This window comes from Chionomys nivalis, chromosome X (assembly GCF_950005125.1).
Source record: "Chionomys nivalis chromosome X, mChiNiv1.1, whole genome shotgun sequence".
NCBI lineage: Eukaryota > Metazoa > Chordata > Mammalia > Rodentia > Cricetidae > Chionomys > Chionomys nivalis.
The window spans coordinates 50,234,522-50,306,610 of NC_080112.1; the positions used below are offsets into that span (position 1 = coordinate 50,234,522).

Sequence of the window (72,089 nt, forward strand, 5' to 3'; positions counted from 1 at the left end):
GGTGTCCCTTGTATTAGAGAAACTTTTCAGTTTTATGACATCCCATTTGTTAGTTGTCAATTTTAGTGCATGTCCCATTGATATTCTCTTAATGGAGTTTTCTCATGTGTTCCTTGGGTAGGTGAAATAGAATAAATTTCATCACAGGTTGACTGGAGCAAGTGGCAATGGCAACAGGAGGAATAAGTAGGAGTTAGGTGTCAAGGATGTAGGGAGAGACTACTGCAAGAGACAAATTGAATTACTGGGCATTTCATGGGTGATGTGGAAACCTAGTTTAATGGAAACTCCCTGAAACCTATGACGGTAACCCTACAAATACACCTGGTAAGAGAAAATATGAAGCCTGAACTGACAATCTTCTGTAACTAGGCAAAGATTCTAGTGGTTGGACTGGGACATTAACCCAGCCACAAACCTCCCACCTAAAATTTGTCTGGCCTGCAAGATGTGCTGGGGAAAAGGTAGCATGGCAGTGCGGGAATGGTCAACCAATGGCTGGTACTAATTGTGGACTAAAAAATGAGACGGACCACATGCCTGACACTGCCTGGATTGCCAGGAACAAGAGACTGGATAGTATAGAGACCTATGACAGAACCAAACACAATTGGCCTTAAAATGTAAATAAAAAGATTTCTGATGATATTTTGCTGTACTAGACTGGATAATCATCATCAGAGGTGATTTATTCAGTAATTGATAGGAGCAGATGCACATATCCACAGCCAAGCATTAGGTGGAGCTCTGGGAACCATGTAAAAAAAGGGTAGGACAGGAAGGACACCCCAAGATCATGACCTATAGATTTGACTAAGCAGAGCATATTAGGACTCTCAGAGACTGAGGCTACCAAACCTGGGCCCTATATCTGTTTGAGCTAGGTCATCTGAATATATGTGATGATTAGGAAACTTGCTGTTCTTGTGGTATTCCTTAAAATGGGAGTACAGTTGTCTCTGAATCTTTTGTCTATGCTTGGTACCTTTATTCCCTATATTGTTGCCTTTCCAACCTTGATATGAGGATAAGTGTATAGTCTTATTATAACTTGTTATTCCTTGTTATGCTGATATCCCTGGAAGGCCTTCTTTGTTATGAAAGGAAATTGAGGAAAAGTTGGTCTGTGGAGAAGGAAGGTGGGGGAGGGGGCATCAGAGGAGAGGAAGTAGGGGAAATTGCAGTCAGGATGTAACATATGAAAGAAAATTTTTTATTTATTTATTTATTTTATTTTTTTAATTTAATCATGTTTTATTACATAATACCATTACATTTTACACTTTAATAGATTCTTTTTTATTTTATTTTATTCTTTTTTAATTAAAATGTCCGCCTTCTCCCCTTTTCTCATTTCCCACCGCCTCCTCCCACATATTGCCCCCGCCCCCCACTCCCCTCCCCCTATCCCCACTCCTCTTCTCCTCCCCCCACTCCATTCTCCCTCCCTCTCGATACTGAAGAGCAGTCCAAATGCCCTGCCCTGCGGGAAGACCAAGGTCCTCCCACTTCTATCTAGGTTCAGGAAGGTGAGCATCCAAACAGGCTAGGCTCCCACAAAGCCAGTTCATGTATTAGGATAGAAACCTAGTGCCATTGTCCTTGGCTTCTCATCAGCCTTCATTGTCTGCCATGTTCAGAGAGTCCGGTTTCAACCCATGCTTATTCAGTCCCAGTCCAGCTGGCCTTGGTGGGCTCCCAATAGATCAGTTCCACTGTCACAGTGGGTGGGTGCACCCCTCGTGGTCCTGACTTCCTTGCTCATGTTCTCCCTCCTTCTGCTCCTCATTTGGAACTTAAGAGCTCAGAACGTTGCTCCAAATTGGAGATAGAGTCTCTGTCTCTATCTCGATCCATCGACAGATGAAGGTTCTAAGGTGATATGCAAGATATTCATCAGTATAGGATAGGGTCATTTCAGGTTCCCTCTCCTCAGTTGCCCAAGGTACCAGCTGGGGACATCTCCCTGGACACCTGCGAGCCCCTCTAGAGACAAGTCTCTTGCCAACCCTAAGATGGCTCCATCCCATTCCCCCAAGCTCCCCCCATCCTCCCCTTCTCACGTTTCTCACCCCATTTCCCCTTAACCCCATGCCACCTCACCTGCAAGTTCCCAGTTTTTGCCCGGCAATCTTGTCTACTTCCCCTATCTAGGCGGATGACTAAACATTTTTCTCTGGGTTCACTTTCTTATTTAGCTTCTCTAGGATCACAAATTATATGCTCAATGTCCTTTATTTATGGCTAGAAACCAATTATGAGTGAGTACATCCCATGTTAAAATCAGTGTGGCGATTTCTCAGGAAATTTGGGATTAACCTACCCCAAGATCCAGTAATACCACTCTTGGGAATATACCCAAGAGATGCCCTATCATACAACAAAAGTATCTGTTCAACTATGTTCATAGCAGCATTGTTTGTAATAGCCAGAACCTGAAACAACCTAGATGCCCTTCAATGGAAGAATGGATGAAGAAAGTGTGGAATATATACATATTAGAGTACTATTCAGCAGTAAAACACAATGACTTCTCGAATTTTGCATGCAAATGGATGAAAATAGAAAACACTATCCTGAGTGAGGTATCCCAGACCCAAAAAGAAAGAAAATTTTTTAAAAGGGGCACTTATCCAGTTCTCAGCACCCTTATGCAGGCTTACACTCACCCATAACTCAGGTTCCAGAGGTTCCATCACCCTCTCCTTACCTCAGTAGATATGAGAGAATTGTACAATGAAGGTACTATTTGCATGAAAAACACAAACATAAAATAAATCTTTAAAAGATAAGATTAAGGTGATTTGGGGGTATACATTTTAAATTAAATTAAATTTAAAAAATAAGTAGATCTTATAGTTATCTTGGAATCAAACTGCTTGGAAAATTTTAAAGCCAATAAAATTGCCATGAAAGAAAAGAAGAAACAGCCGGGCGGTGGTGGCGCACGCCTGTAATCCCAGCACTCGGGAGGCAGAGGCAGGCGGATCTCTGTGAGTTCGAGGCCAGCCTGGTCTAGAAGAGCTAGCTCCAGGACAGGAACCAAAAGCCACGGAGAAACCCTGTCTCGAAAAATCAAAAAAAAAAAAGAAAAGAAAAGAAAAGAAGAAACAGAAGAAGGAGGAGGAGGAGGAGGAGGAGGAGGAGAATGAGAAGAAGAAGAAGAAGAAGAAGAAGAAGAAGAAGAAGAAGAAGAAGAAGAAGAAGAAGAAGAAGAAGAAGAAGAAGAAGAAGGAGACTTCTAAGAGATAACAATAAAACATGACAAAATAAAAGCAAAAGCCATGACACAGAGGCTTGATAATGTAACCCAACAGAATGAAGAGAGCCTGAGATCAGGAACAAGAATCAGAGACTCACTTGTTCTCACCCAAAGGAATTCCATTTAAATACTAAGATATAATCATATGTATAATTATGTATGTGAAGCTTACCTGGTGCAGACCCCTGTATCAGCCCTGTTTCAACTGCTTTAGTCTTTGCGAGTTCATATGAGCCTTGCTTAGCTGATTCAAAGGGCCTTGTTCTCCTTTTCTCGTGCTTCTCCTCTGGCTCTTACATTCTTACTGCCTCCTCTTCTATGTGGATTCCCTGAACTCTGAGGAGAAAGAATTTAATGGATATATCCCATTGAGGGTTCTGTGCTCCAAAAATTCACTTTCTGCTTAATGTCTGGCTGTATGTTTAAGTATCTGTTCTCATCTGCTGTAGGTGGAAACTTCTGTGATGACCAAACAATGTGCTTATTAGGAGACTTTTTATTGATACTTTTTAAGGACAAATAGTGGTTAGTTTTTACCATAGCTCCTTGTGGGATTTAGTTTCTGGTTCTTGATGATACTATCAATGTGAGGTTGGGGTTTTGTCTTATGCAGTGTAATTTAAGACAAATGAGAAATTGGTTGGCTAATATTACAAATTCTGTTCTACAATTGCCCTCGTATATCTTGCAGACAGGACAAATTAGATTGATTGAAGAGTAAAAGACTTGTGTCTGGGTTGGTGTTTACTTTTGCCTTTTGTTAACCTGAAGATTACCATCTCACAACAAAGATACTAGAATATAGGATGAAGGATGCATATAGGCACCAGCTCTACTTCTACAAGTTCAGTGTGTTGTGTAGGTGTTGTCTTAGCAATGGCGAAATGCTGAAAGTTTGCAGATAACAACATATTGTCTTTGCAACAGCCTGGGTTACTTGGGAATTTCTATGGTACCACCTTGGCCAACAACTGTATTGAATGCAATGCCATCTTAGTACTAGAAGACTCATTTGGTAACAAGAAGTGGCCAGCTGGGATTCTATCTCCCCCATTATTACTACATCTTATTAGGATGACATTCATATAGTTTAGAAAGTGTCCAGTGCATTAGTTTCCATATCATCCCTGAAATGCATTGTCATTCCAACTGTCTCTCCAAGCATTCCCTCCCTCAACACTATCTCCCCTCCCCATTCCCAGCTGATCCTCTGATTCCTATTCACTTACCCACAGACCAACCACAAAATTTATTCTATTAATATGTTTCAGGTTCATTTATGTGACACCCTCCCCAGTCCCTTCACTTGTACTCTCTGGATCTTAAGATTGTAGGTTAGTTGTCATATTTAATAGATAATATACATACAAAAATGAATGTATGCCATATTTTTCTTTCTTGGTTTGAATTACCTTACTCAAGATGATTTTTTTTCTGGTTGCATTCATTTACATGCAAAACTCATGATGTCATTTTTAAAGAGCTGAGTAAATGATTGCATAAATGATCATATTTTCTTTATCCATTCTGCAATTGATAGATATCAAGATTATTTACAGTTTTCAGCCAATATTAATATAGCAGCAATAAACATGATTGAGCAAGTATCCTTGTGGTATAGTAAGTTATCCCTTGAGTACATGTTCATGAGTGGTACAGGTATTGAAGTAGATGAATTCCCAACATTCTGACGAACTCCATATTGACTTCTCGAGTGGCTATTGAAGTTTAAACTCCCACAAGCAATGAATGAGTATTCCCCTCATTCTATATCTTTGCCAGCTTGTGCTGTCACTTGTAGTATTGATCTTAGTCATTATGGCAGGTATAAGATGGAATCTCAAAATAGTTTTGTTGTGATTTACATTCCCATGATGGCTAAAGCTATTGAACATTATTATTATTATTATTATTATTATTATTATTATTATTATTTTTGGTTTTTTGAGACAGGGTTTCTCTGTGGTTTTGGAGCCTGTCCTGGAACTAGCTCTTGTAGACCAGGCTGGTCTCAAACTCACAGAGATCCACCTGCCTCTGCCTCCCAAGTGCTGGGATTAAAGGCGTGCTCCACCACCGCCCAGTTATTGAGCATTATTTTAGGTGATTCTCAGCCACTTCAGTTTCCTCTATGAGAATACTGTATATATATATATATATATATATATATATATATATATATATGTCACATATAAATATACATAATTTATAAATATATTACATGTTGTAATAGGAGCGGCAGGGTTGCATCCCCGGCACCCAGCCGCCCACATGGCTAGCTTATGCCCCGAAATAATTACACGGAAACTGTATTCTTTTGATCACTGCCTGGCCCATTAGTTTCAGCCTCTTATTGGCTAGCTCTTACATATTGATCTAACCCATTTCTAATATTCTGCGTACTACCACGAGCTGGCTTACCAGGAAAGATCTTAACCTGCATCTGTCTGGAGTGGGAGAATCATGGCGACTCTCTGACTCGGATTCTTTCTCCCAGCATTCTGTTCTGTTTACTCCACCCACCTAAGGGCTGGCCTATAAATGGGCCTAGGCAGTTTCTTTATTATTTAACCAATGACCTTCCTCCATCATTTCCCCTTTTTCTGTTTAAACAAAAAAAGGCTTTCATTTTAACAAGATTACATATAGCAAAACAATTAACAAGCAAGAATTACAGTTACAATATTTATATCTATTTTATCTTTTATCATAACTAAGGAAAACTATAACTATAACTAACCATTCTTCAACTCCATCAAAGACTCCAGAAGGATATAATATTACCTAAGTAAACAAGAAATAAGAAAACTCTAGAAATGACAGAGACATCTTGCTGCCTGGACAGTCACCCAAAGTTCTTTTGTACTGTTGGGTCATCCATCTTCAGCCTTCAGGCCCATAGTATCCAGCAGACATTTTCATCAAGCAGGAAATTCCAAAGACAGTTCAGTCACTTTTTGCTGTGTCCTGCAGAATGTCTCGCAGACTCTTTTATGAGTCAGGAACCCCGAAAAACCATCTCACCTTTAGGCAAGTTCAGCAGTCCTCTTTCTGCCGGGTTCTTTGTGTCCAGTTTATGCAACAGTCCAGGCAAGAGCAGTTTCTTGTCCAAATGGCTATCAAACTCCATAAGGAGCCTCTTCGATGCCCATCTTCCTCTTGAAGTAGATTGGTGCTGCCAGGAGCAGACGTGTCTCATTGTCACGAAGAGTCCTAAGTTATTAAAACATTAAATGCCATGTTTGTAGTCTTTGAAAGATATGAGGAATGCCTATCTAACTGAAATATATCTATTTTCATCTATAAAATCTAACTAACATGACTAAAAGCTTGACAATTATTGATGATTATCCATTAACAACCTATATACATTACATTTTTAAATGAACTATACAATCACAATACCTTAATCAAGATTAGAAATATGCATATACATATAACAAAATTGACCTTCAAATCCACACCAATGCAAATTATTTATATCTATATCATATCCCCCTTTAAATGTAAAAGAACATTTATAAACAATATTTGGGAACATGGGCGCAGTTTTTCTCTCCAAACTGCTTCCTGCTGAATGGGGGCGCTGTTATTCGGGTCTTTCATGGTGTAACCTGTGTGTCAGGGTCATCTCAGTCAGCAGTTGAGTGAAGTAATTTTCTGAAGGTGTTCACAGCAACCTTTCAGGAGGGCGTGGTCTATCATACCATATTGGGATAGACGCAATCCACAGAGTTTCATCCTCTGTGAAAACAAAAGAAGACCCTCTCCAAAGCATCATATCCTTAGACCCATATTCTGAAATCATAATACCCTTGTATCCATTCTGGTTTAGCTTGGCAGCCCATATAATGAAATGTCTCTCTGTACTTAGCTCCTTTACAGTCAAAAATTTTAAAGAAAACACAATAATACAAAGAATCCAGACTCTCTGTGAATTTTCCATTTTTACGTGGCTTATTTTTCTTTATTTCTTTTAATCTATAACTATCTGTACTCTGCCTCTTTAAAGACTTTACCCTTTTTTTAAGACATTAACTTTATTCTTTATATATATTTTTTTCTCTCTCTCAAGCCTACGTACATTCATCCAACAGTGTCTGAATCAGTTCTATTGTGAATCTGTAATTTTTTTACTATCCAGGAGCATTTTTTTAAATATTAAGCAGTTCTTAAAAACCTAAGTTGCACCATTTAGAGGTATTATGGTACTGCATGTGTCCTGCCCAGTCTAAACCTTAACTGCGCTGTTATTATGGTAATTACGGTAGTTCCTGCCTGAGACCAGCATAGTTCAGCATGGCGGAGCTGAGCTGCTCCTGCATCAGAACCATTTGGTGCCCCTGAGTCACACACAGTTCCAGGCACACAGCCATCCACATTGCCATCAAGCAAGCTGTAGCACTTTACTCCAAATGATCGCTTCAAAAGCTCTGTCTCCAGCAGGAGCCAAACAGAGATCGCAATGGCGGCACAGCCCAGAAAGCCGGCATTTTAAAACAGCCAGTTTTTTCCTGTTGCTGAGTCAGGACAATTTCTTTGCCGCACGCAACCCACAAACAGCAAAAAGCTGTCTTAAATTCTCTCTGTGTCCTTTTTAAGCCCTCTCAGGTTTTACGTGGAGTTCATTAGCACGTTGGGTGCCACTCTGTTGTAATAATGAGCAGCGGGGCTGTGTCCCCGGCACCTGGCCGCCCACATGGCTAGCTTATGCCCCGAAATAATTACAAGGAAACTGTATTCTTTTGATCACTGCCTGGCCCATTAGTTCCAGCCTCTTATTGGCTAGCTCTTACATATTGATCTAACCCATTTCTAATATTCTGTGTACTACCATGAGCTGGCTTACCAGGAAAGATCTTAACCTGCGTCTGTCTGGAGTGGGAGAATCATGGCGACTCTCTGACTCAGCTTCTTTCTCCCAGCATTCTGTTCTGTTTACTCCACCCACCTAAGGGCTGGCCTATAAATGGGCCTAGGCAGTTTCTTTATTATTTAACCAATGACCTTCCTCCATCAATTACACATATACAACTGATATATATGAGTTTTAATTAGACTTTGATTTTTTGATATCTAATTCTGTTGAGTTCTTTATATATTTTGAATATAAGTCTTTTATGGAATGTGGAGTTGATAAAAAATATTTTTGGTTGCCTCTTTGTTTAAATGATGGTGTCCTTTGCAGAAGTTTTTTAGTTTCATGAGGTCTCATGTTTTATAAATTGTTGATCTCAGTACATATGTATCAATATTCTGAACAGGAAATCTTCTATGCCAGTATGTTAGAGGCCCACTTTCACTTCTGGCGGAGTAATTGTATATGGTTTTATGTTTACTCCTTTGATCTACTTTACTTGGACTTGATTAAGGTAAATGATTATATATATATATATATATATATATATATATATATATATATATTTGGATTTTTCTACGTGAAACCAATACTGACTAACCAACACCAAGATGCTGTCTTTTTCTAGGTGAATATTTTTGGCTTCTTTATTAAAAAGAAAGTGTCGTTGGGAATATGGTTTCATTTCTGGTTCTTCAGTATGATTACATTGATTGACATGTCTGTTTTAGGTAAATATTATTAGGTGTTTTTCATTACTATAACTCTATAGTACAGTTAGAAATTTGGGATGGTTATACCTCTAGCCGTCCTTTCATCTTTTAGGATGATTTTAGCTTCCCTGAGTGATTTAATTTTCCATATGAAGTTGAGAATTATCATCTCAACGTCTGAAAAGAATTGTGTTGGAATTTGGATGGGGATTGAATTAAATCTGTAGATTGCTTTTGGTAGGATACTCATTTTGTTGTGTTAAACATATCTCTGCATGATATCTTATTTAATTTCTTTGTTTAATGACTAGGAATATTTAGGGTCATTTTTGTATACTATATCACCTTCAAAGAAAGATACTTTGATCTAAGCCTTTCCAAATTTTATCTCCCTGATCTCCTTCTGTTGTATCTGTTGTTCTACCTGTGACTCCAATACTATATTGAAATGCTATGGAGAGAGTGGAAATTCTTGTCTTCTTTTGATTTTATAAGAAATGTTTTGAGTATCCCTCCATTTAAATTGATGATCCCCATAGGCTTTATGTAAACTGCCTTTAATTTCATTTATGTATGTCTCTTGTATTCCCAATTTCTCCAGGAGTTTTATCATAAACAGGGGTGAAATTTTGCCTTGGGCTATTTCTGCATCTAATGAGATGATCATGTGGTTGTTTTTCTTTCTGTTTCATTATATGGTAGATTATATTTATTGACTCTCACAGATTGAACCATTTCCTCATCTCTGGATTGGCGTATACTTGATCATGGTGAATGACCTTTTTGATGCATTCTTGAATTCATTTTGCAAGTATTTTGTTAAGTGTTTTTGCATCTGTGTTCTTAAGGGAAATTAATCAGTGATTTTCTTTCTTTACTTTGGTTAGAGTAACTATCACCTCATAGAATGAATTAGGCAATGTTTCCTCTGTTTATTTATAGTGTAATAATTTGAGAAGCATTTGTGTTAACTCTTTGAAAATTTGATAGAATTCTGTACAGGAACCATCAGGTCCATGGCTGTTTTTTTCATTGGGATCACAGGGAGTTTCTCTCTATTTAGTTTGATGTTGGCTGTTGGCTTACTGTATAATGAATGCCATTATTATGTTTAGGTATGTTCCTTGTATCCCTGCTCTCTCCAAGACTACACTGAACCTTATATAGGAGAAATTGGGAAGTAGCCTTCAATGCATGTGCACAGGAGACCACTTCCTAAATATAACCTTAGTATCACAGACAATAAGAATAACAATAAATAAATGGGACCTGCTGAAACTGAGAAGCTTCTGTAAAGCAAAGAACACAGTCAAAGGCAAAAAGGCAGCCTACTGAATGGGAAAATATCTTCACCAACCCCACATCAGACAATGGACTGATCTCCAAAATATATAAAGGACTCAAGAAATTAGACATTAAAATTCTAAATAACCCAATTAAAAAATGGTGTACTGAACTAAACAGAGAATTCTCAACAGAAGAATTTCAAGTAGCCAAAAGATACTTAAGGACATGTTCAACTTCTTAGCTATCAGGGAAATGCAAATGAAAACAACTCCAAGATAACATCTTACACCTGTCAGAATGGCTAAGATCAAAACCACTAATGATAGCTTATGCTAGAGATTATGTGGGGTAAGGGGAACACTCATCCATTGCTGGTGGGAATGCAAACTCATGCAACCACTTTGGATTTCAGTGTGTCAGTTTCTCAGAAAACTGGGAATCAACCTACCTCAGGATCCAGCAATACCACTCTTGGGAATATACCCAAAGATGCTCAATTATACTACAAAATCATTTGATCAACTATGTTCATAACAGCATTATTTATAATAGCCAAACCTGGAAAAGAAACTTTGAGGCCCCTCAACAGAATAATGGATAAAGAAAATGTGGCACATCTACACATTAGAGTACTACTCAGCAGTGAAAAACAATGACATCTTGAATTTTGCATGCAAATGGATAGAATTAAAAAATCACTATCTCGGTTTATGTACGGTAGACCTAAAAATGTGAATGCAGTATGTACTCACTCGTAAGTGGATACTGGCCATAAACAAAGGACATGATCCTAGAAAAACTAAGTAACAATATGAACCCAAAGAAAAACATATATAGATCCACCTGGAAACAGACAAGATTGCCTGACAAAATTTGGGAGCATGGGGGCAATGGGTAGAAGGAAGGGGAGAAGGGGAGGGTTGAGGAGAACTTGAGGGAATGGAATAGTCGAGATGGAGGAAGGACAGAGATGAAAGCAAGGAAAGATATATCTTGATTGAGGGAGCCAGTATGGGGTTAGCAAGAAACCTGGCTCTAGAAAAATTACCAGGAATCCACAAGGATGGCCCCAGCTAAGACCCTAAGCAATAGAGGAAAGGGTGTCTGAACTGGACTTGTCCTGTAGTCAGACTGATGATTATCTTAAATATCACCATACAACCTTTGGCCAACAACGGATGAAAACAGAAGCACAGATGCACATTGGAGTGCTGAACTGAGGTCCCAAGATCTAGTTTAAGAGTGGAAGGAGTGAGAGTATGTGCAAGGAAGTCAAGACCATGAGGTGTTCATCCACTGAGACAGTTTGCCTGAGCTAATGGGAGCTCGCCAACTCCAACTGGACTGGGAGTGAACAATAATGGGATCAAACTAGTCCCTCTGAATGTGGTTGATTGTTGGGGCAGACTGAGGGGCCACTGATAGTGACACTGGGATTTATCTCTTCTGCATGTACTGTCTTTTTTGGGATCCTATTCTCTTTGGATGTATACCTTGCTCAACCTAGATATAGTAGGGAGGGCCTGGGATTTGCCACAGGGCAGGGTGCATTACCCTCTCTTAGGCTTGAGTAGGTAGGGTGGGAGTGTGTGGAGAGGGAGTAGGAGGAGAGTGGGAGGGGGAAGGGAGTGGAAATTTTGATGGGTATTTTTTAAAGTAATAAAATAAAATAATTTTAACAAAACTTTCTATTTCACTATGTTTTTATTAGATTTGAAAAAAAAACATGAATCCAAATTCCTACTTCCTCTCTTCCTCCCATTCCCTCTACACACCCTCTCACTCCACCCCCTCTAATCCCAAGAGAGGGTAAGGCACTTTTCTTTTGTGGAAGGTTTATAGATCTATAGACAACCTACTTGCTTCTCTCAGGAGTTGGCTGTGAGTTATCAGGGAGTGACTGAAACGGATGAGGACTGTGATAAAACGAGGAGAAAGGGTGTTTAGGAGGGGAAGGTTCATGAGATACACAAAAGATGTGGGCAGAAGGGAAAAGAATGCTGCATAAGGTGTTCTGTTGCAGAGACAGGGATGAGACTAGTGGACGGGGTTTGAAGGAGAGGAGAGAGTGGTAAAGATCTTCAGTTTTCTTATCTGTTTCCCTCTCTTGCTCAGCTGGTGTATTCATAGAATATGCCTGCTGCAATTGGAGGCCAGGATATTCTTTCCCTGGCCTTTCCAGTTGGTGTGTTTCAAATGAAGGTCTGTTCTTGTTGAAGTTGGAATATTTGGATAAACCTGGAGAAGAAAGGTTAGAGAAGATCTTTGTGATCCTTTGGGATGGGGTCAGAGAGGACGGGGAGACTAAAGCAGGTGTTCTGCTACAGGGTGGGGATGAGAGGGGCAGATTTGTGACTAGAGGAGCAGAAGGAGGTGTAAATATACGCTGTCAGTGTGTTTGTTTCCCTGTTAGCTATGTCCTTTGCGTTAGCAGGGAATGTCAGCTTGAGTTGTCCTGGGATAAAGCAAAAAGTGAGGAGAGAAATGTTAGATGGGTAAGATATATGAGAGCCACATTACATAAGAGAAGTAACAGGGAAGGAATTTCAAATGATTTACCAAGAGTAAAACTTCAAGATTTTTCAGTGCTGTCATTGAAGAGGTACTTTTTTGGTGACCTAGACACTGTGTACATCACCCATTATACATTTTCATGTAACAAATCCTAATTAAACTCATTGGGGAAAATGACAAGAAAATAGAAGGTGTCTAGGAGACAAGAGAGGAAATTTGGGATGAATATGATCACAGTTTGTGTGTGTGTGTGTGTGTGTGTGTTTGTAAATATCAGTGTAACATATTTAAGTTCAGTGGGTTTGAGAGTGATATTGAGGAACTCACAAATATTGTATTTGGGAAACTGACTTGTTGAAATGTAGTAGAAAGCGCAGCTAAAGAAGAGGAACAGGAAAATAAAAAGAAAATTTTGCTTTTCCTTTTATGTCTACAGTGAAAACTGCATAAAATCTATTTCGTATCTTGACAATCTTCTTTAAAAGTTTGAAAACATAGGCACTGAAGAGATTACCCAGCAGAAGAGCTCTTGCTCTTCTTGAAGAGGACACAGGATCAGTTCCCAGATCACGTGTGATGGCTCATAGGAGCCTGTAACTCTAGTCCTAGGTGATCCAATGACCTGACATCTTGGGGCACAGCACACCCATATAAAGCATAGATACACATGCAAGCAAAATACTCATACACATAAATATAAAATAAATAAGTTTATTAAATTTTGAAAACATGAATCTTAACACAAACATTTTCATTAATGGAGAGGAAGGTTCAGGGACATTATAGGCTTACAAGAATAATTTATGTGGATAGAGGTATAGTTTTTGTGAGACAGTAAAGGTCTGATGTGAAAATTACAGGTTCTATCCTCATGTCTGTAAAAATGAATAAATGAAACAAATTTTAAAAGTTTATAACATCAAGGAAATATCCCTAAAAGGAGTATCTCTACAAGATCTTCGGGAGTGGCGGGAGAGATGAATCAATTTTTAAGAGTACTTGCTGCTCTTAAAAATTATCCTCAGCTTCTGTCTCTTGACATAGTGTGGGAAGTTGCTATATAGGCTGCTAAAGAAGAAAAGTCGTTAATGGTCTTACCTAGCTTGAAACTCCAACTCAACATGTTAGACAAGGTAGGCACCCTGGAGAAACAGTGGTGTGATTGGGAGGTATAAACAATTGTTTTCTGACTGCATGTAAAATTTGATTCATGGGACAGAAGAAATGCCTGATACTGTAAAACTGATCACAATTCTATGGTTAGGAAGGTTATAAGCCCTAAAGGGAATCTTCTACTAATGTTTTTCTAAATGGTAATTTACACTTTTCATTGAGTTTTCTGTAATCCAAGTGAGTACTGTTTACAAAATACAGTAGTGCACAGTCACTTAGTAAGCACTCAAATTCATTCCCCACTCATTGACATAGGGGTGATTTCTAGTCCTGGAAGCTCCATTTATGTTAAAATTCTTACAGTGGTCTATTAATTCTGTCTTTAAACACACACACACAGAGAAATATATATATATATATATATTAGATATACAATTATATTACAATTACTTGCATTATTCATTATAATATCCTATTGTCACATTTCTAAAACCTATACTTGACAAAATTGGAAAATCTAAAAAATGGAGAACTTTCTTGATATGTACCACATACCAATATTAAATCCAGACCAGATAAACAGTTTAAACAGAGCCATAACCCTAAAAAAAAATAGAAACAGTCACTAATTGTCTCTCCTAAAAAGAAAGAAAAAAGGCCAGGGCCAGATGATTTTAGCACAGAATTCTATCAGAATTTCAAAGTGTTAATACCAATACTTCACAAATCATTCCATACAACAGAAACAGAAGGAATATTGCCAAATTCTTTTAATGAGACCACAATTACCCTGATAGCCAAACCAAACACAGATGCAACAAAGAAAGAAAATTACAGACCAATCTCCCTCATGAACAATGATGAAAAAATATTCAACAAAATACTGGCAAACCGAATCCAAGAACACATGCAAAAAAAAATCATCTCTCAGGCTCAAGTAGGCTTCTTCCCAAAGATGCAGAAATTGTTCAAAATATGAAAATCTGTCAATGTAATTTACCATATAAAAATTGAAAATAAAACATCACATTAGATGCTAAAAAATTCTTTGACAAAATCTAACACCCTTTTATGATAAAGGTTCTGGGGAGGACAGGGATTCAAGGTATATGCCTAAACATAATAAAGGCAATTTACAAGTCTGTAGCGGACATAAAATTAAATGGAGAGAAACTAAAAGAGATTCCACTAAAATCAGGGGAAAGGCTGTCTACTTTCTCCACATCTATTAACTACAGTACTTGAGGTTCTAGCTAAACCAATATGGCAACAAAATAAGATCAAGCGGATACAAATTGGGAACAAGGAAGTCAAATTTCACTATTTGCAGGTGATATGAAAGTATACAGTAGTGACCACCAAAACTCTACCAAGGAAGTCCTTTAGCTGAAAAATACCTTCAGTAATGTTTCCAAATATAAAATTAACTCAAAAAATTCAGTAGCCTTCCTATTTAAAAAGTATAAAAGGAACGAGACAGAAATAGAGAAACAACGCCCTTTACAATAGCCACAAACAATATAAAATATCTTGGGGTAAATATAATAAAACAAGGGAAATATCTATATGAGAATTATTTTAAGTCTTTGAAGAAAGAAATTGGAAAAGTGTTCAGAAAATGAAAAGATTTTCCATTCCCATGGATTAGTAGGATTAACATAGTAAAAATGGTAATCTTACCAAAAGCAATCTACAGATTCATTGCAATCCCCATCAACATCTAAGTACAACTCTACACAGACCTCAAAAAATATTTATCTTAATATAAAAACAAAAAATACAGAATATCTAAAACAATTCTGTACAATGAAGTAAATTTTTAAGTATCTGTGTCTGTCATTTCAACCTTTACTATAAAGCTCTAATAATAAAAGTACTTGGTATTGGCATAACAACAGACACATGAATCAGTGGAACCAAAATGAAGGCCATGACATAGCCACACACACCTACAAACACCTCATTTTTGACAAAGAAGTCAGAGGTACACAACGAAAAAAAAGAAAGCATCTTCAACAAATGATGTTGACATAACTGGGTGGTGGCATGTAGAAGAATACAAATAGATTCATATTTATCATCCTGGATAAAACTCAAGTCCAAATGGATCAAAGACCTCAATATAAATCTAGTTACAATGAACCTGATAGAAAAGAAAGTGGGAAGTAGGCTTGAACTTTTTGTTATATGAGATAATTCCTGAATATAATTCCAGTAGTACAGACACTAAGATGGACAATTAATAAATGGGACCTCCTGAAATTATAAAGCTTCTGTAAAGCAAAGGACATTGTCAGTAAGACAAAACAGCAGTCTACAGAATGGAAATAGATCTTCACCAACCCCACAATTGCCAGAGGACTAATATTCAAAATATTTAAAGAAAACGAGAAAGTAGACACCAAAATACCAAATAATCTAATTAAAAATGAACTATAGATCTAATCAGAGATTTCTCATCATAGCAAATTCAAATGTCCAAAAGACATTTAAGGAATTGCTCAAAATCCTTAATCATCAGGGGAATGCAAATCAAAGTGATTCTAAAATATCATCTTATACCTGTCAGAATGGCCAAGATTAAGAATGATAATGACAGTCTATGTTGGAGAGGATGTGGAGTGAGGGGAACACTCTTTCACTGCTGGTGGATGTACAAACTTATTCAGCTAAAGCTACTTTGAAAACCAATTTGGCAGTTTCTCAGAAAACTGAGAATCATTCCATCTAAAGATCCAACAATATTTCTTGTGGGCATATTCCCCAAAGAATGTTCAACCATACCATAAGATGCTAATTAACTATGTTCATAGAAGAATTATTTGTGAGAGTAAAAACCTGGAAACAACATAGATGCCCCTGAACTGAAGAATGGATAAAGAAAATGTGGTATAACCACATAATGGAATATTACTCAGCAGAAAAAGACAATGACATCATGAAATTTGCAGGCAAATGGATGGAACTTGAAAAAATTATCCTGAGTGAGATAATTCAGACTCAGAATGACATACATGGTATGTACTCACTCATAAGTGGATATGAGATGTAAAGCAAAGGATAGCCAGGCTACAAACCTCATCCCCAGAGAAGTTAGGCTCTCCTGGGAAGAAGAAATAGATGAGATGTCCATGGTAAACTGGAAGTTGTGGGGAGTATAATGGAGGGGTTGGGTGGATGAGAACATGAGGGATCAGGATGGTTGAACTGGGGGTGAAAGAGAGTGGGAGAATGATTAGAGAGATATCTTGGTAGAGGGGCCATTATGGGGTTTCAGAGAAACCTGGTGCCAGGGAACTTCAAAGGAATCCGTAAGGACGACTCCAGCTAATACTTCTAGCAACAGCGAAGACAGTGTGTGAACTGACTTTTCCCTGTAATCAGATTGTTAACTACCCTAATTGTCATCATAGATCCTTCATCTAGTACCTGATAGAAGTAGATGTAGAGATCCACATCCAAGAACTGGGCTGAGGTCCATGAATCTAGTTAAAGAGAAGGTGGAAATATTTTATGAGCAAGCAGTAGAGTCATGATCTTGATGGAGAAAGCAACAGAGACAGCTGACCTTAGCTTGTGGGAACCCAGGGACTCTGGACAGACAGGTAGGGAGCCGGCATGGGACTGAACTAAGCTCAGGTGTGTAACTTGGTCTTTTGTGGGGCCCCTAGTAATGGGACCAGGACCTATCTCTGATACATGATCTGGATCTTTGAAACCTATTCCATATCGTGGGGAACCTTGTTCAGGCTTGATGCAGGAGAGAGGAATTTGATTCTACCTCAACTTAGTATGCCATGCTTTGCTGATTCTCATTGGATGCCTTTCCCCATCTGAATGGAGACAGAGGAGGAATGAATATGGGGAAGGGGGATAGAAGGGAGGCAGGTGGAGGGAATAGGAGGCTAGGAAGGATGGGAAAGTATGGTTGATATGTAAAATAAATTTAAAATGGTGAATAATAAAATATTCTTTATGGCATTTTGGCTTTATTTTAATGTGGGAACAAAATTTAGATCATTGGGAATCTTTTTACATTTGAATTATACCTTGACCTTGGACCAATTACTTTGAATCAGGTGGCTAGGATCCCACCTAAGTTCTGAAAGAAAACAAGGAAAGGACACACACACACACAAGTATAGTGAAACTGGGATCATGAGGGTTATGCAACTGCCAGAACATGGGATCTCAGCATGTTTGTTAGGTTCAGGATAGGGGGAGGCCAGTAGTCACAGGTGTAAACATACCAAGTAGGAAGCTATAGTTACTAGTCTTATAGGCACTGATGACTCATTCATAGACACTCATACTTAGATGCCCAAGAAAAATTTGTTACCACTATTAAGCCTGGTCTATGTCAGTGTGTGTGTGGTGGGGGTGAGTGCAGTTTTACCAACTTTCTACTTTCTTCTGGGTCTGAGGCCTTGGGTTCTGAACAAATGGTTGACTATGTCAGCAATGTAATTTTAGCCAGGACTTCATTCATGGGTTTTTCTGCCCCTTCCACCCAATTCTTTTGAACCGTGTAATTCCTTTTCTCAAATTTGACAGCATTAAAATATGCACATTATAACAAACATGAATTATTTCTGATAAACAATATCTACAATAGACCAACAGTACTCTTGGGTGCATCTTCGATTGATTTTTTGACAGAAGCAGTATAGAATGTTGATCAGTTTGATGAGTTAACTGGATTACAATAGGTTTCTTGCATGAGATAGTGACACAGTCACATGACATATAAATATAATACTTGTAAAGTATTATAATCCACAAGAAATCCTAACTGGGAGGCATGGCTTTTCATCATTTTCATCATTTATCATCTCCCACTTAAGATACAGTCCCTAAGAAACATTATGTTTGAATTTGTTTTCTAATCACTGTTTATAAGATATTAACTAGGTGTGAAGGTTTTTTTGAGTTTTTAAAATTCTGCTTAAATAATATGGCTCAAAGTAGGGAGAATGCCAGGAAAAGAAATGGGGTAAAATGGATCAGTCTTGAGCTGAAGCACACTAGCAGGAGTAAAATAGAAGTTATATACTTAAATCTCTCCTTGTCAAAGATAAAATAAATTAAATCAAGATAATTAATGAGAGTAATAAAGCCATCTTCATTGTGACATAGGATTGAAATGTCATCTTTACTATTTAATCATATGTCTCAAGTAAGTTGAACTTTACTTAGAACACATTCACTTAATGAAGATCATGCATACAATTTTCTCAAAATTAATATCAAATGGCAGATACTCCAAAACCCCCAACTAATAATAGTTATTAGTAGAACATGATTTTCAACCAGAGGTCATGCAACAGTCAGAACTCCAGGTAGGCTGTTTGCCTGTTGACTCCACTCATGTTCTTGGTGCCCACTCCCATCCCAAATACCTACATCCCTCCTAATTGCTATGTCCCTGCTCCCAATTCATAGGAGACTCCCTGATTGACCAAATGCCAGATAGGTCACCAGAATTCCAGACAGGTCACTGCCCCAATATGCCCCAACACTTTTGGTTCCTTCTGCAACAAGATTCCCAATCCCTCTACTCCTTCTCATCACTGTGAGTGACCCAGGCTCCAACCCTCCAGAGACTACTTGCTAAACTAAGACCACACCCACCAGTGGCCAGAAGACCCAAGGTGAAATTGAAACCAAGAAACAAAATGTCCATCCATCACAGACAAACCCAGAAATCAGTACCTAGACCTATAATCACCCCAAACTTAGAAGCCTACTCTTCAGCATAATAGCACAATTAATTACAGCAATAGAAATATGTCTCCACCAGAGCCCAGCTATCCTTCCACAGCAATCCCTAAATATTCCAACACAGATGAAGGACAAGAAGAAGACCATAAAACCGACTTTATGAAGATAAAGGAGTTCATTAAAGAAGAAATGAATAAACCCCTTTGAAATACGAAGGAATAGAAAAAAATTAAGGAAATTATTAAATCCATTATAGAAAGCAAGCTAAGAATGCCAAAAATCAGTTGAAGAAATGAATAACATGTTCAAGACTTGAAAATAAAAATTAAGTAATAATGAAAACACAAACTGAGGCAAATCTGGAAATGGAAAATCTAGGTAAGAACTGCAGGCACAAACATCCTCAACAGAATACAAGATATGGAAAAGTAAATCCCAGTCACTGAAGTTACAATGGAAGAAAAAGATACACCAGTCAAACAAAATGTTAAATCTACAAACAATTCTGACACAAAATATCCAGAAAATCTGGGACACTATTAAAAGAACAAATTTGAGAATAATGGGAATAGAAGAAGAAGCATTCCAGCTCAAAGACACACAAAAAATATTTTCAACAAAATCATAGAAGAAATTTTTCCTAATCTAAAGAAGGAGATGACTATAAAGGTACAAGATGCATACAGAAAACCAAATAGATTAGACCAGAAAAGAAAGTCCCTAAGACACATAATAATTAAAACACTAGACAAACAGAACAAAGAAAGAATATTGCAATTGTAAGCATAAAAAGAGCAAGTAACATATATAGGTAGACCTATGAAAATTACACTCAACTTCACAATGGAGACTCTAAAAGCCACAAGGGTCTGGACAGATGTCTTGTTACGCACAAAGAGACAAACAGTGGCCAATATAGATTGTTTAGTTCAGTAAAACTTTCATTCATCCTATGTAGAAAAACCAATATATTCCATTTAAAGTCAAATTTAAACAATATCTATCTACAAATCTAGCCTGTTAGAAGTCAATAGAAGGAAATCTCCAACCCATGGAAGTTAACTCCACCCATGAAACACAGGAAATGAATAATCTCACACGAGCAAAACCAAAAGGAGGGAATCACACACAAACTACAGATACATGCACACACATACACATACAAGCACGCACTCCACCATCACCACCCACAACAGCAAAAACAAAATAAAAAGAATAAAAATCATTAGTTATTGATTTCTACCAATTTAAATGTTATCAATTCCACAATGAAAAGACATAGACAAGGAGAAGGGATCCAAAATCAGGACTGATTCTTCTGCTGCACACAAAAAACATACCTTAACAACAAAGATAAACATTACCTCACAGTAAAGGTTTGGAAAAAGATTTCTCAAGCAAGTGGACACAAGAAGCAAGCTGGTATAGCTATTCAAATATCTAACAAAAGAGACTTCTATTCAAAATTAATCAAAAGAGACAGGAAAGAACACTTCGTACTGATCAAAGGAAAAGGCCACTAAAATGTATTTAATTTCTTAACAACTAGGACCCAAAATCAAGGACACCCACGTTTGTAAAAGAAACATTATTAAAGACTAAATCACAAATTGATCTTCACACATTGATAGTGGAATGTCACTCAATACCCCATTATCATGAAGGAACAGGTCATCCAGACAAAAACTAAACAGAGAAATACTGAAGCAAACAGATATTAAAAAATAAAATGACCTGACAGATATCTATAGACTATTTTGCCCAAACACAAAAGAATATAAATTCTTCTCAGCACCTCCTGGAAATTTCCCCAATATTTACCATATATTCACACACAAAGTAATTTGAAACAGACAAGACAATTGGAATAACCCTTTGCATTTATCCTATCAGACCACCGCAGATTAAAGTGAATTTAAACCAAACAGATACCACAGAAAGTCTACAATTTCATGGAAACTGAACAACTCTCTAGTGAATGAAAACAGGGTCCAGACAGAAATATAGAAAGAACTTAAAGAGTCTTGAAAACCCTGTGAAAATGAGTACAAAACATATACAAACTTATGAGACACAAAGGAAATGGTGCTAAGAGGAAAGTATGTCATGCTTACATTAAAAAAAAATGGGGAGCTCTCATTCTTAGGAACCTACCAGCACATCTGAAATATCTAGAACAAAAAGAAGTAAGCACACTCAAGAGAAGATGATGGAAAGAAATAATCAAACTGAAGCTGAAATCAATGAAATAGAAAAAAATGCCTTGAGAGGCAGGGTGTGTTATAGATATCCCATATAGGGCTAAGCATTCCAAAGTCCCTTATTTTCTGCATGTTGACTAGTTTTGGGTTTCTGTGCTACTATATAATACATAAAGTAGCTTCTGTGATGAGGTTCAAGTTTATCACTTATCTGAAGTTCAGTTTGAATTCTGGGTTCAGACTTTAAGCAGTCCTCCATCAGCTCGATAGGCTGGTGCTTGATGAGGGAGCAGGGAAAGAAAAGGACTGATTCTGAGGATCTCCAACTAGGATTTTGGTTCTGGTTCAATGTAATTCTGAAGTCTAATGGTAGCTGGATTGCTAACAGTGTGGGAAGGGAGGGTAAAGTCTCTACCCAAATTTGTGGTTTTAACTGTGTCCATATACCACGCCTAAATGCAATTATTTAATTTCTAGTTGTTTTTTTTAAGAAAATTACTTTCCTTCCATCATTTGCAAAACTTAAATCTACTTGTTTCTTCTAATCATGCTCCTTTGCGCTTTTCCTAAATGAAATCTCTACCTTGCTTTTGTGTCCATAGGAAGCTTGTGTTCTCAACACTGTTCATTGTCATAATAGTTTCTATTTGTCAAATAACCTATAGAAAAATTCCAAATCTGGTAATTTGGCTGGCAAAAGTAGGAATTTAAAAGAAACCACAGGCCGGGCGGTGGTGGCACACGCCTTTAATCCCAGCACATGGGAGGCAGAGGCAGGTGGATCTCTGTGAGTTCGAGACCAGCCTGGTCTACAAGAGCTAGTTCCAGGACAGGCTCCAAAACCAGAGAGAAACCCTGTCTCGAAAAACCAAAAATAAATAAATAAATAAAAAATAAAAGAAGCCACAGGATCAAATGTAATTGTATTCTCTTCCCTTAATTCTAGTTATCATTTTCAAGCCTGTAGTGCTCCTTGTTTAAAGTTCCTCTACAATGAGGATTAGTCATTCTTTTTTTTAAAATTTCTTCCATGATGTTCTTTTATATGTCTTAGACTGAGTTTCTTCCATGTACTTTACAATACATTGTAATTTATTATATACTATTAACCATCATGAATTCTCCAAGATGAATTCATAAGAAATCAACTATCATTCTTTGTATTCCTAATGTTTAAAGTTAACTTTTTGTTAGCAGTATCACTTATTATTAGTTTATTAATACATCATCAGAATCATGACTTTCAAAATGAAAGCATAACAAAACAAGTGTTTTGAACTATTGAAGTAAGAATATACAAATGGCACTTAACCCAGCTGACTCAATTATTAATTGAACCAAAATCACTGACTAATAGATCCGGATGAGACATGGATAAAAAAGAAATATCATTCTCCTGGCTAACACATAATATATTAAAGCATAAAAAATTATTCTTTTTGTTTTACAGGTGTAGTCAGACCTTTTTGTCAGAACCAATGGCTCCCCAATAATGACACAGAGACTTATTATTAAGTATAAAGACTTGACCAATAGCTTAGGGTTGTTACTAAGTAGCTCACAACTAAAATTAACCATTTTTTTTTATCAATATACTTTTGGTTTCATGACTTTATTACCTTTACTCTGCACTGCCCATGTTGCTTCTTCTCCATCTGGTTGATTACTCCCACTTCTTCTTCCCAGAGTCCTCTGTGTCTGGTTGTCCCAACTCCTGCCTAGCTAATAGCTGTTCAGCTTTTTAATTAAACCTGTAGGAAGGGGCCTTGGCAAAGACACATCTTCACATTGTGCAAAAAGATTATTCTGCAGCTTATAGGTGCTTTGATATGGACACTTTTAAGTAGAGGCTGAGCCAACAGAATGCAAGAAGTCAGATCAGTGATTCACAAATGTTAATAATATGTTAATGGTATTATTATACTGCAGTTTTAGATAAGAATTAAGCATTTGTAGTGAACTGAGCTCCCCAGTGATATTAGTACTGTTTGAATCTGAACTTTAGGTAGCAAGGAGTAAGAATAGTAAGAATAGAAATCATGGAATGGAATATGTCCTTTGAGAGGGGAGAGAACATGAAACTGACATAGATAAGAAAATATATGTGGATTTTTGTGAGCATGCAAGATATAGAAGCCTTTCCTTCTCATATATGGTTGTGCAGGTGATTTGGATGCCACATCTATCATCCCACTGATTGTTAGAGTTAATTCAGTTGCCTAGATGGGTGTTGCCTGCCTCCCTCCCTCATGACTCCATGTTTTTCCCTCCAAAATTTGTGCACTTGATTAAGAGAACCAGCTTACAAGATATAGGCAGTCCTTTTGTTGTTCTTTTTTTTTTTTTTCAGAAAAGAGTTTAAGAGCAGCTGTGTATCCCTGGTAGAACCTCTAAACAAACAAACAAACAGTCACAGATGTTTCATAAATTCAATATTATAACATGACATTTCACATGTTTTCCTCAGAAATTTATGAAGGGACATATTTACATCCAATTTTGCTATGAGTAAAGTATTTGAATAGCTAAATAAGCAAATCAAGAGAAGAACTGAAAAGGCAAGAATTGTGAAAAATGACTGGATAATAAAGGATCATGAAATGAGGGGTTTGAGCAAATTGCTAAATCTCCTAGGGATTGGTAGGCCTTAGCTGACATCTGGATTTCAATAATGTAATAATTGTGATCAATGTCTACCATATGTCTGGTATTCCACCTTATGAAAATTACTTTATTAATCCTCACAACAATCAGTGGTGTATCATCCTATTTTATAAAGGAGGAAACTGAATTTACTGGTGTGGCCAAACTTACACAATCATCAGGTTCCATAATGAATGTTTTAACCTTGAGCTTCCTCAATTAAAAGAATGTTTCTGTGTTTACTAAATTTTAAACATCCTTAAAACAAAGAGGAAAAATGTAAATGATGTAAACTTAAGGAAAGTGGAAACACAATTGAGGGAATAGAATAACAGTAAACTTCAAAATTATGTTGGTATTTTTCCACCTATGTTTGTTTGAACTTGACTGAAATGACATTTTGAATTGTGATAGATTACAGATATATTTAACTTACTCACTTTACAGACTAATTTGAAAAGGTGAAATCTAGAAGTGAGAGCTACACTAAAATGAAATTTCTAAAAGGGCTTTCTTTGCCCACTAGGCTCAATCACTTAGCATTGTTGACATTTAAAACCCCCATTTGGAAACCCCAAGGAGTAACTGCTTAGCTACATTCGTCTATTTGAAAATTGTGAGTATAAATTGCCCCAGGTACCCCGTCATTGTAATATTTTTTACCTCCAACGTTTCCTTTCATTAGTCGAAAGCATCATGATTTGTAAACTGTGGGGTTCATATTTGCCATTTGAATATGTGAATGCTTTAGACCACAAAGAAAAGAAATGACCTCTATGCCACACACCACACACACATTCTCATACACAAACACTCATTTAGTGAATAATTATCTGATTCTGCAGAAGCAGACTCTGCCAAAACACAAGAGAAACATTTCCAGATACAATAGGTTTGAGATGTTTACATCACAAAGGTTAATTCATGAGAAAGAATACAACACTGCTTGATTTTCAGCACATCAACATAGATAAAGTAGTTCTGTTTATTTAGTTAATTTTGATAGTCTCAAGAAGTAATCTTGACTTGTCTTAAACTTCCTAATTAGCTGATGATAACCTTGAACTGCTAAACTTCCTGCCTCCACATCTGGAGTCCTGGGATTGCAAGCATATATCGTCAGGCCTAGCTTATATGGTGCTGGCCAAGGAACTCAGGGTCTTGTGTGTGCTAGGCTATCATTCTACCAGCAGAGCTATATCCACTAGACCTAACATCTTTTGTTGCAAGTTGATGCTATATTTGATGGTATAAATTGATGATACTTGAGCAAAGGTTCAAAGCAGGTATTTCTTCAGATATTTCTTCCTGCCTGCAAAGACCTCCATTTGAATGCTCAAATAAAAATAGGCCTGTATGAAAACAATTTTATGAACATTCACCTGAAATGTACAAAGATAGCTTTAGACAGAATTTAGAGTAATAGAAGATACTTAGCTAATGAGCTCCAAGGAAAGCTTGATGGGGAAAAAGGAACCAGTTTTCCAGGATGGTTTGTGATGCTTTCTTTTACTTCTGACCTCATTGATCTGTGCCCAAATTCACAACTAGGCTATGCTTCAATAGCACACTCCCTTTCAGCTCCTTTCACCAAACATAAGCTACAATTCTGAATACTACCTAAGTATCAACTATTAGAGCATTCATTTCTGAAGCTTTCATTCCTTCGTTTATCAATTAGTTTTCAAGAGTTAGTTACTCTGTACCAGATACAGAAATGACAAATCTCTGTGATGATGTCCAAGTAAACGCCAAATCAGTTCAGAATTGGGTTTGTGTTGGTAGAGTACTTGATACTACATTGACCGGCAGTGATAGAAACAGAGAAACAAAAAGAATCTTATTCCGGAAAGATAAGTTTTGCTAATTTTAAATGCCTATATTCCCATATTCCTACCTCTTGGGTTTCTCACTCAAAATTATTTTCATTACAATAAACATATTTATTTTAGAACTAATCATCCTTTCCATCCAATGTTCTCTAATGTTTTCAATTTCTTTTATGGATTAGAAAATTATTATGGTCATAGATACTAATATGAAACATCAATTAGCATGAAATCAAAACATCAATACAATGTGAATAGTGAATATACTATTATCAACTGAATTAAATCAAAGTTAATACAATTTTTAATAATCCAAATTTAATTCAATATTTAAATCAGAATATATATTAGAAAATGATGTAATTCAGTTGTTAGCTGTGGAATTTTAAATTTTTATAACTTGTTTTTTAAAAGGCATGATCAACAATAATCAATTACAGTTATTTGATAATCTTAAATGCAAAATGTTGCATAACATAAGAAACTCCATAGAAGCAGCAGAGAATATATATAACCTAAAGGTCTCTTGATCTCATTAATTTTCATAAGTAACAAGCAGACCTCATTATATTATAGAATAAATCACTTCATACTTCAGTGGAGTGACTTGAAGAATGGACTTATAAGTAAAACAAGTAAACCTCTAAAGTATTTATCTTTGGTTCTTAGAGAAATGTGTCCATATTATTGCCATCACACTGGAAAGGCACGTTGCAGTTATTTCTAATCTCTCATTGTTTTCCTTACAGAAAATTTGTTTCTCCATACCATCTTTATTCCTCTCTGGGAACAAAAGGGTCTTGACTATGCATGAGTGGAATGATTCCATAATAGAACATCTTTTCTAGGGTCTAGACATCTCCTCCCCCAGCTTCTAATTCCTAAATAACCAATAACCTCAGCCATTTGTTTTTATGCTTTTTCTTGGTCAACAAGCTCTGAGCTTCTGACTGGCTCTGGTCCTGGGTCTCTCTTGGTATACTCTGTGCTCTCTCACTCTCCTCTTCCCATTCCCCTCATGATCTGGTTCAGTCTTCTGGTCATGATCAATCTGAACTTTATGATGCCACCGGTTGTGTTTTCCATCATGTCTACAACAAACCTCTTCAACCAAACTTTGAAGCAGTCCTGTCCTCATTTTTCATTTAATTGCAAATCAATTCTCATGGGCTAGTAGTTCTTTCTTTACAGCTTATTGTGGACTCATTTCATTTCTCAATCTCCAATTATTTCTATTGTAGTTTGTGCAACAGACACTGTGTATATAATATGTACAAACAAGACAGCCCATAATATATGTGTATTATCTTACCCCACCTCACTTCAAATTAGCTATCTTTTAGTATCTTTGTTGGATTTCCATTTTTAGGGGAACTATTGGTCTACCATTCTTTCAGTGAAATTTTGGGAGCCAGTTGAGTTTATAAAATCATTTATTATCAGATGCATAAAAGATACATTGTTGTACCATAAGTTACACAAGACTTTAACAGTGTCTCTGTTTATTTATTCTGAGATAAATCGGCAATATAATTCACCTCAAAATAATTCGAAATAGCTTTCTACCAAATGAAATTGCTAATAATTTAAGTAGTATTTTTGGTTTGAAGTCTTTATTTGTAAATGATTGGTAGAGGAATTAAAACATTAGGCGTGTTGTTAGAAATAGTTTAAAAATCGCAAATAGTACAAAGAAGTAACTTCAGCAAGCAGCTGAGAGCAATCCAGAAAAAATAAAGTGTGGAGGTTGGAGTATGGGTGGTGCGAATGAGTAATAAGCCTGACGGATAAGAAAAAATATTAGTTGACTCAAAAAGTTAAGTGATAGAATTTGGAGGCAAAACAATTGCTTTTAAACTGAGAACATGTTCAAGAAATTTTCTTAAAGATTTACTTTGAATATAAATTATCTACCTGCATGTGAAAGTCCACGTAAAAAGAAGTATTAGAACTAAGGTCATCAGAGTTCATTCTACTTATCTTCCTGGTTTAGTCTTCCAAACTGGCATCAAATAAGTCTTTGGAGATCCAAGTAAAAGAGTCCCTTTGAGTGTGTTCCTGGTTTGTTTATGATGTATCCTCAAGTAATTAAGATGATCATGGTTGAGAAGTAGAAAAGATGGCCAGTTCTATTTACAGTTGTAAGAAACCACATTTTTTATCTCACCTGGTAATACTTTGATTGCTTCTTAAAATGTGCTATGCCCCTGGAAACAGTTGGTAGAAGAGAAAGACTGTTAAATGCCCTCATACTCATCCCTACACACAAAATATGAGAGCCATTAGGTTGATGATGGTATTGTGTGAGGGGTGGGGAGCATGTGAGGTGCATTCTTCAGGTCATTATCCTCATTTTTGACTTTCACATTAAGTTACTGAAAGGGTAAATGATCTGGAAACATGCTTGGTCAATGATCTAGTGAATAAATTGTGTATATTGTGTGTGTGTGTGTGTATTGTGTGTGTGTGTTTTAAGGCAAGATGGAGAGAAAAAAATATAAATCTGCCCACCAATCATGTCGAATCAGACAATTAAAAAAACAGAAATTCAATTTCAAGGCGTGTACAGTTCTCACAAATTGATTTAAAGCATGAATCCACTCCTTAAGAACCAAGACAATGGCCTTTGAAGAGTCCTTATGTCAGTTTCCTGAAAAATTTATATAAATGCATTAATTTCCCATTCAGGAATGATATACCCACTCCTTCCTGTCTTAAGTCCTGTAGTGGAGCTTACTGAAGAACAAGGAAAGCTTAACACCAAGGTAAGGTTTCAGATCTAGCTGAACACAGCTCTAAGTACATTAGGAATTTTAGACAAATTACAACAGACAAAACAGCAGAGATGCGAATAGGGCTTGCTTTTTATTTTTGTGAAATCTCTTATTTCCATTTTATCTCCCACTTGTCCTTCAGAGGGAGAGCAAAGGCTGCAGTCAGCTTAAAAACTGACTTAATAAGGTGCTGGAAGGTGGGGATAGAAGGGTGGCTCCTGGACTCGTTCCGGGTTTGGAGAGTGTAAAGAATTTCCAGTTACTTTTCTTCTTCCATAACATCGTTACCGATGGCTGGGCAGAGGGCATACTGTCGGTAAGTGGAGACCTATCTTTTCTCCAAAGGCCACAGTCAGGGAAGCCTAGGAATCCACATAAGATGTCTTCTAGGAAAAAAGAAGAAGAAAAAAACTAAACAAAACGTTCAATACCTGCTCCATACGAAAAAGAAAGCCACGTGACCCGGAGACATCCCCATGGAGGGACCCCAGAGCAAACGTGGTAGTGCTGGCAGCAGAGAATTGCTATTCACAGTGGCCACCAGGCTAGCCATGAGAAGGGTGGGAGTCCAGATGCCAGAAACCAGAGCCATTCCACTCCGCAGGCCCGCCGCCTCCCTTGCAAGGCGCCGCCTCTTGCAGCCTGGGGCGGGGCTGGGGCGGAGCCAGCCTGGCCGCGCCTGGGAGGAGCACGCGCGGGCGCGGGCACTGGCAGAGCCCTGCGTGAAGGTCCACTGTGCAGTTGCCGTTGTTGCGGCTGCCAACGACTTCCTTTGGGCCAGCCTTCCCCGCTCGGCGAGTCCCGCTAGCTTCTTGGCGTGCGGAACAGAGTCCCGAGGGTCGATTCCCCAGCGCCAGTGTACCAGCGCCTCTCTGGTCTAGAGTTCCCGCTTCGGGCTCTTTGGACCCTCCTGGCGTTCTAGACTGCGTCGGGGAGAGCGGCAGTGGCGCCAGGGCATGGCTTCAGCGGGCAGCGGCATGGAAGAGGTGCGCGTGTCGGTGCTGACCCCGCTCAAGCTGGTCGGGCTCGTGTGCATCTTTCTGGCGCTGTGTCTGGACCTGGGAGCTGTACTGAGCCCAGCCTGGGTCACGGCGGACCACCAGTACTATCTGTCCCTATGGGAGTCCTGCCGGAAGCCCGCCAACCTGGACATCTGGCACTGCGAGTCCACGCTTGGCAGCGGTGAGGTCCCCGCGCCGCGCCCCTGCTGCCCAGGGCTCTTCTGCTGCCTCCACCTCTCTAGTCCACCCCTCCCCTCCCTTCCCCTCCCCTTCCGTACTCCCCTTTCCCTTCTCTCCCCTCCCCTACACTAAGACCCTCGGGCCCCAGGAAGCCCCTGCATGTTCCCCTCATCCGAAGGAGTCCGGGTCGCCAACACTCAGAAGACCTCCCACGCCCTCTCCTATTTCTTTGCCGGTCTCTCCGGCTTTGGAGTAACACGTATGCTATTTTGGGCAATTGTTATCATTGAAGGCGAGAACCATGTGGCTGTGAAAAAAGATGCGACGCCTTCCACACCCCCGTTAAAAAAGAAACAGACAAAACGCCCCAAATTCAAGATGTGTGGGTTCTCCACTCTGTTCCCCTCCTTTCCCAATCCTCTGTCTAAGAGCAATTTGCCTAAGTTTTCCTCTCGGCCCACATTTCTCTCTGTTCTGTTTCACTTTATCTGTTTTTTTTTTTGTTTGTTTTTTTTTTTTTTTTCCGAATGAATTTTCACTTGTTTTTAGCCCTCCCCCCTTCCTTTAAATTTTGGGGAATGATACCAACAGTCTGGAGAGACTGATGAATTTTGTTTCCTTTTTTGGTGATACCGTTGTTGCTTTTGAGTTTCCCTTCTTTCACTCCCACAGTAAGAAACTCCCCTCTCTTTCTGTCCCTTTCTCCATGAGCTAGTTTCAGTTGCCTGAAAAGTTGTGCTTTATTCAGCAAGCGGTGAAAATTGCACGAAGATGGGAAGAGAGGTACAGTAGTCTGTAGACCTTGCAGCTTCTAACTCGAAAGGAACTTTATGGCTTCTTTTCCTTCATGATCCTCCAATTTTGTTGTGCTCCCGCACCCCACCCCCAGCATCCCAGTTACTCTTAGTAGGAATTTGCTAACTTCCAGTTTCTTACTGTAAACTATGCCATCTCGAATTCTGATTCTTCAGCTGCTGGTGTGTGTAGAGATTAAGGAGGGTGTATAAAAGAAAGGCTCTGCTAATGCTTTTCTATGCTGGTGTGCGCGCGCACGCATGCGCGTGTGCACGCGCGCGCGCGCGCGCACACACACACACACACGCTGACCTGAGAAACTCATTAAATTTATTTTTGACAGTTTCATATTTTCTCTGAGATTATTTATAAAGCTTTACTGGAAACGTTTCAAGTTCCAACGAAGTTGAAATAGCACAAAAGCCACCCCCGACTTTCTTTGTCTTTCGTTTTTTTTATAAGAGAGATTAGTTCACTTGGTTAAATTCCTTCCAGAAATTTAATTTTATGTTTACAAAGGCTTTTTCTTTGCAGTTACCTCAGAATTCTTATTGAAAGGTTTCTTTGTTGATTGATTCATAGTAAAGGGGCCTGGCTGGCAGCAGGAGGTCAACACTTAGGTCTTTTAATTCTTTCGGGATTAGTTGTTTACAACTAAAGATGAAATAAATCGGTAAAATGCCTTTCTTTGGTAACCAGGGGATGCAAATAAACTTTGGAAAAAATATCTTTTCTTTTCCACTTTCAATAGAAATGGAAATTTATGTAGGAATGCCAGCTTCAGCAGGTCTCCTTAGCAACGTGAATCTTTTGCCCCCTTCTCTCTGTCTCCTGAAATAATAGCCCTCTGACTGCACAAAGACTTTTCAGATAGGTTGGAGAAACCAGCTTCAGCTCCCATTTGCTCTTCAGGCTGTTATCCTTTTCTCTTGGCCTGGAATGTGGAGAGTGGAGTGAAAGCAGCTCCAGTTTGTTTGCTAATCTTTCCTTAATTGCCTCCATACCCATTGATTTCAGCTACAAAGAAATCTGTAGCTGGACAAGAAAGAGGAAAGAAAGAAAGAAAGAAAGAAAGAAAGAAAGAAAGAAAGAAAGAAAGAAAGAAAGAAAGAAAGAAAGAAAGAAAGAAAGAGAAAAGACTTAAGCTGGACAAAGAAATAAGGAGGCATAAGCTTAATGCAAATATGGTCTCCATAGCACTGTGAAAAGGGAATATCAAAGGCTGGGACACTTTCTGATCCCCCTGCCCCGCCCACCCCCTCCTTTATTCTGTCTTCATGCCTTTCAATTTAGGTTTCTGAAATCCGCTTTAGCTTCATTTTGCTTTAAAAAAAAAACAGTTTTGTGTCCCCTTAAAAATAACAAGATAGGTTACAAGCAGAGATGGTTTTGTTAGAAGTTATGTGGAACAAGTTCTTGACTGTGTTGTAGTAGAAAAGTTGTGAAGAGAAGAGGCTGAAATACAGAAAATTGCTGTTCCCTCTTAGAAAATGTGCTCTTAAAGATGTTACATGGTCTTTAAACTTCTGTGTACCAGGGCTTTGAGACAAAGCGGGACGCTAGGATTGGCCCAGGAATGTTTTTCTTGCCTGTTCCAAAGCCAGGCTGCTTATTCAGTCTATTTACTGTGCCTAGTAGCAGAGAGATAGAAGGAAAATGTCTGACAGAATATGTTAAGGGATCCACTTCATTCTCTCTAGAAATACTTTGGGGAAAACAGCCAAGGATAGTTTTACTGAAAGTCCTTCCCCAGAATCTTCGGGGCTTAATTCAAAGTCTTTGTCTTAATTTGAATTAAAACTGCCTTAAAGAGGCAAAGTTTTATTTCAAGAAAGAAAATTTCAGGAATGTTTTTCTTCTGAGGACAGCATTTCCTACTTAGGTCCAGTTTCTACTGAAACTTTCCCCTAAGTCGTTATTCTAAAATTGCATTCAATTTTGTTACCAAATATGCTTTGTTTGTTGTTTCTAACCAGTTTTATGCTTTTAAGCCAGAGCAGAGCCATGCCTCTTGTGTCCTGGTATATTGAAGGTTGCGTCAGCAGTTCTTGTATGAACCAGTAATCTGGTTGTCACTCAGCCAGAATGCTTTCCTCTGGAGCCTCAATTCGAGATGTGGGGGAGAGTACTGGCATTCATCTTTACTTGTAATTTTTCTAGGAAGACAAAAGAGAAAACTGAGAATTAGTTGTCATTGGCAGTAGGGTTGGGTTGGGAAACTTTGTAATATGCAGTAATCACAAGACTTCAGTCTATAGAATTCTTTTCCCAAGTAGTTTCTGGATAGTCTTTCAATAAATTTTCAGTGTTATTCAAAGTGTTCATAATGTTTGAACCACTGCTTTCTGTTTAGTTTGGCAATCCCCCCCCCCCAAGAATATAGTAGTTAGAGTTTCACAACCATAGCAATTGCAAGAGACTAAAGAACACAGGTTCCCTAAACTCCACATTACAAAGCTTTCTAATTTTAGGATGATTTTATGCTTCTTTTTAAAGCAATTAATTTGTAGCTATTTCCTTTGAAGCAAATGGCTTTTTACTGTCTGAATTTTCACTCAGCAAAAAGAGAGGGCATAAAGGTGGCCTAATAAACATTTTAACTGACAGTAATTTGGAACTGTAACAAGGGTATGTTCGTCTATTTTTTTTTATCAGCCAAACACTTGATTAAATAGTACCCTTTTCAAGGAACATTATTAACATCATTGGTGCACCGCCCTAAGAATAGCTGCATTTGTAATATGAGTCATTGGTAGTTTTGAAATGGCAGGGCACTCTATGCTAAAACAGGTGAATATTATTTTCAGTTGACAGAAGGTTCTTTTAAGAGTGTGTACATATAGCCCTTGTTTTTTACTATAAAATTTTCTTTTAAAAAGAATTTATAAGAAAAGCTATCTTGCTGTAGTTTAAGATAAATAGAACTGCCTGAACACCTGCAGTTCTTAGAAAATCTAACAGTGACATGGATTCTGAGTTCAGATTCATGTCACCTGTGCATATTTTGAGACTACAACTTAATTTGGAAATGGAATTTTATTAGGACCTGGACATCACAATGGGATGTGGTCCAGAAAGGTTTAGGTATCCCTAGAGAAAGCGTAACATGTTTATAGATAGCTAGCTGTGTAGTCACTAGAAGTGTACTCTCTTCCAGCTTCTTTTAAAAGAACACCACCAGGACAAATGCACTAATAGATGAAATGGTGCCAGTACTAGTTAGCACCCAACTTTTTTTTGACTAATAAACCAAAGAAAACCAAGGATGCATTAAACCAAGATCTGAATGATGACTTCTTCCTTTTAATGTCTTCTTGAATTTCAAATTCTCCAAAGGATATCTTAATTTGTGGTCAGATGAAATTCTTCTTTTCCTCATATTCATAGAGATATTAAAACCCCCAGGGATTTCCTTAGTGGAGTCTTTTAGCAGCAAAGGGTGTTGATAAGTGTTAAAAGTAGCGTTTTCAAAAAAGGCAGGCATTCTAAAGGAGAAAAAAACACAACATAACTAACAAAACAAAAACTTTTCAGAAACAAAATAGCTTACCTCTTGACAATAAATACACTTTAGGATTTTGTTTATTCCTGTTTATTCATAAGACAGTTTAGAGAGACCTAAGATACAACCACTATTTTATGATCTACTAATGAAAACGGTTGTAGATATTTCAAATTAAGTCTCCAAAATAAGCTTTTGTATGAACTATGCTAAGTTATACCATAATCTTGTGGTAGGATAAAATACTGTTACAAAGACTACATGAAAATTTAGCTTCCTGCTGACCTGAACTTGTCCACTCACCAATTATTGCAAGTACATAAAATATACTTAACCTTGTGAGATGCATATAATGAAGATTAAATAATGAAGCATTGTTTTCTTTCATATTATATCTTTAGAAAAGCAAACTCAAAGTGAAATTTTTCAGTAGAAGGAAATATTCTTTTTAAGTAGTGAAAGATCTTGCATTGGATAATGAAGTCATTGTTTTCATATCAGATTTAAATATTGTTATGAGTTATTTAACACTTAATAAAGCAGACTGTAGGTCGGAGAACTTTTATCTCAGTAACTAATATATTTTTTAGGACTGTTAAATGCTGGATACCTACCTCTCTTGTTCCCAGTGTCACAATATGAGTATGCAATGTTATTGAGAGTACTATGGCCTTTGATAAGTTTACCAGGCTCTCAGTTTGTGATAGCGATGAACATTTGCTCAATTTATTAATTACAGGAAACTAACAACACCAAAAATTTATGCTATGGAACACTGAAGGTCAGGAATACAGATAGTACGTAATGAGCCTAACGTCACTCCTCCAGATAGTTGTGGTCATAGCTGAGTATGACTTTCGTAGTCAGGGACTGGAATATTGGGACTGTATGATCCTTTTCTAAATGCATTTACTCAAAGATTTGGCACTTCAGTGGGAATGATCAGAAGGTTTTTGTTGGCTGAAACATTTTCCAGAGTATTTGTAGGTAGTCCTTTTAGCACAGTGTCTCAAGATAATTAGAATAGTTACAACTGAATAAGAATTTGAAGAGAGCTATCTTCTCTGTGAACTAGCTAGGACGTCTTACAGCTCTCATATTACATTCTATTGGTTACACTGACATGGCCAGCTCAGATTTAAGGTTGACATGGTCAGCTCAGATGAAGGTTGGATTCCACCTCTCAATGAAGCATCCCATCTAACACAGTCTAGCTGCACATATGTAAAATCTTTATTGCCTCTGAAGAACAAAGAGAACCTCACACCGTAACTTTTGTACTTGATTTTTCTAATCAATATGTAAATAATTCCTAGCTATGATAAATACTCCCTTTAGCAAATACATGGCTTTAATGATTGGTCACTTATAAAAAATTATAAATTATTCTTTGTGGGATGAAATGAGCATAAGAAGATATTTACAAGTATGAGTGGGTAGATAGATAGGCACATAGAGAGTTCACATAACCAAGATTGAAATTCATTATGGTTTAAATATTTCATGTCAAAGGCACTGACAGATAAATCTATCACTCTTTTCAAATTATTAGATCTCTTGAAATTAGAAAAGAATACACTTTTGCTCTTAAATTTATATGGGAATGGGGAAACTAGTAAGTCCCCAATTTTCTGTTCTATTTTAATATTTGCCACACAAACCCTTATTTATAAAATACATGCATATATAAGAATGAAGGATATTTGCAGTTTCTCAAAGAACCAGGAAAACATTTTAAGTTTTCTCTCTCTCTTTTGCTCTCTCTCTCTCTTTAATTGTTGTAAAGTTTAAGGTAATAATTTAAGGAGTTGTTTGAGTATAATGCCACAAACTTTGCTTTGTTTGTTTGAGGTGTTTCTTTTGTTAGAAAAAAAAAAAACGATGTAAAAAAAATAGAAGATGAAATCTCCCAAAATCCCTATTATTTGTATGAAAACAGGCACTGAACCTAAATTTCAGATTTTTACAAGAGATTTTTTTAATGTTATGTTTAAAACTTCTAAACCAATATCCACCAAAGCATTGCCATAGTCTATTATGAATGAAACTTGGAGTCTATTCCTAACACTACCATGTTGCGGAGAGATAGAAGTGACTTCCATTTTGGTAACCTTCTCACAAAGCCGCAGCTGCTTTATTTCATTGACAGTGATTCACTAACAAGAAGTAGATTTGATCTTGATCTAAATTTATACGGTAAGTCTGTGTGCTCGGTCCTGTGCTAGATAGGGAGAATAAAGGAAGGGAAGAAATAAGTGATATGATTTAAGACAACGGAACTGTCTCGAAAAACCCAAAAAAAAAAAAAAAAAAAAACGGAATACGTTTACTGAAAATGAAGCAGTAGTTCTCTTTCCCTAGAGGAGTGAAAGAAGGAAAGAGCTGTCTGAGGGATTAGCACACCTGTGTTATTCTCTCATATTTACTAAGACGTTATTTAATGTGGGTGGCTATTTGAAGATCTTCCTTCTACTCTTTCAGTTTTTTTAGAGAGATGGCCACCATTTCAACTCCCTCTTGTGGGTTTTCAGTTTTCTACTTTTCTCAAATAAACCCAGGCAAAGGAAAAACTTATGACTCCCAACACACAGATCACAGTTCATCTCTCTGCTCTTTCTTGGTCTTTTCTTTCTTGTGCGCAAATGTGGTTAAAACTCCAGAGACAGCCCGCAGCCTCTAGTGTTCTAGAATGCACAGGGCTTCTTTTGCAGGTGGTAACTGATGTTTACCTACAACATGAAGGGTACAGAACCAAGGCCAGGCATGACTAAGGTCAAAGAAAACCTCAGACTCTTGGAGTCTGAAAACTAGGGCCAAGAAATTCCTCGTGGTTATTCTATGTCAGTTGTTATGTGAACGATTGTATACATACATGCCCCCAAAATGTTTGCTCAGCAAATGTCAAATTTCAGTGTATAAAACCCCCAAAAGTTAAAAACAAAACAAAACAACAACAAAAAAAATAAACCCAGGTATTTTAATTACAATTTGGGTTATTTAATTTTTAATTTTTTTATGAACAGAAAATCATCAGTTAATCAAACCCAACACATCTTTGTACAAATAAACATTAGTAGTTATTATTGAGAAGTAACAATGCTTGATAACTACTGGCATTATCAAATGCAAGTGAAAGTTTCCTCATATAGCACAAGAAGACATAGCAGTCATTTGGTATGATGTTGGCTTTCTGTGTAAGTGCTAAAACAAGCTTTAATACCAAGGATCTTTGCTAAGCACTGTATATAACAGTTTTATTTGAGAGGAAACACCATATGTTACAGTACTTAGATTTTAAATTACATTTCCACTGAGTTTTCTAATACACAACTATGTGAAAGAGCCAAGAGATTCCTTTGTTTAAAAAGGGGGAAGGGGTCATTTTTCTAAAACCAGCAAAAAACGGCAAGTGTTTGAACAAAATTGTTGTGATTGAACATCAGTAATTCATGTGCCATGGAGAATTTTTCCTCTAAATATATCACCTTGGTAATATTAATTCCTAATGATAGAAAGGAATTTACAATAATGAGTTAGTTTTCCAAGTTATCAACATGATTAAATAAATTTATCCAGAACTAGTTGCTGTTTGATAAGACTGAGTGAATGTGCTCATATTATTTAGGTAGATCATGGAAAATCTGGAGGAAATTTATAGGGAGTGAGGTAAAAATCACCTTTTTAGGTGATATGAGTTACTTTCACATAAGTTATGGGTTTCATTTTAATTAATAAAATTTCTTCTTGGGGGGATTAAAGATGAAAATACAAGTGGCTGCCAGACAAATTTGATTGTGATCATACAAGCTTGTAAAAATGTATATTTTAATTTCTAATGAGAATTATAGAGAAGGAAGAATAATCCATTAGTACATTAATACACTAATATAAAACATATAATACATTTAGAGAAATACTACTCACCCAAATAATGTAACTTGAATTTTAAAATAAAAACACATTTTTTCCTTTTATTTTATTCTTTTTTAATTAAAATTTCTGCCACCTCCCCGTTTCCCATTTCCCTCTCCCTCCTCCCACATATTGCCCCCTCCCTCCACTCTCCTCCCCCTATCCCCACTCCTCTTCTCCTACCCCCACTCCATTCCCACTCCTTTTTATGGTATCTAATTTTGTGAATGAAGTAACAATTTTGGGTTCAAAGACTTGTGCATAATAGAACAAGTCTCAGCGTAGGTTTGGAGACAAGTTGAAAAGGAAAGCTTTAGACACTGCTGTTTTTAATGCTCTGACTTTGACTCAAAGTAGACAATGTATCCTCATTAAGATTTTCCTTTCCTGTAAATCATTAATGAATTTTGACTATGAATTTCCCTAGGAGAAAACAGTTTTCCAGCTAGGCAATTGTAACATAGGCTATAGAATTTTCATAATGTACTGGCAACTTTAGGCCAGTCTCACATATTACATTGTTAAAAATATGCCAGCACAATTCTATAGAATACTAACATATTTATAGAGAGTGGAGACTGATGCTGGTGAGTAAAAATACCTTGAAAGAGGACTCAAATTTAGTTCCTGACCTGTATGTTAGTATTGAAGTTAGTGCTATAATACAGGGGCTTCCTGGTTTTTTTTTCCTGTTACTGTGGAAGGAAATACTTTGTGCATGTACATTTTTGTTTGTTTACTTTTACTTTTGTTTCTGTTAGGAAAAGTACATAGTCATCTTAGGCTGTGACTTCCCTAAGTTCAGCTCCAACGCTCTAGTACATTCCTTTGTCACTTTTGTTCATGTGCCATAGGCCATTGATTTTCAACAGGACTGGTTTTTATGTTCACTGTTCCACTTCAGTATCACATCATCATTTACAGAATGTTTAAAATAAAACAAAATAATCTCAGATTTTTGTACTGCATCTGACTCAGTACCACGAGGCAATTAAAACAAAGAGTGAAGATTAATATAGAGATAAACTGGTAGTGAAAGCATAACACCCATGACATTTTTGTGTAAAAAAATAAAATGCCCGAAAATTACAAATGTTATATTTTAATATGCCTTACACACATTGAATGTGGGGTAGCACATTTTTGTGGAATATAAACTTTAACTAAAACACCACTAAGGTAGCAATAAATATTTTAATCACTTTTTAGTGTATTACTCAGAAAGTGCTCAGGGTTTTTTTTTTTTATACATTTGTGATGAATCCAATTTTTAGACTGACTGAAAAATAAATGTTATAAACACAAGCCTAGTAATTTAATGAGCTAAGTGTATATATATCTTAATTACTTTTTGAAAAAAAAATCTCCATTTCATAGTGTTGTTTAGTAAGAGGAAAGGGTAATGTTAACTATTTGTCCATGACTTAAAGATCACCTATTAGCCACGCTGCCCTAAGTCTTAAATCATGGATTCTATGTAGAGACACTGAGCAGAAGCCCTGTTCTTAGCTACAAAGGCCTAAACATACCCCTGAAAAGCATACTGAACCTCCTTGATTATATTTCTTATTCCTAAGCACTGTTTTAGTTTGTAAATTGAGTATTAACTGGGTAGTAATGTAAAGTTTAGGTCCTAGACAACCAACCTGAATGAATCTTTCCACGTGGATATACAAAAATTAAATTTAAACTTGGCATTCGTTACTAGGAATATAGTCTTGGTATTCAATTTCAAACCCCAGCTTGTGGTCAGGACAGTGAGAGTCATGGATTGTTTCTAGTCTCTCTTGGAAAATAAAACAGTTTTTCTGTTTGACGAATAATTCTGGTTGCCTATCAAGGGGAAGAAGTGTGACAATATCACAGAAAAACTGTGTTCACTCTCCTTGTTGACTATGAGTATAGAGAGATATTTTTCATTAGCCGTAAAGCCAGCACTAAAAATAAATATAGGACATTTAGTACAAAACCCATACCTGCTTCTGCTCATCTGCTTTTAATGCATTTCCTGCCTTGTAAGATATTCCTTTCTTAATTTCTAGTTCCTTTTAATAACTTATTTTCCCATTTCTACTACTGCATTTTTATGTTGTATATGAAAGAGAATATCAGTGTTTGAGAAAATGCAACTTTATGTGAAATTAGGATTTGCTTTGTTTTTCTTTGCAAATTTAGATGAGTATCACTTGGAATTCCACATTTATCCCATTGACATTATTATGTGATTTCAGTTGTTTGATTAGCCTTTGCCTAGAAAAAAAATTGCTTAATATTTGAGAATGGGATAGAACATTGTCTAGGACAAGGTGAACACCAGCATATCCCTTCCGTTTTTAGATTTAATGTTTTTAATATTGTGTGTATGTGTGCACACACATTTTTGTAGTCAGTATGCTTGTGGAGTCAGTTGTCCTTTTCCACCAGATGTGTTCCAGGCATTGAACTCAGTTCCTCAGGCCTGGTAGTATGTGCCTTTACTTGCTGAGCTATATGATTATCCCAACAAAATCATTTTTGTTAATTATTATTATCAGCATTTGTTCACTTACTTACTGTCTTTGGCTCTGTCCATATTATGTCATAGTTAAACTGGTACAAATATGACAATATGTATTCACTTTTTTTTCAGAAAATTTGCTGAGTTTTTTTTTCAGTTTGTCTTTATAAAATGCAAGTAAATGTATGACTTGGTTATTTGAGGATATTAAAGGTAGGCAATATTGGCTAAGATTATTAATTGTCTTGTTTTAGGTTGAAAGTAAAAATAGAGAAAACTGCTGTTTTATGCTTATTTAGTTGCATGGAATAGCGTATCATGAAAATCAATCTCTTCTAACTTTGTATTGATATTTTTAAGGAGGTGACTAATTAGTTGTACCTTTATTCAAAGAAAACTAAGACTTCTTTTAAAATAATAATTGTTTTTTAAAAGTAGCATTCCAACTAAAATTATTTAAGTGAAGCTGCTTAAATGTTAGATGTTTCACTGATTTATAAATGCACAGATGAATTTTACTCTTTTGTTCTTTTCCTATTAATTGCTTTGGTGTAGTTATACTGATATTTTTTTAACTAAGAAATTTCAAGTTAATGTTTCCAGTGTCAAATAATATACTATGCATAAACTTTTTCAAAGTACTCTAGAGGTTTCCAAGTACAAGCATTGTTTTGTCTTTTTAATTCAAAGCTACATGCTGTTAAGGAATAAAAATGCCATAATATGGCTATCCTTTTAACTTCTAGTTGAAAGCCAGATAACGCTTTTTGTTTGAAGTTATATGGCTTTGTTACAAATAGATGCATTAAAACCGCTTTCTACTTTCTTGTGATGTTTCTTTCATGTTTATATTTTAAGATGTTGTGGATCTGTTTTGTGTATTTGTTTTCTGATTGCTGTGCAGTTTCTAGTTGAAAGCCAGTGAAACATCCAGAAATTATTTGGAGGCAAGGATGTAGAAAAGGGTGTTCAAGTATAAATACAAAAGGAACATCTTAAGGTTTCTCTACCAGTCCTTTATCTTCAGCACAAGAAGCTTTTTAGACAGATAATTTCAGAGGAAATCATCAAACTGTCATAGATTATGGACTTTGAGTAGATTGCATTGCAGTTTAACAATAGATTAAAATTTCTTTGCATTTCTTGTGCATACAGTAAACTGAGGCGCAGAATAATTCTGGAAATTTCCTTCAAATCACCACCACTGTAGTATGCTAATCCTGTAGTATCCCATATGTAATGCTTCCTGACCTATGTGTAGTTTATAATAAATTCCTCTTCCTTTTTTCTTGACTGGAAAATGAAACGTCTTTCTTTCATACCATTGCTACATCCTGACAAGAAATGATAAATTATCATCAATGAGGTTTAGGTTTTACTGAATCCAAGGCGTGCCATGTGGTCATTATAGCTTTACTTGTTCTTGATTGAGAAAAGGGAATGAACAATCATTTAGAGTCTAGCCTAACTCCCTGACATTCCTTACTTTAGAAACCATTTTGGTGATGATTACTAAAGCAGACAGAAATACATGAAATGAAATAAATAATCCACCAACAATACTTCCTGATATAAATTAGATAAAGAATAGTTTTAGTAGTGAGGGAAGGCAAACAAAAATTTGGAGTTTTAATGAGGCTAAGGAAGGCTTTCTAAGATGCAAAGGAAATTAAAAATTGTGTTGTAATATCACACATAATAATGGAATGATCTTCACAGGCTTAAAAGAAAGACACAAAATAGTTCATATCATGAACAGATCAAACTAAATTGGTTATGGTGCTTGATCTCGTCAATAGCCCAAGTAGTAGGATAGTTATTGACTGGAAAAGGCATAAGGGGGTAGTTACTTGCTGATGAAAATATCTAAAATCTATATCTGAGTGATGGTTATATACTTAGCCTTATTTTTCTCTAGTTAAGATTTGTGAACTTTATAGTTCAATAAAAATTTAAATTTTAATATTGAAAATAAGTAGGTCATAGAGAGGGATGCTCCATTTAACATTAGTAGAGCGCCTGTAAGAAGTGTGGCAAAACTCTGCCCTAAAAACTCTGCTGAGCTTAGCAGAGGAACCATTTCTGAATAAGAACATTAATATTAATTTTTGTTTCAAAACATTTCAAACCCCAAAGATGCTTAGCATGCAGTAAAATCACTTCCATTTAGCCGCATCAAAGTGAAGGGTACTGAACAGAGTTCTTTTGATTCTCTACAGCTTTATTTCAATACTTTTGTTTTTACTTTCCAGATTGGCAGATTGCTACTCTGGCTTTACTCCTGGGCGGTGCTGCCATCATTCTCATTGCATTCCTGGTGGGTTTGATTTCTATCTGCGTGGGATCTCGAAGGCGCTTCTACAGACCTGTTGCTGTCATGCTTTTTGCAGCAGGTAAATAGATTCATTACATTCAAACCAGCATTAAAGATTCATGAACCTTTCTACCATTCTCCCTTCTCATGCATCAGTATGTGTTTGCTACTTACAAAAAAATTGAGAGGCATGTTATATTTTAAGGTAAATTGGCTGAAGGATTATCATATTATCAGTTTTCAGCATGTTAAGCATTTCACAGAACAGTGACAACTTCTAAACGTCTTGCTAAAGCGTGAATAAATAAAACGTCTTAGGCTGGATATATAGCTCAGTAGTAGAATGCTTGCTTAGCATGACTTTAAGCTGTAGGACCTAGAGTTTATGTTCAATTCACACCACTGCAAAAATAAAAACCCCAAATCCAAAAAGCCTTCTCCACAGGGCTGCCAGGCTATTGCCTTAGAAATTGTAGCAGATGTATTTATCAAGTCTGCTTTTTTTTTTTTTTGTCTTTTGTTTTTATTTTAAGCATCCATTCTCCCCCTACCCTGACCTCTAGCCTCCTTTGTGATCTTAGGACAATGGCAATATATTAAAATAGTCTCATGAAACAAGGAAAGGGAATTTTCAAAAAGTGTATTTTTAAAAGCATACGTGTTTTGAAAAATATGGAAAAATCATGTCAGTTAATGTGAACCATCAAAGAAGTTAATTATATGAGGGCAGTGGATGTCTATTAATTTGACAGCTATTATTCTGTGAAGTGCATTTTAAATCGAAATATCAAACATGGTAAACAAAAGACCAACAGCTGTGTTTTAAAAAATGTGTTGTGTGTGGGCTTTCTGGACTGTTACAAGCCCAGTTCATTATATGATGTGAGTTTTGATTTTCAGTTATAAGAATATCATTGAATATATTACTCATTTTGACTCTTAACCGAAATATTCTTGTGGTATCTTCAATTTTCCCTGTCAGTCATATCTGATTTGAAGTCTAAAAAATAAGCCCCTGTGACTGTCAATAATGAAGATACTGACAGAACCATCTATGCTGTTAGATGGAGTTTTAAAAGCTGTTTAAAATTGGAATAGATCAAATTTCTCAGGATTTAAGAGGTAGTGTGAGCTAAAACTACAAAACCCAAAGTGTTCTACTGCCCCCTGCTGCTTGTGTTCATTTTATAACAAGACTGATCAGAATGTAGGCGTAAAGTCCAAACCAGGCAGTGGTGGTACAAGCCTTTAATCCCAAACTCAGGTAGGCAGATACCTGAGTTGAGGCCAGTCTGGTCTATAGAGCGAGGTCCAGTACAGCCAGAGCTACACAGAGAAACCTTGTCTTAAACAGACCAAAAAGAAACAGAGAGAGAAAGAGAGAGGAGAGAGGAGAGAAAAAAGAAAATTCAAAGCTGAACAGAAATCTAGAAATATGTTTAATTTACTTAAATGACATACCCAAGATCAAGTAATGACTGCATACCTGGGACTAGAAAAAAAAATGAATCTTAAACAAGTGGTTCATTGATTCATGACTTCCTCGCGCATCCATTTAGCTATTTCTGGGATGTCTTTCATGGGCTAAACATTGTATTAAAGATGGCTGTAAAACTAGTCAAAGTATTTTCACAAAACATTTTAGCAGGGCTGGAGAGATGGCTCAGTGGTTAAGAGCACTGCCTGCTCTTCCAAAGGTCCTGAGTTCAATTCCCGGCAACCACATGGTGGCTCACAACCATCTGTAATGAGGTCTGGTGCCCTCTTCTGGCCTGCAGACATACACACAGACAGAATATTGTATACATAATAAATAAATAACTATTTAAAAAAAACATTTTAGCAGACTACAAAGCATTACTAGAGAATATATTTGGAAATGTTTATAATACCACAGTATTATTATGTTATTGCTGCCATGTCTAATGAAAGCCTAAATTTGGAATGTTACAGTACCAATAAAAAACAACTTTGATATACATATTTTCTAACTTATTTCTTGGTTCATTGGTTTATCATTTTTTTTTATTTTCTCTGTTTTAGAATGAAAAAAAAATGTAGATGCTTTAACCGAAGTGTGTCTTTGAAGCTAAGATTTAAGAACATAACAATGAATAATTAGTTGAATTCTTTTTGATAAGCTGTACCCCCATGACATGAGAAGTTTTAAAACTAGAATTCTTACAAGCCACTTTGAGAATAGTAGACATTTCTTATAATAGGATGGCATAGAGATATTCCATTTAGTCTTTGATTCACTGCACGATGGCAAGTGAACTGTAAAGAAGTCCCTTGTTGGCACCATCTAGATGTTTGTTGAAAACAACTCAGAGTTTCCTTTTTCTGCTTAAAAACATATTTTTCTAAATATAAATACATTGGTAAAAATAAGTACCAATATATAAAACATATATTGGTAATAGGTTTGGCCAGAATAAAGTTTTTAATTTGGCTTTAACTCTCACATAGTAATGAATGATAAAAAAAAAATGAAAGGAAACCGTATAGCAAGATACATATAGTTTTACTCCATGCACTGAGGCCTAGAATGAACATTATACTTTAAATTTTAATATGTACATGTCCCTAGATTTAATTATGCTCTTTTCCTTTCGGCATTGATTATGGAAACTTGCTTTGAAATAACCATTAGTTTAATGTTGACTTTTCATACAAACAAGACTAAACATGTTGTTTATTTGTAAAATACCACAGAAATGAATTATATCATTACATTCAGTTGATTTTTGTAAAGAGTGTTCATTGCCCATAGTAATCAATTATTAACCTGGATTTAATTTTGAAAAACTTAGAAAATCTGTATAATTTAAACCAAATGTATTGAAGCAGATGGCTTCCCTAAGTTGCAGTTTATTTCATTGACTTTATAAATGCAAATCTTTATCTGATAGCATTTCTTTTTTTGTTTGTTTTGGTATTTGTGAAATAATAACAATTTTTCTTAACAAAATGGTTTCCTATTCAAATATCAACAAGCCTTTTGTTACCAAGTAATGTCAGTGTCTGTTCATATAGAGAATGAGTTCTCTCAAAAGAAACTTTCTTTTTTCTTTTGCTGAGATTGGCAGTACCTGCATTCAAAACACATATACCACTTAAACTTATAAAAAACCGGACTCTCTGAATATGGTGGACAATGAGGGCTGCTGAGAAGCCAAGGACATGATCCTACTTCATGTTCTGGCTTTGTGGGAGCCTAGCCTGTTTGGATGCTCACCTTCCTAGACCTGGATGGAGGAAGGAGGACCTTGGATTTCCCACAGGGGCAGGGAACCCTGACTGCTTTTAGGACTAGAAAGGAAGGGGGAGGGGAGTGGGGTGTGGGGAGTAGGGGGAGGGGGAGAGAAAAGGGGGGCGGTGAGGAGGCAGAAATTTTTAATTAAAAAAAAATTCTATTCTATTCCTGGAACTCATAGATACTCAAGAAATCATCTTTAAATGACTGGCAAAAAATATCTGATTTTCCAGCTACTGTATTGGAGAGCCAGGGTTTCAATTGAGAGCATCATTCTGACTTAAAAGACTAAGGTTTTCAACTCATCTTACAAGTTAGCTATTACACCCAAAATAGGAGAGCAGAATAAGCCCTGATTTTGAATTTATTTATCACCTGTATTACAGGTGGTTCTATTCTGTGAATGCAGTTTCAGGAATAATACTTAAGGCAAGTCAGAAGTTTGAAATGTCATAAAGACCTCAAACTACTTGTACTACATGACATACATGAATTTTTTTTTATTTGACAAACACCTGTTTAAAGCTGGAAGCCAGATACTATGTTTCATGTCTGTAATCCCAGCACTTTGGAGGCAAAGGTATGTGGATCAGAAGTTCAAGATCATTCTCTCCTGAGGAGACAGTCAAGACAGATTTGGCCTCCATAGAGTCCTAGACCAACTAATGCTTGCTACATAGAGAGACCTTATCTCAAATCTAAGCAACAAGATAACACAAAAGTAAAATACACAAAGAAATTAGTAGCTTTAAGTCCCTCTTGTATTTCTGCCACAAAATTTTATATTGATAATTTTTAAAGGAATTAAATTCCAGATATTCTTCAAATTCGAAATGTTTCACAACTTTCCAAGTACAGTATCTGCTGAAGGGCACAGAATACCACAATGTCCCATATATTTATATTATAGTCCATTGATTGGTAGTAAGGTATAGCATGATGTCATTATCTTATGCTGCAAACTTTGTCTCCGCCTTTCAGATATTTTTGTGAAGCAAGGAGGCATTTTTTTACTATGTTATTGTAATAAATGGAGAACAACCTTTATTTGCCATTGTAGGTTTATATTTTTTCACAAATTTCTATTGTATTTAATTTTATCGGTGGTTTCAGAAATAATAACACAATTTAGAAGGATAATTTTTCTTCTTGCTACAACACAAAAGAAGTCTAAGCAAGCTTGCTCAAGAGAGTTTGCCAAAGGACTCTTAATGGAGTCATATTCGAACTTGCCCTCTAACAGGAAATTATGTCATTACATTATACCCTGGAGGTTTAGAATTTGATGAATGAAACACATTGAAATGAACCTTTAAAGCATCCTAGGTTAACACCTTATTCTAGGAACTGGCTGATTTTTTTTTTTGATTAATTCAAGTTGATTATTATTTCTCTACTCAAACTTCATTAGCAGCTGACTGTCACTTCGAAGGCAATCCAAAACTTTAACTGTGGTCTTCCAGATTGAGACCTAACCAGGAACTGATGCATGACAATTTTGTATTGGATTTTGTTTGTTTATTTGGTTTGATTTTTACCCTCTTTGCTGAACCAAGATCACAGCATTGGCATCTTCTTTATTCTATAGGCACATTTCTCATCAGAAATTTAACACTGCCTGTTCCTTGGTCAGTTTTCTTCCTGCTATGTTGACCTGTACCTCCATTCAGTGTTCACATCTATGCTCTTATCACCTTCCCAGAAGAATCTGATTCCTTTGTGACTCTAAAAATGAGCTAGCATCTCTTTTTTGGACCTTCTTGGATCTTAGTAATACTTGCTATTATATTCAAGGTATATTGATTGGTTTATTGGTGACTTGGTGGTTTTTGTGGCATAACATTGCTGTCTAGCCCAGTCTGGACTCTAGTAAATGATTCTCTTGCCTCAGTCTCTCCAGTGCTGGCTGCAATCATAGTCATGCCACATTTTTATTTAGTATGCATTTACTGATGGACTGCCTATACATGAGAACAGCAGCTTTGTTTCTGTTGTTAGCAATAATGCCTTAAACTGTATGACTGAGATACATTTAAACATTTATTGAATGGATTAATTTATGAGATAAATTGATTAATTTTTGTAATTTATTTTCTATTTTAATCATATCCTGTATATTTCAGTCATGATTTAGTGATGAGAATATAGAAATCTAGGAGGATAAGCCTTTAAAAGGGGGAGAAATCCTTGCTCAGTAACTAATATTTGCTCTTGTGCATGGGTGGCAGTCATTCTTTCATTAGTTTTACGACATTTACAAGAGATTTCCTTTTCTTGCACTAATGCAAAGAGCCAACCATTTTTTTTTTAAATTGCTATTGTACCGTGGTTAGAAATACATGAAGTAAGGTTATATAATTCTGCTATTGGCAGAGGTTTAACTATTATCTAAAACTTTAAACCAGAAAGAAAGTGTAGTTTCTGTCTTCAGTGTCAAGAGAATCTCCTTTTCATCTACTCTCAGTAGTAAGGTGGAAGAATAGCAAGCAGATGCAAGCCCAGATTAGCATTGAGCTACAAGGTTACCACATTTGCAATTCTATATGAATTCAAATAGTCTTTTCTATTCTGGTCATTATTAAAGAAACTTAGGATTTTGAGGAACCATATGATTCTTCATCAGTTTTATGCCAAAGCTAGATGATTGCCATGTAGACTTGCAAGGAGAGTTGATCATATTGGTAATGTGACGCTTTCTGGATGCTGAGAATAAGTGAGGGTAGATTTCCAAGTCTGAAATCCTTTTGTTCTTTTTAAGTTTAAGAAAATATCAAAACTATCTAGGCAGTGGTGGCACATGTCATTAATCCCAGCACCCTGGTGGCAGAGGCAGGCAAATCTCTGTGAGTTTGAGGCCAGCCTTGTCTACAAGAGCTAGTTCCAGGACAGGCTCCAAAGCTTCTGCAAAACTCTGTCTCAAAAACCAAAAACCAAAAAAAAAAAAAAAAATCAAAACTATATACATATTATATATATATATATATATATATATATATATATATATACATATACCTATCATGCAACCAAAACAAAGTTTGTTGTGTTTAACTGTTTATATTTTTGTTGCTAAAATTCTGGGAATTAGAGTATTTTTAATAGGACCTAAAGAGTAATCACTTAAAAAAATTTGTTTCATATGTCAGGACTATATTTTTTTCAAGTGTCCAGAAAAAAAATACATTGAACATTAGAATATTGTGTTTTTTTGTAACTATAGCTCTGCCATTATGATGTGGCCAGTGTATAACTGAATGAGCATGACTGTTTGAGTTATTTTTAAGCCCCTTTTATGTATATCTCTACCTAGATTTTTAAGGAAAAGTCACCTTTCTTGAGTGTTAAAACATTCAAGGTAGGCGAATATGGCAAATTTAGCCCCATACATTCTAATTAAATTAATTTAAATTAAATAGAAATTGTGTAGTAGTTATTCCAAAAGGAAGTTATAAATTTTAAATGGGTGACTTTATCTCCTGTTTAATCCAGTGTAGTGACTTTCATATAATAATACCCGTAGGATATATGCCACTTTAATTTTAGGTAGTTAAAATAAGCCTTCCCCTTCCTTCCCTTCCTGTTTAATTGTTTTGTTTTATTTTAATAAACATGACTCATCACAATTCTCCTTCATTCCTGAGTTAGAACCAAGAGCTATCTAAAAACTAATATCTAAGTTTTTCTTCTGTTATAGTAGTCTTCTTGGCCTAGCTTTTTCTGGATCATTATTCCTTTTTCCTTCACTGACTTAATTTTTTTTAAATCCAATGGGAAATATATATGAAAATATGTGTAAGATCTAGTATAAGGGGTATAATTAGTTACAGCTTCCTGACAAAGATGACTTTTCAGTCTCTTTTAAAGATGAGAAGTGTAGACTTGGTGAGAAGGAAAGGTTGAAAATAGTTTCTAATTAGATAAATAGAAGCAAAAACATCACAATGATTCTTCCTGGAACATTGGGATGGATGAATCAGATGGTTATGAACAAAGGTATAGTTAAAATTTCTGTTGCAAGGAATAATCACTAAAAAATGTTGATTTCTTCAGTTCCTTAACCATAAAAAAATAGTGAGGGTTTAAGTGTGCGTTGATGCCACTGTTGCTAGCTCTTTATGGATTTTGTATGAAGCAGTTTAGTATAAATAGTGACGCTGACTGTCCTTAGTGATAATTGTACATGTGTTTGCAAAGCAAGTATCAGTACTTTGTATATTCATGAATTATTATGTTTTACTAATTTCATTAATTGCTAATAACAATTCGCCAGTTATTAACAGGACAATTATTACAGTATTGTCAGAGTAGCTAAGCAAGAAAATTAAGTAAATAAATATAAAAGAATAAAAGAAAATGCTGTTGATATTTTAAAAGATGACATTTACAATTATTAATGCTTAAATTTTTGGTCTTTATACTTATTTTATTAAAAATTAGCTCATGAATTTATATTTATATGCCTATGCTGCTTTATTTGCTTTAAATAACTTCATAATTTTGTTTGATTTTTCTTTTTTCAGTTGTTCTGCAGGTCTGCAGCCTGGTTCTTTACCCAATCAAGTTTATTGAGACTGTGAGCTTGAAAATTTACCACGAGTTCAACTGGGGCTATGGCCTGGCCTGGGGGGCAACTATATTTTCATTTGGGGGTGCCATCCTTTATTGTCTGAACCCTAAAAACTATGAAGACTACTACTAAAACCAAGTCTCAGCACACACACACACACACACACACAGACACACACACACCACAAAGAGAGAAACTGACCAACAAAAACGATTTATGTCATCATCTTTTTTAACACTATTTTCTAAAACACTCATGGAGCATTAAGCAGTTTGCACAGTTGATTTAATATCCTTTCCCTTTTGACTGTCAACATCATAACCAGCTTTTATATCCATTTTAGAGAATTGCACAAATTAAGAGAGCTGATTAGATGTAGGCACATGCTGCAAACTACCAATATGCTCATGCCATGTTTCTTGACAAGTGAAGGGTTTGTATGACAGCAACCATTGTGAGAAGCTAGTTGGAATGAAAATTGCCATAGTCTCTTATTGCCTGCAGGGGAGCATCTGGCATAAGCAACATTTAAAAGTTGCTTTGTTCTGACAAATAGTCTACTGTTGGAGCCCCTATCACCTGTTTATAACACACAGTGACTACATTGGTTATTGGTTACTTGCTTGAGTGAGATTTTAAAAGCAAAACTGTTTTGAGCATCATATGATAGTCATAGATATAACTAGATAATTCTATGCTTAAGCATGTTCTTCTTAATGGCAAGTTATAGTTACACAATAAGGAAGCCAAGGTTTGGAGACATGCATTTTTAATTATGCAGACAGGAAATTGTGCCTCAGCCTCCTCTAAAATGAGGCAAAATGAGAGTATTTGCTTTCCCCTGAGGCAATCAGAAAGAAATGTACATGAGTTGCTTTTGTACCCTTTAAATTATTCACCAAAATTTGCAGCAAACAATTGTGCATATGTAACAAGCTTATTTTTCTAGACTGTGCGCCATTAGTATAAATGTTAATAAGCTGTTCATTAATCCTCCACATACATACCTATCATGCACATAATCAATACTTGCTCTAGTGAAGTCATTTGAACACTAACTTTGTGTGCATTAAGAAGCTTAGATCAACATTCAAAAGTTCATATACCTTAACGCTTTGCTCTATGTTCTCTACTGAATCACTGGAAAGTGTTAATATAATTGCCTAAGAAGCAAAATTGAAATGCTGTTAATCTGAAATTTAATGATTCTTTCATAAGCACTGCAGTTCAAAAGAAAGTAGGAATTAGGATGATCACTTTGTGTAAAATTCATTAAAATACAAGGCTGCTATTTTTGCAAGTATTTTAAATGTCTTCATTTTAAAGAAAGCAATAGTGATAGAGTTATATAAATGTCTAAGTGTCTCAGTAGACGAGTTGAATTTATTTGGTTGTCACCTGGTCTTCTGAAGTTAACTGATGAGCTAACTGATTTGTGCACACAAGTATGATGAATTTATGTTAGGGAAATCATTCACTGACTGTTCTAAGGGAAGAAAATATCAACAATAGGGGAAAGTTTGCAATTAATTTCCTACTGCAAACTTTGTTCATTTTGTTTATTATACACATCTGGATAGCTTAAGTATAAACCTATTTTTATATAAAATATACAATTCTGATATTAAAGTTATAAATGATTATTTTTGTTAATGAAGACACCAAAACAAGTATGCTCTCATGTGACCCTCTTGAAGAAAGAAACATTGGGGAAAAAAAGTTTAAAATGTACCTATTTGCTAAAATATAATCCAATCAGAGCATGACCATGTCAATAGTATTTAATAATTTGTTTTACCTCACAGAGCAGACTTCCACTTTCAGCTTAAGAATGGTTGCCAAAAACATTAGCCTTTCCCTGCCCCCAAAGGATTTTACTGAAATGCCAAAACCAATTGTGAATTTTCTTTGGAATCACAAAGTAAATATGAATACATTACTCATTCTTGTTTTAGTAGTGATAAACAAAAGTTATTAAATTTATCTTACAGGTAAAACTTTATGAAAGTATATAATTTTATCAAGAATTATAGGGAACTGAATGGAAAATCTCCAGAAGAGTATTAGTATTGTAGAATATTTTGAGGTAGCTTTCTTAAAATCATAAAATCTGGTGTGGACTCTCTTATAAAGTTCTTTGCATCTTGTCAGAACAGAATGAGGAATGTGATATTTGGATAGGGATTTCAGTTACTGCTCACAGTCTTTTGTGAGATGATCTCCTTATTCTTGAATTATGGAAGATTAGTACTGTGGTCCTGGCATCAATGAGGCTTGTTGGAGGCTACAGTGTGCAGGTGGACCAGTATCATATCTAGAGTGTCATTCTCTGTCCACATGACAATCCAAAAGGTGACAGACTATGTTACAGGTTGAAGCACACATATTTGTAGTCTGTTGAGAAGTAGATTCCTTCTGTAATTGTAATGAACCCTATATCTTATTTTTACCACCACTAATATTTGGAACTTTTACATTGCTAACAAAACTTAGCAGAAAATTGTTGTTCCTCATCCAAAGCAGTATTGTGTCTATCAGAATAAATACAAGTGTCTATTTAAGCTATACTAGCCTCATGTCTTTGTAGCTTTAGGTTTGTTTGGTATTTTCTTAAGCAGAATTGTTAATCATGAACCCATGGTTTATCTTAGAGAGATAATATACATAGAGAGATATCATAAAAGTACTCAGCAGGGCTAGTTATTCAGATTTCTTGCACAAGTATTTAGCTTTTTGTAAGGTAAACATGTAAATTTTAAAGACAAATATAGAGAGACTTATGTGTTTGAAATATAAATGTTATATATGGATTAGCATGTACCTGTATATTATTAAACATGAAGTGAACTGACTGGTAAGTGATTGTCTAATTGTATGGCTAGCAATGTAATTTATTCAGACTGTATTTTTGTACAGAGCAGCGCACACTAACCTATGCCTCTGTGTCCTCCTTAATGCCTAAAACTGTGCCTAGAAATTTCATCTGTCTTAAAGGAAATAAAATGTATTCCATACTGTTTCTGCTATTAGTTTCTCTCTTACTATTCTGTATTTATTTTTTTTAAATATCTGACATGATTACTACATAAATATGAATTTATGTTATTCTGGTTCTTTTTTTTTCTTAACAGTCATCTTGTGAAACCGTTATTTCATTCCAGTGATTCTTGTGTGTGCAGTACCATGATCAGTTCTTCATTTCATGATTTTTGTAGTTGACCTGAAACTATCTATGTGAAAGAAATAAAAATAAAAGTGGTTTCACTGATAATGCTTTCATTTTATGTCTTTTCTTCTGTGTAAACCCTTTAGACAAAATTTCTAAATTGCATATCTTCAGTTCATTTTCTACTTTAAAATATATAGAAAACTTACCATAATATGACACATTTATAGTTTTATTCTAAAATCATCGACATGTCTTTGTTGTACAAAGCAAATGTTTTCACGGTGACAATTTTCTACAAGGACATCACTTTGACTGTATCTTGTTGAAACGGGAGCTGCGGGGTTGCGTCCCCGGCACCCGGCCGCCCACATGGCTAGCTTATGCCCCCAAATAATTACACGGAAACTGTATTCTTTTAATCACTGCCTGGCCCATTAGTTTCAGTCTCTTATTGGCTAGCTCTTACATATTGATCTAACCCATTTCTAATATTCTGTGTAGCACAACGAGTTGGCTTACCAGGGAAGATCTTAACCTGCATCTGTCTGGAGTGGGAGAATCATGGCGACTCCCTTACTCGGCTTCTTTCTCCCAGCATTCTGTCTGTTTACTCCACCCACCTAAGGGCTGGCCTATAAATGGGCCAAGGCAGTTTCTTTATTAAATGAAAGTAACTCCTCCATCAGTATCTTCACATTTAATTTTCCTATATTATGTCCCACCACCTTTTTCTAATGGGCTTTTTAAAACTTTTTTATATGATGGTGTGTGTGTGTGTGTGTGTGTGTTTATTTTTGCTGTTCTTTGCATGTGTGTTTCCTTTTTTACTGTGCTATGGATAGATCCTGAGGCCCCTACACATGCTAGGCAAGAATGCTACCACCAAGTTACACTCTCAGCTTCAAAAATATTTTGAAATTTTTTACATAAATTCTCCTCTATGATCCTTCCTGTCTTCCCCAAGAGAGTCAGATGGAGAATCAGTGATAACATCAAGAAATATTGTCTACTTGTTTTAAAATTGTTCTATTAAAATGTACAGACAGTTTGTGAGGATTTGTGTAGGTTGTGGTGTTTGCAGGTTGTGTTAAAATGTATTTTTGAAATCCTCTTTTAAAGAGGCATGCTCTGTATTCAGTGTGGATTGGTAAATAAGCTTCTACATATCTTATGAAAAAGTTAAAGAATCTACCAGTAACATTTTGCGTGTATGAATAGTGTGCTTAGAAAGCAATTTCAATTAGACATTAGGTAAATTCAATTGTATGCTTACCAGAAAATTTACCAGAAGATAAAAGTAGAATCATTCAGTTGAGCAAACTTTCTTCAAAATGCCAGTTGGAATATAAATGTATTTGTCACAAAGACTATTTTTCAAGACTCATGAATCATCAAATTTGAAGAATTTTAGTTTTTCTGCTGAGAGAGCTATTGTAAAGTGTAATATCACAAACTAAAATACACATATTTAATAAATTTTATCTTTTTCTCAGTTTTTCTGTTTGGTTTTCCTTTTTAGTGATAATAGCATCACTCATTTACTGTATTACATTTTCATTATGAATACTCACCAATTTTATAGAAAATTCTCATGAGAAAATCACCTTTATAAACATGTCTTGCCTAGTAATTATGCATGACCTAGTTTCTCTGAATTTGCAGACATGGAAACAGCTTCATCGGATGTGACAAGAAAAATCCTTTAACTTCAGAGGTTTTATTGTAAACATAAAACAGGAAAGAAATTTTAATTTATTTTTTCATTATGGTCATGTAGCATGAACAGTTAGCTTAATTAAGTCAAGCCTGTATTATTTCAACAATGTTCTATTTTTATAGTTCCAGTCCTTTTGTTTAGAAAGTAAGATGATAGCAAAATTGCATTTCCTGAAAAGTTCCTTAATACATTATCAAATTTTCATGTTAGGACTTACTGTTAATATAGTTTCAGAAATGCAGTGTCATCTGATAAAAATTGAAACGTTAAATAAAATTAGAATTTGGGACTTAGACATATTTTCACAGAGAGCCTAATTTATTTGAATGATTTAAATCCTGTGTCAAGTTATGGGACTTTTTTTAGCAATCTAAACTCAAATGACAGACTTAATATCCAAACTCAGTATAATGAAATGATATCAATTCTCTAATGTGAGCAAGTTGAGTATTGTTTAACTATGAGTAAATTTAACCCCAGGCAAAGACGGTGTCCAATCTAGAGTGTAAGTTACACCCACATCCATCTAAAATTAGAGTATATACACACACTTGGAAAAAATCTATTTTCATCGTAACAAACTAGATGACTCACATTTATATTCCAGAAGTAGGTCCAAGGGTTCCAAAGTTTAGTTAAGAGAACAGTAGCTGAACTGTTCAAGTGGAAAGGATAATATGTAGTGTTTCTAAGCCAAGATTAACAACACACAAAGAATAGTCTTCTTTGTGAAACTAAGGCTGTTTTGAGTGGTTCACCAGAGAAACTCAGTTTTGGCAGGGAATTATTTCCAAGTTGAATGACTTCATAGAATGGCTATAAAAGAAGTTTGGAACAAGTACTGGAAAACCATGTCATCAAACCACTGGAAACCTGGAATACTTCAATCTACATATGTCAAGCATTGATGAAGAGTGTGTGTGTGTATGTGTGTGTGTGTGTTTGAGTTTTAGATGAATGAGGATGCATCAATTAGTATTACCCTATTTATTAGACACAACTATACACAGAGGCAAAAGTAAAACATTTCATGTATAAGATGCTGGTTCATTCTTTTATTTTCAGATTGCCTTGAACTTATTATAAGAAATATCAATTATTCATAGAATTATTTAATTTTAAATAAAAAGATATGTCAGAATTAAAATTTAAAAATGTTTAAAATCTGATCATTTGTCTTAAGACTGTTAGGAATGGGAGCTTAATTGTTAAGATTAAATGAAGTAGAAGAATTATCTTGCTGGTTTTGATAACTTCGTGGTAACTGCAAAGACAGCTAAGACTAGTACATTTCCCACGCAGGCTTCCAAACCATTTTTGTAGAGTAAGCTCCTTTTTGCTTGTACTCTGGGCAATTTGTCAACTTGTAGCATAAAAGATAGGCTTTCCAGTTATCAATGCTTAGGAGATTATTCCTCTTACATATTATTTAGTTATTATGGTTGTATTGATTCGAGGTATATAGTATATAAAAAAGAAATCAAGTTGCTATAAAAGTTTTAGTACATAGTCTTTATAAATATGTTTCTTATTTGAGTCCAAGCTTCTTTTGACTATTGGAATATTATCTGGCATACATATGACATGATGTAGAAATCCTTATGGAGAAATAGTTCATATGTAGTTTCCAGTTACATTCTCTAAATGAAAACAAGGTATTCTTAAATGTTTCCTTATGATAAAGCACTTTGGAAAAAAATCTATTGATTGAATGCTTCCTTATGATAAAGAACTTTGGAAGAAATCTATTGCTCGGAATTCAATGAATAAACCTCTATCTTTTGTACACATTTTTCTAGTAAACTTTCACAATGTGGAATTCTTTAAGTTACTTTCCCTCACTTGTCAGGATTATGTGGAATATTTTCTTAGCCATCTCTGAAAGTCAATGAATATCAGGACATATTGAGCGAGGCATTTCAGCTTTAGGAAAATACATTATGACTCAAACTATAGTAAACTACTGCCAATGATCGCATGACCTCTTTAAACCAGAAATATATCAGTTAAGATGATGCAACAAACAATTAAGTTACCCACCTCTTCAAACCTAAAGCACTGTTTAGCTTCACTTAATACTGACTGACTTTTATGATGTTTAGATGAGGAAAACAAATGTAATAAACTTTGGATAAAGCTAGCTAAGTTTTGATTCACAAAAATATTTATATACACATTCCACACATTTAAGTACTTAGAATAAGTTCACTATATCCATTTTGGAATTTTAACATTTTGTAAATTGTTTGCAATCTGCAAAAATACAATGTTGAATTCAAAAGTAGGGGTTGTGGGAAATAACCTACAGGGAAAGTTATCAACAAATTGGCTCTTCCAGTTATTGTCATTTACTCATAACTGCATGCTGAAAGGCTGTGTACATATAAGAAGGAGCAGAATTCAAAATTTTTGATGTGATTGATTACTTTTGGAACTTATGACCCTCCTATATTGATTTCTCTGTGAACAATAGAAGACTTGGCAGTCAGCCATATATGCACCACATGCTGCTGTACCCTTCAGAGATGTTTATAACTGAGACACTTCCTGCCTTTAGCTATTTCCATCCCATTTCTGGTGCCCATTAATTTGAAATTGGTCTCTGCATGTAGCTACTAATAAAAAAGGCATAGTTTATGGAATCTGGGGTGTGTGCTGAGTGAGATCCAAGTAAAACAAAACAGAAAATGAAGGTGTGAAATAACTACACAAAAGAAAGTGAAAACCATGTGGAACCCAGAGTCTCAGTTATTAGTAATATGAAGCTATCTTACTTTCCATGAAAAACACTTATCCTTATAATAAAATTTAATTTTGTTCAACTAAATCTAATTAAGCAAAGGAGAACCTTGACAAAGATCCTTTTAATGAAAGGATCCATATTAAAGTTATGTTAAGATTTCAAAAAGGAATTGCAAAATATGTTGGCATTTCTTAACACGTTTTCCTTCTGATCCTAGAGTGCATAATAATCTCAATCAACAAAAGCTTCTATTATCTTCACAGCAATATTGTAATAGTGCTGCTGATGTTCAGGTGATTTGAAACCACCTAGAATCAAACATGTGGTATCAGACTTGGTATTATCTATTATGAAAAAAGATACTTGTCCCTCCACCTTAGAGAAGGAGCTACATGGTTACTTTAAATATACAACCCAATGGCTAAATTGTCTTTCTGTTTACATAGTACCGATGTACATAAAAAATCAATTGTTTACAAATCCAAGAAACTGGACCCATTGCAAGGACCTAATCTTTGGCATATTTAAATTCCCATCTCAGCCTGGGGTTACATAAGTATAGAGAGAAAAACATTTCTCATATTTGCTTGTGTTGCATGGAAGAGGGCCCGCTTGTTCATCCTGGCCACCCGCCTTGCTTAGCCCCAAAATTACCACACAGAAATTGTATTAATTAAATCACTGCTTGGCCATTATCTCTAGCCTCTTATTGGCTAACTCTCACATTTTGATTTAACCCATTTCTATTAATCTGTATATCGCCATGTAGCAGTGGCTTATGGAAAAAGATTCTATCCAGCGTCCATCTCAGGCAGTGGATCCATAGCTTCTCTCATTCCACCCTTCTTCCTCCCCTCATTCAGTTCTGTTTTCTCTGCCTACCTATGTTCTGCCCTATCAGCTAGGCCAAAGGAGTGTCTTTATTCATTAACCAAAGAAAGCAATACACAAACAAAAGGTGTAGTGGGATCTACGGGCAGCTTCCTGCCACCCAGCTCCTAGCCGCCTGACTAGCTTATGCCCCAAAATAGCGACACACAAACTGCCTTCTTTTAAACACTGCTTGGCCCATTAGCTCTAGCCCTTACTAGCTAATTCTCATATCCTGATCAACCCATCTCTAATAATCTGTGTAGCATTAGTCTTACCGGGAAAAATTCAGTATGTCTGACCTGGCGGCTGGCTGCATCGCAGCTGGCTCTGAGAGGAGCTGCTCTGCATCTGCCCCAGAGAGGAGAGGAGATGGCATCTTAGCTCACTTCCTCTTCCTCCCAGCATTCTGTTCTGTTTACTCCACCCACCTATGTTCTAACCTAGGAGGCCAAGCAGTTTCTTTATTATTTAACCAATGACCTTCCTCCATCATGTTCTGTTTAAACAAAAAGGAAAGGCATTCACTTTAACATAGCAAAATTACATATAACAAAACAGTTATCAAGTAAGAATTACAGTTACAATATTTATATCTATTTTATCTTTTATCATAACAAAGGAAAACTCTAACTATAACTATCTATCTATTCATCAACGCCATCAAAAACTCCAGAAGGATATAATATTACCTAAGTAAACAAGAAATAAGTAACTTCTAAAACTCTAGAAATGACAGAGACATCTCGCTGCCTGGACAGTCATCCAAAGTTCCTCTGTACCATTGGGGCATCCATCTTCAGCCTACAGGCCCATAGTATTCAGAGACATTTCCATGAAGCAGGAAATTTCAAAGGCAGTTCAGTCACTATCTGCTGTGTCCTGCAGAATTTCTAGCAGACTCTTTTATGAAGCAGGAACCACGAAAGATCATCTCACCTTTAGGCAAGTTCAGCAGTCCTCTTTCTGCGGGTTCTTTGTGTCCAGTTTATGCAATAGTCCAGGCAAGAGCAGTTTCTTGTCCAAATGGCTAACAAACTCCATAAGGATCCTCTTCGATGCCCTTCTTCTTCTTGAAGTAGATTGGTGCTGCCAGGAGCAGTGTCTCATTGTCATGAAAAACCCTGTTATTAAAACACTTAAAATGCCATATTTTATAATCTTTGAAAGATATGAAGAATGCCTATCTAAAATATATCTATGTTCATCTAGAAAATCTAACTAACATGACTACAAGCTTGACTTTTATTGATAATTATCCATTAACAACTTATATACATTACATTTTTACATGAACTACACAATCACAATACCTTAATCAAGATGAGAAATACATATACATATAACAAAACTGGCCTTAAATTAATATCAGCAAACCAAGATTCATATCAATGCAAATTATTCACATCTATATCATCTCCTCCTTTAAATGTAAAAGAACGTTTATAAACCAAATTTGGGGACATAGGCGCAGGTTTTTCTCTCCAAACTGCTTCCTGCTGAATGGGGGCCCTATTATTCAGGTCTTTTATGGGATAACCTGTCTGCTAGATTCATCTCAGTCAGAAGTTGAGAAAAGTAATTTTTTGAGGGTGTTCACAGCAACCTTTCCTGAGGGCGTGGTCTATCATACCATATTGGGATAGAAGTTATCCATAGAGTCTCATCCTCTGTGAAAACAAAAGAAGAAACTTCTTTCCAAAGCATCATATCCTTAGATCCAAATTCTAAAGTCAAGGTATTTTCAAAATATCTGTCTTGGGTTGGTTCAGCGGCATTTATAAACATATATATTTTAGCAGCTGTTGCTCTTTCCTCAGCATTCAAACAATTCAAAGAGAGCATAATAGCATACAATATCAAAATTTTCTGTTTATTTTCCATCTTTCTGCAGCTTTATTTTAACTTCTATTTCATTTATTTTTACTTTTAACTTTTTGCTTTTTGAGACAGATTCTCCGTATATCTTTGACCTGGAATAACTCTGTCGACCAGGCTGTCTTTGAACTCTCAGAGATTCTTCTGTCTCTGCCTCCCAGGCATTGGGATTGAAGGTGTGTACTGCCACAACTTGAAGTCACAGAGGTAATCTCCCTCTGCCTCCCAAGTGTTGGAATTAAAGGTGTGTACTATGACACCCAACTACTCTCTTTCTTCCTTATTTTTTTTGTTTTTTACTTTAAGAACTTTAACTTTTAGCCTGCATATATTTTTAACACACTGTAAACCATTAAGAAATTTTCTTTGTCTTTGAATCTCTCTTTACTGTATCTCTCTTTTTCTGACCACATGAGCCTTTAAATTACTGAGCAATATGGGTAGGATTAAAGCTGTGTCTTTGCTGGCTAGATCCAGTCCATTCCTTAGCTTTCCAGCCTCATGGCAGAGGTACCAACTGTAGCCATTTTTATTGCCACAACTCTATGGCGTTTCAAGGTCCCTGCCAGCAAGCAAGCTTCAACAGTATATCCACAGACAACACTCAAGTCCTCTCTCTGTAGCTGGCCCTCCTGCCTCAAACAGTCAGAGTTTGCCCTGGCAGGATGGCCCAGAAAGCCGGCATTTTTAAACAACGCAGCTCTTTTCCTGTTACGGCTAAAAACCGAAAAGCATGCATTCAGCTTTTCATCAACACCGTTTAAGTGTTTTGTGGCAGGACCTCTCAAAAGAGCTGCAAGGTTTTGGAGCTAAAGCTGAGACAGGAAGCCTCTCTTAGATGAGAGCGCTTGCTTGCTCTGGCAAGCAGAGCAGAACCGAGAAATTGCTGCTACCAAGAAGCCATGCTGTACTCTATTCTTTCCCAAGCTTTCTCAGGCTTTCTGTGGATATAGTTGTCCATACGTTGGGGGCCATTCTGTAGTGGGAGCTGTGGGCCGCTTCCTGCCACCCAGCTCCCAGCTGCCTGGCTAGCTTATGCCCCAAAATAATGACACACAAACTGTATTCTTTTAAACACTGCTTGGCCCATTAGCTCTAGCCCTTACTGGCTAATTCTCATATCCCGATCAACCCATCTCTAATAATCTGTGTAGCACTAGTCTTACCGGGAAAGATTCAGTATGTCTGACCTGGTGGTTGGCTGCGTCGCAGCTGGCTCTGAGAGGAGCTGCCCTGCATCTGCCCCAGAGAGGAGAGGAGATGGCATCTTAGCTCACTTCCTCTTCCTCCCAGCATTCTGTTCTGTTTACTCCACCCACCTATGTTCTAACCTATGAGGCCAAGCAGTTTCTTTATTATTTAACCACGGACCTTCCTCCATCAAAAAGGAACTTCTACACCATGTTGTGCATTGGATTTCTCTAAAAAATACATTATTTTTAAAATATGTACATGTGCATTATGCATTTCCATCTAAAACATACCTATGACATAAACATCCTTAAGGAAATGGACAGTTTATTCTTGAAAGTAAATGTTTAAATCAGATGTTGTGACAGTTTACTTGGTAAGTCTCAAAATAATAGACAGCCAAATTATTTATCTTCATAGCTTTCATTCAGAGGCTGAGGGAGGCACCTACTTTGTAAGGTATTTTTCCCTACTACATAATTAAAAGAATTAAATTACATTGATTGAAATGAGTTTCAATCAATAGATTTTTTTAATGTTGACAGCAGGTGGCTTTAAGTTAAGTATCAGAAAGTTTGGCTGTATAATATAAAATCCCTACTTTCTGTATGGAGTAAGCATCTTCATGCTATGCACAAAAGATACAAATATTCAGAATATAAAAAAGAATTGTTCTGACTATTCCTGTGACTACAAGATGGATCCCTCTTGTCTTAATTAATCAAGATTTTAGTGACATGGTAGGGTTCCATTTTTTTAAGTAATTGATACTAATAAATAGTATAATTTTCTCATTTAAATTTCTCAGCATTCAGTGAATTCTTCAATATGTTTACACATTCTTTTCCTATGGCTGAGCAGCAAGCCCAATCTTTTTGTTCAAATACCTGGCAACTGTCTTATTTCCTGGGTCAAGGGAAAACACATACTTTGTAATTTGTCATACTTATTTGTATCTAAAAATTCAGAACAGCATAAATTTTGCATTCCTGGTTCTTTCTTCAGGAAAATGATTCTAAACAGTAAACTTAGCACAAGGCATTTATGAGTGCTGTATTTTACACACTATATTTAAATGTTGCATGAATAAAATTGAAGCCTTAGCCCAGTGGTGGTGGTGCACGCCTTTAATCACAGTACTCGGGAGGCAGAGGCAGATGATTCTTGTGAGTTTGAGGCCAGCCTGGTCTACAATAGCTAGTTCCAGGACAGGCACCAAATCTACAGAGAAACCTTGTCTCAAAACAAACAAACAAACAAACAAACAAGCAAACAAACAAAATTGAAGTAAACATACATTTTTTCAAGATTTTCTTCATTCTCTACAGTCCAGAAAATGCAAACACATGGATAGTGAAAGTAATCAAAACCAGACTCTCTGAACATGGTGGACGATGAGGGCTGATGAGAAGCCAAGGACAATGGCACTGGGTTTTGATCCTATTACATGTACTGGCTTTGTGGGAGTGTAGCCAGTTTGGATGCTCACCTTCCTAGACCTGGATGGAGTGGGGAGGACCTTGGACTTTCCACAGAGCAGGGAACTCTGACTGCTCTTCGGTCTGGAGAGGGAGGGGGAGAGGAGTGGGGGGAGGGGGAGAGGAGTGGGAGGGAAATGGGAAGCTGGGAGGAGGTGAAAATTTTTTTTTTAATTAAAAAAAAGCAAGAATTCACGCTTTCCCACGGGGTGCCCTCTGTCACTATCTATTATAAAAATAGCCGACTCCCAACTTCATTCTCACTTTGCTCATTTAAAAGAGCAATTTCTATTTTTTGAAGTGTTGCTAAAATGAAATAAGTCATCTTTTATCATGGGGAAAGGTAAGCAAGTCAGTAATCCTCCATTCATTACTGAACAGAAATATCCTCTTTTCTTCCAAATCCAACCCAAAAATGATTCCTTTGAGATAGGCAATAATGCATAAAATGGCCCATGCACCTAGCTATGCCTGGGCCATTCCTTACATGGTCCAGATACTTCTTTTATTACCTGTTAAGTCCAAGAATTCAGTCTATTGGAGCAAACATTGTAGATAGGCTTCTCCATATCTCCCAAGTACTCATCCATAATACCACATCCTAGTAAGGTCAAAATATTTTCATATTGATGAACAACCTACCAGTTGTCCTTGCTCCTGTGTCCCAGATATTAAATTTTCTCTTTGAATTCAAGCAGATGCATGCAAGCACATGTACACATGTACACACCACACAGAAACACATACACACTGATTTTCAGTCATTATTGTTTTTTAGATGCATACTTTTCTTTTAAAATTCACAATAAGTTCCATTTTATTATTTCTATAACATTGAAACAAATCTGTATTTGTGGTAGAGTTGATACAGATGTAATCTCTGACTTCATGGATCTTATTGTTATAGTTTAGTGGTAGTGAGAATGAATCACAATGTATGACAAACCCACATGGAAGTTTATTGATAGGGGGTGAAGAGAGAGGGTTGTTTCAACCTGGCTCAGAAAGGGAAGTGGAAAGAGAGAGGAGGGAATTGGGTGGAGCTTGCCTTTTAAAGACTTTTAGCACATGCATACAGGTACAGAGGCCTACAAGCCAGATAGCACATGAGCATAGTTTACATAGTGATGTACTCTTGTAAGTTCTTGGGCTGACTAAGTATTTGCCTGAATACTGACAGTGCATGCGTGGACATAAGACCCTGGGAATGGCTCTGTATTTACCTGACAGCACATTCTGGCAGTTGACCGGTCAGCAAAATGTTTGTATGCTAACATTCCTTTCTTTTCTTTTTTTTTTTTTTTGCTTTATTTATTTATTTATTTATATTCTTTTTTAATTAAAATTTCCACCTGCTCCCCGTTTCCCATTTCCCTCCCCCTCCTCCCACATATTGCCCCCTCCACCCACTCCTCTCCCCCATCCCCACTCCTCTTCTCCTCCCCCCAGTCCATTCCCCCTCCCTCTCGATACTGAAGAGCAGTCCAAATTCCCTGCCCTGGGGGAAGACCAAGGTCCTCCCACTTCTATCTAGGTCCAGGAAGGTGAGCATCCAAACAGGCTAAGCTCCCACAAAGCCAGTTCATGTATCAGGATCAAAACCTAGTGCCATTGTCCTTGGCTTCTCATCAGCCTTCATTGTCCGCCATGTTCAGAGAGTTCAGTTTCAACCCATGCTTATTCAGTCCCAGTCCAGCTGGCCTTGGTGGGCTCCCAATAGATCAGTTCCACTGTCACAGTGGGTGGGTGCACCCCTCGTGGTCCTGACTTCCTTGCTCATGTTCTCCCTCCTTCTGCTCCTCATTTGGACCTTAAGAGCTCAGACCATTGCTCCAAATTGGGTCTCTGTCTCTATCTCGATCCATCACCAGATGAAGGTTCTAAAGTAATATGCAAGATATTCATCAGTATATGATAGGGTCATTTCAGGTTCCCTCTCCTCAGTTGCCCAAGGTACCAGCTGGGGACATCTCCCTGGACACCTGCGAACCCCTCTAGAGTCAAGTCAGAGTTTTCGAGACAGGGTTTCTCTGTAGCTTTCTTTGGTTCCTGTCCTGGAACTAGCTCTTGTAGACCAGGCTGGCCTCAAATTCACAGAGATCCACCTGCCTCTGCCTCCTGTATTCTTTTCTTTTATGTATTATAAAAAAGGTGAGGAGTTAGAATGAGGTAGGAGGTGAGGCAGGACGAGGGTGCCTAGTTCTTGAAATGGCTGCCTGCTAACTTGGGGCATCAGAATCTTGGGGGTATTTGATAAAACTGGGATGCTGGCCATGTCCTGGAGTAGATGGTCGCCTCACCACTGCCTAGGCTCTGTGGAACCATCCGGTGCTGTTTGCACCTGGCAAGCTGCTGTTCAAGGTGGATCTAACTCAATCTAGGATGATAGCATAGTTACAATAATCCCTCCTTATATTGTGGACTGACTTAAATTTTTAAAAATAAATTTGCTAATTTTATTGTTATTAATATTATAGCTTATTATGATATATAGCAAGAAAAGTTTTAGGAAAAAAAGTTTCTTCTCTGCTGGCTAGATTTCATAATACCAGATTATGCTGCCAGCTCTTCTGGGAGAAGAAAAAACATCAATAGTTTTATCTAGTTGTTAACTCTGGCAGCTATAAGAACATTTGGCCTGCACAGGTATACACATCAATGCAACAGTGTCATCAGTGTTATATTGTAATAAACAACAGCTTTCTGATGGAATATAAGCTTCACTCCATGGGAGGGAGCTCATATCTTGTTATTGTAAATGTGGCCAAGAACCTGAGGCTGGGGAAAACTCAGTATTATTATTATATCCTAAATAGGCATAGCAATCAAAATGCCTTCTAAGTACATATTTTATGCCATCAATTGTGTAGCTCTCACACCTCATATGAGAATATTTTTATTGAAGTGCACAGATGTTAACAAAAAGATTCATAAATCGTCAACATGCAGAGAGAATAAGCTATATGGAGTGTTCATCCCCAAATAAAACACCAATGTCAACTCATCTCTAAGGCTTAGGGAACTCCAATCAAAGGAGGCAGAAAATTTATTATAGGTAGAGGTCAGGAGGACTGCTGGAAAATAGTATCTTCTTGAAATAACTGCACATTTTACTCATGAAATCCCAAAACAAGATTATTCTACTCAAAATTACAGTATGGATAAGGATGGGGATAATTTAGCCCCTCTCCTAGTTCACAGCTACTGGGAGTTGATAGCTGCTTAGGAAGGCTAGTCTATTTTCTTCAGGGATGTGCTCGCTCAATGTTTGCCACATTCCATTGGATTGATCTATACCCATGCATTTTTAGGTATCAGTGAACAGACTCAATAATCTTTGGTAATAAAAAATAGTGTATTGGTAGGTATGGGAGTAGTTTGAGGCAGTACAGGGATTGATATGACCAAAACAATCCATATACATGTATGAAATTCTCAAAGAATAAGTCAAGTAAAATTAAAATAGGAAAACAAAACACAAAAGTAGAAAATGTACAATTGGGGAAGTAGAAAAAGATGTGAATAAATGACTGAGTGAATAGTTTTGCTTAAAGCTGAATACTAAATAATATAAAGACCCTCCAAATGAGCTTATTTGAATGCTCCATTTCTTCTGAAATTTTTTATATGTGAAGAAAGAGACTGATAATTGACAACTATTAAATGATTAATATGCAAATAACTGACACAAGAATACATTAAATAAACACCAACAATTTTATTGTTTAAATCTCAACTCTATTTTCCAAGGCAGATTTTTCTTATTTTGTCAAATTACATTTGGGGTTATGTGGGCATCTCTATTTTGTTTTTGTCTTTTAGTTGCATTATTTTCCTTTGTCTCCCTCTCTCTTTTAGACACATTTTTTTTATAAAAGCATATTTATTGTGTTTGATTTTAAAGAAAGGAATAATACACCCTGAAGTCTTCCAAGTTAAGTTTCTTTGCCTGGCATGCATGCCCTGCTCAACTTAACCCATGCTTTTTAATATAGGAAAATTGATCATTTTTTATTTCACTACTACTGTTAATTCTTTCAAGAAAAAAAGTCACCTCCAGATGTTTCAGTAAGTGAAAAAATGAAAAATCAAAGAGAATTAAAAAAATCTATAGGCACAGAGACTATTCCATATAAATAAAGTCATAACATATAAACGTAACACCTATTAGCATTTTCATAATTTTTATTTTATATGTTTATTGAATCTTAAGGCATAATCAGCTTTCTTTTGCACTATTTATGTATGCATGCTGCCTGAAGCTCAGGAATAAATGTTCTGTTTCACTGGCATTCCCAGAGGTTATTTTGGTTCAGTGTGTTACACTTTACAAAATTAAGAAATATCATATTAATGCTTCTATTTCCCCTTCAGGTTTTTTTTGTCCATATGATCTGTTAGAGATTACATTCACTATAAATGTATCTATTTTAATGACTTTTGCCAAGAAAACCATAACTTTGTTTTCCTGTTTCCTTGGTAGTTTCCTAACAAATAGGAACATTTTGTCACAGATTGAGAAGAAAGGTAGCATGTTGAATTTAACATTTATCACTTTTCCTTATATAGCTGAAATATCAATGAACTCTATATTTTAAATCATCTAACATTTGTTTTGGGTTTCTTTTCATGTGACACATAGAAAATAATTACATGGAATTTTATAGGATCCCTGAAATAGAATCACAGTCTCATAAAAATGCTTTATATTTGTAGTGTACTTTAACATTGACAAAGCACTTAAACAACAAACTCATTTCATCTCCACAAGAACAAAATTAGTCAGTGTACTGGGTAGAATAATGCCTCTGGAATTAGGCTTCCTCATTTTCAGTGACCTTTGTTATTTACTGTCTGGTAATATGACCATGGAAAATTCACTGAACTTTTCTTTGTCTCTGTGTCTTCCTCTGTCCAGTGCAGATAACAGTGCCAACAGAGATATGGTGTGAATAAGTAGAGATAATATTTTTTTCTGCTGATTATTGCTTTTGTAATTTGATTACCAAAATAAACACATGTTTACAACTGTAAATTTAAAGATAGCAGCTAGATTTTGGTGAGAAGTTTGCTGTGCAAGTCTGGAAGTGTTGAAGTCTGTAGATGTAAGATGGCCAGAAGTAAGTTGACTTAGTGTCCTTGAATCAATTTTTTCATGCATTTAATTCTCTGCTTAAATTGTGGTAGAAGAGAATAAAGTCCCTATTGCAATGCTCATTCTAAGGCTCTGTTTGCTTAGGCATCCAAATAACCTACTTGGCAAGTAAATTATATTGTCAAGCCAAGACCAATGGAACAAGTTAAATCTGATGGAAAGAATTTCAAAATGTACACTAAAAATAGTGCAGATAAAAGGAAAAAATAAGTATTCATATCATCACTGTAATTGGTCACATATTAAAATATAAAAAGTGCCCATAACAAAGAAGGATTCAATAAATAGGTAAATATTACTAATAGGTTCATTCAAATGAAATTATTATTTTTGTGAATAAAACGATCATGTATTTTTAATTTTATCTTATTTAATCTCAAATTACTATTATAAAATAATGTGGTAGGGAATTATTGCCTATAGTCTTTAGTTGAACAAACTGAAGACTAACTTTAAAAGTTATTTAGAGAGTAAATTTTAATCTTTAATTTCAGTGTGCTCTTCTACCAATAAATCTAGTTGTTTTCACCTATATCCCAATTGTGTTGAAGGAGCTGTGGGCTGTGTTCCTGCCACCCAGCTCCCGGGCCGCCTGGCTAGCTCATGCCCCGAAATAACAACATACAAACTGTATTCTTTTAAACACTTCCTGGCCCATTATATCTAGCCTCTTCTAGGCTAAATCTCACGTACTAATTTAGCCCATTTCTAATAATCTGCGTAGCACCACTAGGTGCGCTTACCGGGAAAGATTCAGCATGTTTGACCTGGCGGCTGGCTGCATCGCATCTGTCTCTGAGAGGAGCTGCCCTGCATCTGAGCTCACTTCCTCTTCCTCCCAGCATTCTGTTCTGTTTACTCCACCCACCTATGTTCTAACCTATGAGACCAAGCAGTTTCTTTATTATTTAACCAATGACTTCCTCCATCATGTTCTGTTTAAACAAAAAGGAAAGGCATTCACTTTAACATAGCAAAATTACATATAACAAAACAGTTATCAAGCAAGAATTACAGTTACAATATTTACATCTATTTTATCTTTTATCATAACAAAGGAAAACAGCTATAACTATCTATCTATTCTTCAACTCCATCAAAGACTCCAGAAGGATATAATATTACCTAAGTAAATGAGAAATAAGCAACTTACAAAACTCTAGAAATGACAGAGACATCTCGCTGCCTGGACAGTCACCCAAAGTTCCTCTGTACCGTTGGGGCATCCATCTTCGGCCTACAGGTCCATAGTATCCAGAGACATTTCCATGAAGCAGGAAATTTCAAAGGCAGTTCAGTCACTATCTGCTGTGTCATGCAGAATGTCTAGCAGACTCCTTCATGAATCAGGAACCCCGAAAGATCATCTCACCTTTAGGCAAGTTCAGTAGTCCTCTCTCTCTGTGGGTTCTCTGTGTACAGTTATACATTAGTCCAGGCAAGAGCAGTTTCTTGCCCAAATTGCTATCAAACTCCATAAGGTGCCTCTTCAATGCCCATCTTCTTTCTTCTTGAAGTAGATTGGTGCTGCCAGGAGCAGACTTGTCTCATTGTCATGAAAAACCCTAAGTTATTAAAACATTTAAAATGACATATTCTCTAGCCTTTGAAAGATATGATGAATTCCTATCTGAAATATATCCATGCACATCTAGAAAATCTAATTAACATGACTACAAACTTGACTATTATAGATGATTATCTATTAACAACCTATATACATTACATTTTTACATGAACTACACAATCACAATACCTTAATCAAGATCAGAAATACATATACATATAACAAAATTGACCTTAAATTTATATCAATAAAGTCAAATCCATACCGATGCAAATTATTCATATCTATATCATATCCCCCTTTAAATGTAAAAGAACATTTATAAACAGTATTTGGGAATATGGGTGCAGTTATTTCTCTCCAAACTGCTTCCTGCTGAATGGGGGCACTGTTATTCAGGTCTTTTATGGGATAACCTGTCTGCTAGGTTCATCTCAGTCGGCAGTTGAGCAAAGTAATTTTCTGAAGGTTTTCACAGCAACCCTTTAGGAAGGCGTGGTCCATCATATCATATTGGGATAGAAACAATCCACAGGGTCTCATCCTCTGTGAAAACAAAAGAAGAAACTCTTTTCCAAAGTATCTTATCCTTAGATCCAAATGGTGAAGTCAAAGTATTTTCAAAATATCTATGTTGGATTAGTTCAGCAGCATTTATAAACAAATATCTTTTAGCTTCTGTTGCTCCTTCCTCAGCATTCAAACAATTCAAACAGAGCATAATAGCATATAGTAACAAGATTCTCATTGTATTTTCCATCTTTGTGCCTCTTTATTTTAATCTCTATTTCATTTATTTTTACTTTCATTTTATATTCTCTGTATATCTCTGTCCTGGAATAACTCTGTAGACCAGGCTGTCCTTGAACTCTCAGTGATCCATCTGTCTCTGCCTTCCAGGCATTGGGAATAAAGGTGTGTGCTACCATACCTTGAAGTCACAGAGTTCAACTCCGAGATCAATCTATCTCTGCCTCCCAAGTGTTGGGATTAAAGGTGTGTACTACCACACACAACTACTTTCTTTCTTCCTTTTTTTACTTTTAAGAACTTTAATTTTTAGCCTGCATATATTTTTAAACAGACTGTAAATCATTTAAAGGTTTTCTTTGTCTTTGAATCTCTCTTTATTGTATATCTCTCTTTTTCTGACCACACAGGCCTTTAAATTACTGAGCAATATGGGTAGGATTAAAGCCGTGGCTTTGCCAGCTAGATCCAGCCCATTCCTTAGCTTTCCAGCCTCATGGCAGAGGTACCAACTGTAGCCATTTTTATGGCCACAAGTCTATGGCATGTCAAGGTCCCTGCCAGCAAGCAAGCTGCAACAGTATGTCCACAGACAACACTCAAGTCCTCTCTCTGTAGCTGGCCCTCCTGCCTCA

General features: G+C 36.3%; 1 protein-coding gene across 1 annotated transcript; it reads left to right on the forward strand.

The window, feature by feature from the left end:
- Window positions 1–29,605: 29,605 nt before the first annotated feature.
- Window positions 29,606–54,201, forward strand: Tmem47 (transmembrane protein 47). The gene is made up of 3 exons (XM_057760441.1): window positions 29,606–30,097; window positions 43,055–43,195; window positions 50,890–54,201. The coding sequence occupies exons 1-3, from the start codon at window positions 29,872–29,874 to the stop codon at window positions 51,066–51,068; spliced, it is 546 nt and encodes a 181-aa protein (XP_057616424.1). The 5' UTR covers window positions 29,606–29,871; the 3' UTR covers window positions 51,069–54,201.
- Window positions 54,202–72,089: the final 17,888 nt, after the last annotated feature.

Coding starts and splice junctions, on each gene's coding strand:
- Tmem47 (XM_057760441.1), top strand. CDS start 29,872: ATGGCTTCAGCGGGCAGCGGCATGGAAGAGGTGCGCGTGTCGGTGCTG. Junction 30,098..43,054: donor CGAGTCCACGCTTGGCAGCG/GTGAGGTCCCCG, acceptor TTTACTTTCCAG/ATTGGCAGATTGCTACTCTG. Junction 43,196..50,889: donor TGTCATGCTTTTTGCAGCAG/GTAAATAGATTC, acceptor TTCTTTTTTCAG/TTGTTCTGCAGGTCTGCAGC.